Genomic DNA, 72,089 nt, shown 5'->3' with positions numbered 1-72,089 from the left:
CCCTTGATGTCACTTGTAATCCATGGCTTATTGTTAGCCTAGCAGCATACAGTTCTTACTGGAACTGCAATGTCCATACAGAAGTTGATGTAGTCAGTAGTGCAGTCAACAGCTTCCTCAATGTTCTCACTATGTGATCCCTGAAGGATATCCCAGTCTGTAGTTCCAAAACATTCTCTCAGAGCATTCTCAGCCTCCGGGGTCCATTTCCTGAATGATCGTGTGGTTGCAGGTAGGACCCTCACTTTTGGTTTGTAGTGAGGCTGAAGCAGAACCAAGTTATGATCTGCTTTCCCAAGCGCAGGAAGCGGGGTGGCGCTGTATGTGTCTTTAACGTTTGCATACAGTAAACCAATAGTCTTATTTCCCCGGGTGTTACAGTCCACATACTGGGAGAAGGCAGGTAATGTTTTGTCCAGCGTCACATGGTTAAAGTCTCCAGCGATTAGCACAAGCGCCTCAGGGTGCTGCGTTTGTAACTTAGCAAAAGCAGAATGGATGATGTCACTCGCTGTCTCCACGTCCACGAGGAGGGATGTACACGATGACAACAATGACATGTCCAAACTCCCTGGGCAAGTAATAGGGATGCAAACGTACGGCCAACAGTTTGATGTCCCTTCAGCAAGTGGAGATTTTGACGTTAACATGTCCAGAGTTACACCACCGTGTATTAACATAGAGAACGAGTCCTCCTCCTTTGTGCTTACCACAGGTACTTGCATCTCTGTCCGCTCTAACTGTGCTAAACCCTGGTAGCTCCACGTTAGCATCTGGGATGGTGTTAGTTGTCAACGTTTCGCAAAAACAAGACAATACTCCTGACCTTGGCAACTTGTTGCTCATAAATATGACACCTACGTACACCATGATCTATATGTGTGACCTGCAAATAGCCATGAACAGCTGATTTAGGAGTTTTATATCTCTTTTGTTTAGATGGCAGTTACCATGGCAGCCTAGTAATAATTCAACCCCAGAGTTGGAGTGGGCTGGTCTGCATCATGTCACTCCAGAGCTGAAAGATAGTCCCAGTCCACCTCTGGTACTATATCAGTCACAAAACAGATAATTAGCTGCTGTCTTCACAGGATTATAAATAGACTTATCTGAAGGTAACCCATGGGTTTTTAATATGTGAAAAGCTACTGGGACTGTCCACCCAGTCTATTGTGACCAGTGTAGTGTTTTACACTGTGCTCTGCTGAGGAGAGTGACACCAGCTCTGGAGATGTCTGACTAAGGCAGTTTAGAGCTACAGGAAAACAAAGAAGTAGTTGCTTTCATGGTTAGTAGTTCACATTTTTGCTCTGAATTTAATGTTCTTTCATGGTTTCTCTAACAGATTGATACACTAGGCCCATGCCTTTTGTGATATCTTTTAAAATATAAATATCAGCATTGTACTGTACCTCCATCAAAATCTCATTGCCTCGATTTTTTTTGGATAAGGAGATATCTAAATTCTTATGTCTGCTGTAATGAGTCCTGGCCATTCATTTTCTGTGCAATTATATTAATTTCAGCAGGATGATGGAAAAGAAATGTAAGGCTATTGTGGAACCAACTTCATTGAAGGCAGGGTAACAGTGGAATCAAGGCCTATCCAGGCAGGACTGAGCATAAGGCAGGAAAGAGCATTGGACATTGTGCCCTATGATCCCATATCCCACTTGTGCATCCACCCAAATTCAGACCAGCTTGGAATTGCAAATTAAACTAATCTGAACAACAGTGGAGATGTGGGAGGAAAACCCACACAGAAATGAGGGGAACATGTAAACTCTCGCCAGAAAACAACCGATGTGCTGAAAACATGAGGCAGCAGCATATGCCATCAAGTTACTCTAAAATTAAGATACATTAGTTTAGATATAATAGAAAATTACTAGGCTCTAGAGCACAGATGATATATTTGCTGTGGTATAAAAAAGTTCATTTTGTAATATGTAATTTTGTAAAGAAAACTACAAATATATATGTATGTTTTTATTTTCAGGCAGGTGAGACACATCACATTTAATTTTGGTTTTCCATTGACAGATGATGAGCATGTCTCTAATGCAGTTTTACTGAAGGGGGAAGGACAAACTCCATGCCATTAATCTTCAGAGTATAATTTTTAACAAATCTATGTTTAAAAATATTTTTTGCATTTTTATATCTGATTTGCCAAGCATCAGAAAAACAGTTAGCTGTAAAAGCATGAAGCTTGGCAGGAGCTCCGTGCATAATTATTGCTGACATCCATATGTTGAGTGCAGCTTCTCAGAACAATAGTAGTGCTAACATAGTATGACAGGGGAATAATTAAAAAAATAACAATTATACAGTAGCTACCAAAAACTCAACAGCTCAACTGTCCCCCACCAACAAAGGGTGTTAGTGCTGCTACTGAGCATTAATAAAACAATATTTGCCATCATCCATCATGTCCTATGCAAAATTTAATTAAAATTCAACAGTACCTTCACTTTTTCATATTTTAAAGTGAGAATTTCTACCTATGTTATGCTTCTATACTTAAATGTGACAAGTGTCACCTAGAGCTCTGTATGATGCCAATTTCTGCACCACCATCCTATTAAGAGCATGGCCACACCCGAAAAGAGGCCAGAGTTTGAGCTAAGGGTGAAAACTGGCTACTTTAGCCAACTTTTTAAATTATAATTATAGAGAAATGCTGGATATAAAAAATAACTTCAGAGTTTAAAAATATTCTTATTATGCCAATGATACCTTTTCTCATTTGAAAGTGGGAAAAAGTGGAAAAGGCTCCTGAAAGATTAAAATTCAGATACTGACTTCCTGTTCAGTATGAATGAAATTGTTGAGAATTCCAGCCAATATAACAGAAGAAATGCAAGGCACAAAAAACCCATATAAAAGTATACTGTTAACATCACTGTTTAATATGAAAATTAATTGATCAAAGATAGTAGGTTTTGTAGAAAAGAAACAAAAATAAATTATATATTTTTTTAGTCGTCCTCCTGATCATCTTGCTCCCTATCTTTTAATCACAGAGCAAGTATCCCACTGGCACCACCAAAATTAGGTCAAAGAGAATTTAGTCAAGTACTGCATAAATTCATTAAAGCTTTTCCAACAATTATGGTATATCTAAATAATAAGGTACTTTTGGATAATGTAGAGAACGAGCGAACGCTGGAGCTACTGGCTGTCGCTGCTCTGTTGTACCTGGTTGCTGGCGATCTGCTTTCTCTGGCTGGAATCCATGGTATGGATTGATGAGCTGCTTCTTGGAAGTGTGTTTGCCTGGATTGTCCTGTTTTTAATACTTTATCCAGTGACATTGATTTACAAGACCCTTCATAATCTGGCACCTCCTTATCTTTCTGATCTTCTTCACATCTCCATTCTTTGTCTTTGGTGTCACTGATCTGAACCACCTTTGGCGTTGTGCCATCACCGGGATATTCTCCGTCTTTCCCGTCGGAAAAACATATTCTCCACAGTTCTCGAAGGAACTTCAACTATTATGATCACACGCCAATATAGTCTTTTTGCTTTGTTTTTCCTTGAACTTCACGGTGATCTAGATGGACTGTTGACTTTAGTGTGCTAGCTAACTTAACGAGGTTGGCCATAGCAACACATGGGAAAAACAAACTTGTCATTGGGCTATTCAATGTCTTTTCACTCACCGGTAAGGGGCCTATACTCTACGATCTGTTAACGGACCGTAAGTTTGATTTTTTTTGCTTAACTGAGACCTGGCAGCAACCCAGTGATTTTTCGCAGCTTAATCAAGCTGTTCCCCTTGGGTTTGTTTACATTTGCCAAACCCGTGCCTCTGGTCGTGGTGGAGGTCTCGCGATAGTCTACAGCATGGAGTTGAAAGTATGCTCTAAAACCGTGCCTCGGTATGCCTTGTTTGAATCCATTGTCTTGCAAATCAATGGACCAACTCCCACTATAAATGGTACTATTTATCGACCACCCAAGCTAAATAAGGGCTTTTTAAATGAACTGTATGAGTTTGTAAATTCTCTTTGTTCTATGTCATCTTAAATATTTTGTTGGGTGATTTTAATACACTGTTGCTGATAATCTTATGAGGGATTTAATATCGTGCCTCAATAGTATTGGTCTGCAGCAATTTATTGACTATCCTATTCACTGTAAAGGCCATATTCTTGATCATATTTGTTGCTCTGGTCTTACTCCTTATAATTGTACAGCAATTGCTGACCTGTCGATATTTGATCAAAAAATTGGTGTCTTTTAATGTCGATTTAATATTATCTAAATCAGATCTTTTCCGTTCTATCTTATTTTGCAGTATTAAGAATATTGATTTAATTGCCTTCTCCAATGGAGTAGACAGTCTTCCCAGTAGTGACAATTTATTTACCACAGATGAACTGGTTTCCCATCATAATAATGGACTAGGCAGCCTTTTAGACAATCTTGTTCCTATGAAAACCCGGACTGTCTCTTTCTTCCACTCTGCTCCCTGGTTCACCATAGAATTTCTCCAACTTAAAGCTAAGGGCTGACGTTTGGAATGCCTTTATAAAAAGACGGGCTTTGATATCCTTAAGAATATGTATGATGAACACATGCACATCTATAAGGATGCTCTGTCTTCAGCAAAAACTACATATTATGCAACACTTATGGGTCAGCTGAAGGGAATACTAGGGCTTTATTCTCAACTGTAAACAAAATCCTCCAGCCACCTGACAGTCTTCCATCTCAGTTTTACTGTACTAACCAATGTAACTCTTTTATGACCTTTTTTAATATAAAAATTGGAAATATCCACCAGCAGTTGACTAGTTTTAGAAATTCCGTACATGGAGTATTTTATGATCCCCCTTGTTGTTTCTTACCAGTTTTAAACTCCCAACTGTGGAACAAATATTTTGTATTATTATAAAATCCAAGCCCTTTACCGTCAGCTGGATCTGATTCCTTCTTATTTGGTTAAATTCTGTTTGTCTTCTCTTTCCTCTCTAATAACTAACATCATACATTCTTCCCTTATATCTGGACTTTTTCCTTTATATTTTAAAATGGCTATAAAATAACTCCAATTCTAAAGAAATCTGGTGCAGATCCCTACATCCAAAATAATTATCGTCCAATCTCAAGTTTACCTTTCCTTTCAAAAACACTTGACAAAACGGTTGCTGAGCAGGTTTCACTCTTACCTTACTGACAATCATTTTTTTGAATGATTTCAGTCTGGCTTTCGTCTATTTCATAGTACAGAGACGGCCCTGGTTAAAATCACCAATGACCTCCTGATGGCAGCTGACTCTGGGCTGTTAACCATACTTGTGCTCCTTGATCTGAGCTCTGCCTTCGATACAATCTCTTATGATATTCTTCTTGAGAGATTAAAATCAACTGGTATTATTGGCACTCCACATGCCTGGTTTAAATAATATCTCTCTGATCATACACAGATTGTATAATTAAAAATTTCAGATCACAAGTTTGCCCAGTTGTTAGTGGTGTTCCCCAGGGCTCTGTCTTGGGTCCCCTTTTATTTATTATTTATCTTCTGCTTCTTGGTCATATCTTTAGGAAATTTAATATTCATTTTCACTGTTATGCTGATGATACCCAGCTCTATCTGTCTACTAACCTGATTCCAGTCTTCCACCTTCTTCCCTCTCTGACTATCTGCAGGAAGTTAAATCATGGCTGTCTGCTAATTTTCTTAAATTAAATAGTGATAAAACAGAGGTTTTTCTGGTAGGAACTAAATCTGTTTTGCATAAATGTGACAATATTTCTTTGACTATTGATCTAATCTCCTCTTCTTCCCAGGTTAAGAGCTTAGGTGTTATTCTCGATAGTACCTTAAAATTTGAGGCACATATTAATAATGTTACTCGATCTACATATCTCCATCTATGTAATATCAGCCATTTATGTCCATCTCTTTCAGCTACCAGCAGTGCTATTCTTGTTCATGCTCTAAGATTCTAAGATTCTGCTTATTACTTAGACGACCCTTCATAATCTGGCACCTCCTTATCTTTCTGATCTTCTTCACATCTCCATTCCTTCTCATATCTTTAAATCTTCTTCCTCTATCAATCTTATTATACCTCCTGCTCGCTCGACTACCATGGGGGTTTAGAGCTTTCAGTTGAGCGGCCCCTCACCTCTGGAACTCTCTCCCAGAAGACATTTATAATATCGACTCTCTTCCTACCTTTAAATCTCATCTTAATACACATCTTTTTAAGATGGCTTATTCTGTCTGATAATTTTAGCTGATAAATTTAAATTACATTTTATTATTGTATTTATTCTGTTTTTTTTTGTACTATAATATTTTATTAATTTTATGTTGTGACTGTTGCTATTAATATGCTCTGTAAGGTGTCCTTGTATGCCTTGAAAGGCGACCAATAAATAAAATAAATTATTATTATTTATTATTATATGACTGGATAACCTGATGCATCCAGCAGGGGACATGCATTCCCTGGGAATATGTTTGTTAGAAATTGTGGCTTTTACTAAAGCAAAGGTCTATATATTATATTACCTGTCCCCCGCTGCTTTGCCCACATAGTAGTGAAGCAGAACAAACTTAAAAAATCATTTAAAAAATGTAATTCTGGCCAAGCAGAAGGTAGGTACACACCAAAGTCAAACGTTGGCACTGTATCTGATTGTGTTCAACTCTGATGGGAGAGTGTCTCCCGTGTAAGGAGAAAAGCACAGGGCTGTGATATCTCTGGCAATCAGCAGCTACCCTCTGAAACACACGTAGCTCTGATCTCTCTCTCAAAAATGTCAAATGTTATTCCTTAACAATCTATAGATGATAAAATCTGTTGAACAAACAGGTATTACTAGCTAAGTGGAGGCAAGGTATGCTCCAACACGTGGCAAGAGGTACACTGACTCGAACGGAGGCTGGTGCGTGAGTGAGGAGGGCCTAGTCACCCTCACCTCAGCCTCTTTCTCGGATTAGCTCAGATAAATCGGTACCGCAAGTGAACTATGATACTTAGCGTGATGAGAGAAGTCGCAAACTAACAAAACAGAAAAAAAAACATTTAAATCTGTTATGTAGTTCTGTTGTAAAAAGCAGACAGACATACAGACAGACAGAGACATTGGCATTTTATATGTATATTGTGGGGAACAGCCCAGACACCGACAAGCAGACATTGTTTGATTCACCACACACGTTTATTTACAACTATTATTTACAATTGACACAGCACACCCCAGTGCCTCAGCACCAAACACCCTCAGTTCAGGCCTCTCTCAATGCCTTTCTCTCTCTACCTGACCGCCTCCACTCCTCTCCTCCAAGCTCCATCCTCTTCCACCCGACTCCAGCCATTGAATGGAGGGAGGCGGCCCCTCTCATTCCCACCCAGATGTGTGGCGGAAGTGCTGGCTGCGCACCCGGAAGCATATATATATATATATATATATATATATATATATATATATATATAAAAATATATATATTGCGGCAGATGACCAGAAATCTTGCCCCACCAGGAAGTCTGGAAGAAGGATGGACCGGGAGAGAGGCACTATCTTTCCCTAGGCACAAGAGAGCAGCCCCCCTGGGTGGTATCAGGGTCACAATCGTGGAACACTGAAGCTCATGCCTTTTAGGCTCCATGGCCAATGCTAGGGGGAGTGGAACGACTTAACGAGCCCATTTGGGCTGTGATGCTGCCACACCCAGAAGTGCAGCCTAATTAGGCTAATTACCACCTGAAGCACTTCCGGGTGGGCTATAAGAGGAGCCTGCAGCCACCACTCATGGGGCCGAAGTCGGGTGGAAGAGGACGGAGCTTGTGAGGGAGGAGTTGGAGGCGGCAGAAGAGAGAGCGAGAAGGACCTTTATTATTGTGGTATTTATGTGTACTGTGGTGGGGGTTGTAAATAAACGTGTGTTTTGGGACATTCTGTGTCTGCCTGTTTGTGTCCAGGTATGAAAAGAAAAATAACACTAAAATAAGGATACACTTTGCTCCTGTTAATCTTGGCTGGACACTCACAATAATGCAATTTCGAAGGAAAGCTCCTGGCAGAACATGCACCTATGGAGTTCCAGCAGTCGGCTCAGGCCACTTCAAGAGAGTGTGGGAGGCATTTTTCCTAGGTACGTGCAAAAGTGATGTCTTCTATCCATCTTTAGGTGAGCTCTAATGGTCAGTGCAGTTGCCAGAGCGGTATACTTTTCTCACGCCCTTTGGTTTCAAAACAAGAACATGCACTTGCCAAACATGGTCTACAGTCTTTTGCTGGCATAAGTTAAATGGAAATAGAACATAGTATGATCAGACCCGGGGATACATCTACTCTCTTTTAACAGAGTGCCTAACTTGTCTCCACTCATTCCTTCCCATCTCCCTGTCTGGTTGTTTACATGTCAGTAATGTTTTTTACCCCTGTCATTTGGCCACAGTTGTGTTTATTCATTGCCTCAGACACCCACTTTATCCAATGTAAAGTGAAATAAAACTCACAGTTCACAGTGGCACACTTTAAACCTTTAGCTACACCTGACCAGATTATTTTTATAATCTTGTTTTTTAATTGTGCCCCTTTGTTTCTAGTGTGAATGTCAGTTTAGTTCTTTCTTCAACAACAGTGCAACTCACACATGAGAGTACTGACATTCCTACACTAAAACTTGTGAACTCCATTGCATCAAACAAATAACAGCTGGTTTCCTTTCTTCTTAACATCAATGGAAATAACTACCATCAGTCTGGTGTTCCTTTTGTTATTTCAATGGATTTAAAATGTTATTGTTCTAGTAGACATCCTCTGCCTAGCACATTTTCACACTAGTCTAGGTATAGCTTCCCAAATTATAGGAGTGTGGCCTGCTATTTGTGCCCCAACTGGCTGTTGCTGCGTTGGCCTACACTGCTAAAACAGCTCAGATACAATCTTTAAGATGTATTCATCTACTATTGATCATTCAGAGTTGATGTTCTGGTCTAAGGAGGTAGGAGGTAATACTTAGTGCAGCAAGTTATTAAAAAAGCAAGTTATCTACAGTATTCTACTATTCATGTCAATACTTTTAGTGGTATAAATATTTTACATTGTTTCATTGAATTGTTGTATTTATAGAGTGACCCATTACAGGATCTCCTAATCAAATTATAGGGAAGAAATTAAACAATAGAATTATTATGGAGCAACTGCCTATCCCAACTGAGATACCTGGTACTTGAGAATTTTTTGTTTTACTTATGAATGAATATAGATGTTTAAAGAAGCACCTTGAGAAACATTTCTAGAGTCTTTCTATGTTATTAAGATTTTTTCTGAATCTGATTTCTGCAGGATCACAGGGAGCTGGCACCTATCCTTTATAGTGACACCCTTTAAATGCTCTTATTTCTGGTCTGGGCCCACTGGATTTGGCCTATCCACAGGAAGTCTAACCCCAACTCAAAAGGCAAGCATTAGGCCCACACAAAAAAAAAAGGGAGCTAAGGCTTTTAAAGCTCAAAAAACAAAAGGTACCCTTAAGAGAAGAAGATGACTGTCTGGTCCGAGGTCATTGCACAACAGAGTATCTTTAATTTTCATGGTGTTTTGTCTTGGTAGAGTAATATATATTGCTCTACTTTCCCCTATTGTATTATTGATATGTAGCCTTAGAATGCCTAATCTCACAGACTTACCACTGTTTATAAGGTATTATTGTATATAACTTTTCCCCACCTTCCCTTCTATATCTATAACCTTAGGCAATTAGATGTAGTAAAAGACAAGCAGAAGTTAAGTTACAGTTTAAACAATGTATTAGTATTATTGATAATATTCATAAATAATAACAAAATGCAAAGTACATTTGAATATTGGCAACCAAACAACCTGATTAAATGATGATATGTAGTTCAGGTGGCACACAGTCTTCTGGTTACTTAAATGTCTCTAGTTAAGGCATCATTGATGCTCAGCTTTCAGCCACATGTCTGTTCAAAATGGCTGCTGAGCTGTGCTGTTCATTGTGTTCTCTTCATCATCACAGGTTAGCAAGAGAGATGCTTCTTCATCATATGTTGGTTGGTAAGAGAGAGAGTGTGAGGTTAAACACATACATTTATAGATGTTCTGTCCAACCCCTCGAGCCAATAGGACATCATGGTACTTAATGGCCTCTGAGACAAGCCAATTCCAAACAGCCATACTTCAGACCAATGGGGAAAATAGAACATCTTAACATCTGCCCCCAAACCATATGTTAAAGTACACCTTAGCCCATTTGCGGGGGTAGAAATGACTTTAGCAAAGAAACACTTGCCAAACTGGTTTAAAACACACATCCCCCAAATCCTGTCGTAAAATTCAAGGAGGCTCAGCCGTAAAAGGGGGGCAAACACGAATGCCTCTCACCAAAGTAACACTAAATTACATTGCTTTGCCTAAAAATCAAATAAAGACATACAAAAATATTCATCAAATAAAATGTAAAATCTCACATCACAACACATGGAAATTGAAATAATACATTGAAAAAGGAAAAGCACAAACCATGAAGGGTAAGAAAAAATTACTCAAAAATGTTTTGCCAAAAATAGGCAACCTGAAGCAACCAATGCCAGCCCAAAGTCAAAATACAAACCCATGAATGAGAACAAAAAACAGAAAAAACAGACAAAATCCTAATAATTTTCACAAAAAGTGTGTGAACGCCACAAATCTCAAGCAGTATCACTCTGAAGGACCTTGACAGCCAGAATATATAGGCAGAGGGCAGTCTTTCAGGACTGACATCACGGATTATCTCTTAAGGCTCCACCCACAGAACACTGGACAAAGAGCAAAAGGTATTTACATTATACAGTATATTAACCCTGAATATTTATAAAACAATTCAATCATGAAATGGAATACATTTAAAAAGATCCTATAAACCCAAAAACAGAATTAACACCAAAAAATGAAAAATATGTAAAAAATAACAAAAGAAAGCAAAATAAATAAAAAATAAATAAATGTGAGCCACCATGGCAGCAATACAGGAATAAACAATTTTGATGGAAACTTCTTTATATGTGGGTTACAAAGGATAGCAGTGCTCAAAAGTTGTGAATTCAGATCTCAGACAGGATTTTGTATGGATTTATTTATTTATCTATGGATTTTTCTTTGTGTGTTTGTTCAGTAATCAAGCAAAAATTTTCCTGAAAGTTTGAATGTGTCTTGCTGTTGGTCCAACTTAAAATATAGACTATATGTTGTACCGGAGGGAAGAGCTATAATAGGAGGGAAGCTTCTTAAAAACCAGTGCCAACGTGGGGACTACAGTTCCCATCAGGCAGCAGGAGTGGGCTAAGGCTAAGGTGTGGGTATGGTCATCAGCACACACAAGTTTCGCACTAGCCCAGCGTTTCTCAAGCTTTAAGTATTTGCGAGTTTCCATGACACTTTTAATCATGCCCCCTAACGTTTTTTGAAAGGAGCCCACTAATACCAATTTGTTCTTTTTTAATTAATGATATATCATTGATGCATATCTTATTATACCTACTTAACTTTTATCGACATTTATCTAACTCTATATTTATTTTTCTAGTATCAGTATGTAGTTTTAGTTAATTTGTTTTGGTTTCAATAGATGTATTTTTCATATTTTCGATACTTGTTTTCTTTTTTTCACATCTTCGCGCCCCCCTTTTTGTTACTTCGTGCCCCCCCTAGGTGGCCCGCTCCACAGATTGAGAATCACTGCACTAGCCAAAGCGGAATCTTATTTGAAACCACAGGTACATACAGCATTTTCTTCTGAATTGATTTGGATAACAATTTTATTGTCTCCCAAAATTACAGTTTTGTCCAGTAGTACAATTTTTGGTCTCATCATGGGTTGGGTTTTGCAATATTGACTTTCCAAAAAACAGTTCTTCCCCCTGCTTACTTATACCTAAACATCATTTAGTATTTTGGCTAGTAATAAGAATAAATATAAATGCATCTTTAGGTATCCATAACCAGAAAAATACTTGCCAAACATACAAAGTTTATCTTGTAATTGAACATTTAAACATTGCAAATAAGTAAAAAATGAGATGTGTCTGAAAGGCGTTGTTTATAAAAAACAAAATGCAAAGGAATCCTATTTTTAAACCATTAGGTATCACTATTATTATGGTGGACAAGATAGCAGTTTAAACTGTAGAAGAAATATACAGTACATATATGTAGGTATATCATTCCTTCAGTTATGTACTACACTTTATAATTACAGGCCTCTGAATTTTCAAATGTAATCGATGCCCAGTCAGGAGCAGCATTTAAAGTGACGCTAAAGAGCAATTATTATAGCCCCCTCTGACTGAAGTTTTGACAGCACACAATGCATTGTTGTTTTCTTGATTGTGATATATATACTTTATCATCATTGTGAAACCCTGTATTGTATTGAGTTGAGAAGATGTATGGATGGATGAACAGTTTATCACTAATGTTCGAGCTATCAAGAATGCTTTCTTTCATTGTGTTTTCCTTCTTTTCTTGGTCTCCTGGGCACCATTTCAGCCACTGGCCAAGAATGCTTGCCTTGCTATGGGACAAGAGTCATCATTATATCAATATTAAATCTATCCTTTACCTCTTACACTGCCAGTTGGATATCTAATATCTGTTTTCTGTAGTTTAGAAGTATAACAGTATTGATTGTTTCCGTGCAAAGCATGGAGTAGCTATGGTAGTTTATTTGTTGATATCAAGGTAAACAGACAACAATAAGGCAGTTTAATTCATTGCATTTCTACTATCTGTGCTGATAGAAACCAATTGAGGTGCCATTGGCATCTGTTGAGGCTATCCATCAAGTGCCTCCCACAGGAAGTGATAAATCAATTAACAAAGTCAGTTTAAAGAAAAGGGGTCAGGCCTTCTGAGTAGCCCTGGAAAAGTCATAAGGTACAGTCCCACTTTACTTGTTTCAAGTTGTAAAAGGTTTGAGGGTTTGTTCTTGCCTAGTGACCAATGCTAGTTGGGACCAACCCATAACCCTGGTCTGGATTAACTGGGTTAGACAATGGTAGGACATGCTGTTGTGAGACCCAGGTCTATACTGGGCAGCCAATGCATCACTAACAAGAGTCAAAAAGATTTTCCATTAAAATGACCGTGTTATGGTACAGCCCTGACTCAAGCTTAATGTTTATTTAGTCATTTTAGTGTTATTTAAATATCATTTTTAATGGCATATTATTCATTCTTTTTTATTTTTGTTTTGTCTTTGTGTTTTTGTAGCTTTATAATTTTATGCAGCTGCAGTTCTAGTACCGTAACAGTACTTAAGCCATAGCTGAGTAGTATTAGAAATCTTTGGCTTAACAGTGCTTGTGATTTGTTTTTGATTCCATTTTTTGTTCTTGTATTGGTTATCTTGGCTTTTGAACCTTTCATTTACTTTAAGGTGCAGTTTTTGGATATTGTATTGGATTACTGTATTAGGTTTTATTTTTTAATCAGAATTTAATTTCTGCTTCTTTTTTGTGGTAACTTCTGTTTTAGTGAATCTCCTTAATAAATCTTTACAAGTTTCACAGTTGTACTCTTCTCCGTTTTTCCATCCATCCATTATCCACCCCACTATATCCTAACTACAGGGTCACGGGGATCTGCTGGAGCCAATCCCAGCCAACACAGGGCGCAAGGCAGGAAACAAACCCCGGGCAGAGTGCCAGCCCACCGCAGGGCCTTCTCCGTTTTTGTGGACTTTTATTATTTTAGAGACTTAGCCCAATTTTGGGCCTGTGAAGGTCTGAAGCCTGCCTAGTAGGTGAAGACCTTAACTTATGGCTGATCTGGCTTTCTGTGTAAGTATTTGGAGGCTTGCTTCCCTTTTTTTGGTTCAAAGTGAAAGGATTTTACAACAGACTGATGTGAGTATTGAATGATGGACAGTCCAGAGTTGGCTCCTATTTTGAACCTATGCATCAGGGATAGGCTTCAGCTCCCTGACACCATCTGACGTAGAAATCAGCTTCACAAAAATCCCAATAATACAGAAAGAATCTACCAAAGTGCATTATTAACATCCATTATTATCCATCCAAGTTCTCCCAGTATTCAGATTTGGAATTATACTTTGGGCTGGCTTTGGTTGTTTCAGGTTGCCTTTTTAGGCAAACCCTCTTTACTTATTTTTCTTGCCCTTCGTGTTTTGTGTTTCCCCTTTTTTATGGTATTATTTATTAATATTAATATTGCAGATGCTTTGGTGTGTGGTGTCCTTGGACCAGTTGGTCATCTTCTCCTTTTAAAAGCACATTTGTGATTTTTGAGCTTTAAAAGTCTTAGCCCTATTTTCAGATGCCTGCCTTTTCAGTTGGAGATTAGCTGCTTGGGGTGAGGCCAAATCCAGTGCGCCCAGGTCTGAAATAAACATGTGTGATTCTGTAATACAAAAGGCAGGTTCTGGAAATGTTCTTAATGACATATAAAAAATTGGAAATATTTCCCAAGGTGTGTGATTAAAATCTATACATATACTTGGATATAATTTAAAAATAAATAAAAAATGGGGTGTTCGTCACACTATATCTGATTTTTAAAATTTCTTCTATTTAATTTGATCAGGGAGTCCTGTAAAGGATCTCTCTATTCTAGAAAGGAAACAAATACCATTGTGTCAGTGACTTAATGTAACTAGTGTGCTGTGAAGAAACATTTAAATATGTTTAAAAGCTACTCATGTTTTTATCTTTTCTCACCATGATTACTGCAACTCATTGTATTCTGGGATTAGCAAATCCCTGATACGCAGGTTGCAGTTGGTTCAGAATGCTGCCACTCGCTTTCTGGTTGGGGCAAGAAAGTCTGATTCTGTTTCTCCAATATTAGCTTCTTTACACTGGCTGCCTGTCAGTTTGCGAATTGATTTTAAAATATTGTTGCTAGTTTTTAAATCTTTACATGGGCTTGCTCCTGCCTGTTTATCTGAATTGTGTGCTTTACACCAGCCATCTAGAGTGCTTAGATCTTCTGGTCAGCTGTCTCTTGTTGTCCCTCGTACCAAGTGTAAAACTAAGGGGGACAGGGCTTTTGCAGCTGCTGCTCCTCGCCTGTGGAACTCTTTACCTCATTACATAAAGGAGTCGTCTACAACTGAACTGTTCAAAACAAGACTAAAGACTCATTTCTATTCACTTGCCTTCTGTGACCTTCAGTAATACTGATAGATTATGTAATCTTACTATTTATTATTTATTTTATTTATGTTCATTTATTTTTTTTCTATTTATGTTATTTATAAGAAATTAGTTAAAAACAAGTAAGTAGAAAAATATGCGTTGAATCTTTAAGAGTTTGGTTTTAGTATTTTGCTACAGTAAACATTGCCTCCTAATGTCTTAGATCATAGCATCATTTCTGAATGACCAACAGTGGATACATAAATTTTAATCCTGCTGTTTTTAGCAGGGTGTGTTAACACTGCAACAACCCATGAGAGCTCAGAAAGCAGGACATGCTTCTGTTGTGTTCAAGCAAAAACGTGGAGAACCTTTAAGAAGAATCTGGATGAGATATTGGGACAGCTTAACTATTGGCTAAACAAATACACTTAATGAACTGAATGGTCTCCTTTCATTTGTTAAATTTCTCATGTTTCTGTTGTGTGGGAAGTGTGACTTGTGTGTGATTGGGAGGCAACGGCTCTAATGATGTTAATTAGCAGTTGAATCAGGGGTTGGCATGTGTTCTAATGCCTTCTCTCTTCCTCCCTCTGCAGAACAGAAAATTGACGACTCTACAACCGCTGACACCACTTCCGTTATCTTCCCTCCTGGACCTGCCCCGTCCTGCCTGGAATCTATATGACTGGAATTTCAGCCATTTTAAATCAGTTCTGTATTGGGCTCCTATCTGAAAAGACATAATTTTCACTTTTGTGAAAAGGATAATTTTGCTTTCATTTATTTCCATTATACAGGATCACAGACGTACCCCAAACCTTCTCTTGTGTTTGCTTCTTTTCTTACAAAAGCTATAAACCTAGAACAGTGTGAAAATGTTCAAGGCGGAACAAGCTAACAAGAACAAATTTAATTTTCAATCAATTAAGCGAACAAAGGGAAAACCAGACCCTTTAAATTTATTTTCTGTTGTTGTTGAGAAGAAAGGAAACCAGCTGTTGTTTATTTGCTGCAATGGTGTTAAAAAGTTTTACAGTAGTTAGTGCATGAAAGTCAGCACTCCCATTTGTGAGCTGCCACTCATTGTTCACTGTTGTTGAAAGAAGAACTAAACTGACATTCATGATAGAAACAAAAGGAGACAGCTGAGATACAAAACAAGATTATAAAAATCGGTGGATTTTATTGGTCAGGTTATCCAGCCATGTGACATAATCTTAGGAAATGCTGTATTGAAACTTCTCTTTGACTTGATTTTAGTGGTGCCATTGGGACCAGCAGGAATTAAACTGATTTGTGTTTTTAAAACCCCTTCTTGGATCGAGGCCTTGTCCTGGCAGAAGGGCTTGCACGGTCTAGTGATCCTCGGAGCTATGTTGTCGGGAGCTATATGCTCCTGGTAGGGCTTCCCAAGGCAAACAGGTCTGAGGTGAAGATCCAGACTAACTCGACTCTGAGACCCCATATGGACTTAAAACAAGGATCGGTGTTTCCCTTGCCCGGGAAAGGGTACCCGGGGCCCCACCCTGGAGCCAGGCCCGGGGGAGGGGCTCACTGGCGAGTGCCTGGTGGCTGGACCTTCGACCACGGGGCCCAGCCGGGCTCAGCCCGAAGGAGCAATGTGGTTCCGCTCTCTTGTGGGCCCACCACCTGCAAGAGAGGCCATAGGGGTTGGGTGCAATGTGATATGGGTGGTAGCCGAAGGCGGGAACTCTGGCGTTCCGACCCTCGGTTGCCGAAACTGGCTTTTGGGACATGGAATGTTACCTCTCTGGCGGGGAAGGAGCCTGAACTGGTGCAAGAGGTTGAGAGGTACCGGCTAGATATAATCGGGCTCACCTCTACGCATGGTCTGGGCTCTGGAACCATTCCTCTTGAGAGAGGCTGGACTTTGTTCCATGAGAGGGTTGTTTGCCTACATCTTCGAGTTGGGGAACGACTCTGACTGTTGTTTGTGCTTATGAGCCGAACAGCAGTTCAGAGTACCCAGCCTTCTTGGAGTCCCTGGAAGAGGCGCTGTGAGGTGCAGCTCCAGGGGACTCTATCGTCCTGCTGGGAGACTTAAATGCTCACGTCGGCAACGACAGTGAAACCTGGAGAGGCGTGATTGGGAGGAACGGCCTCCCTGATCTAAACTCGAGTGGTGTTCAGTTGTTGGACTTCTGTGCTGGTCATGGATTGTCCATAACGAACACCATGTTCGAGCATAAGGGTGTCCATAAGTGCACTTGGCGCCAGGATGCCCAAGGTCGCAGCTCGATGATCGACTTTGTAATCATGTCATCAGATCTGCTACCTTATGTCTTGGACACTCGGGTGAAGAGAGGGGCTGAGCTGTCAACTGATCACCACCTGGTGGCAAGTTGGATCAAATGGCAGGAGAGGCTGCCGGACAGACCAGGCAGACCCAAACGAATAATGAGGGTCTGCTGGGAACGTCTGGCGGAGGAACCGGTCAGAAAGATCTTTAACTGCCACCTCCGGCAGAACTTCAACCTCATTCCGAGGGAGGCGAAGGACATTGAGTCTGAATGGGCCATGTTCCGAGTCTCCACTGTCGAAGCAGCAGAACGGAGCTGTGGACGCAAGGTTGTCGGTGCCTCTCGTGGCGGCAATCCACAAACCCGGTGGTGGACACCTAAGGTTCGAGAGGCCGTCAAGCTGAAGAAAGAGTCCTGTCGGGTCTGGTTGACCAGTGGGACTCCAGAGGCAGCTGAGGGGTACCAGCGGGCCAAGCGTGTGGCGGCATCGGCTGTTGCAGAGGCAAAAACTCGGGCATGGGAGGAGTTTGGGGAAGCCATGGAAAATGACTTTTGGTCGGCACCGAGAAGGTTCTGGCAAACCGTCAGGTGCCTCAGGAGGGGAAAGTGGTGCTCCACCAACACTGTGTACAGTGGAGATGGAGCCCTGCTGACTTCAACTGTAGACGTTATTGACCGGTGGAAGGAAAACTTCGAGGATGTTCTCAATCCCACCAGCATGTCTTCCTTAGAGGAAGCAGAGCTGGAGGACTCTGGGGGGGGGGCCCGTCCATAACAGGGGCTGAGGTCGCCGAGGTAGTTAAAAAGCTCCGAGTTGGCAGGGCCCCTGGAGTTGATGAGGTTCACCCTGGGTTCCTCAAGGCTCTGGATGTTGTGGGGCTGTCCTGGTTGACACGTCTCTGCAACATCGCATGGACATCAGGGGCAGTGCCTCTGGATTGGCAAACTGGGGTGGTGGTTCCACTTTTTAAGAAGGATGACCGAAGGATGTGCTCCAACTATAGGGGGATCACACTCCTCAGCCTCCCTGGTAAGGTCTATTCAGGGGTGCTGGAGAAGAGAGTTTGGTCGATGGTCGAATCTCGGATTCAAGAGGAACAATGCGGATTCCGTCCCGGCGGTGGAACACTGGACCAGCTCTACACCCTGGCCAGGATCCTGGAGGGGGCATGGGAGTTTTCCCAACTAGTCCACATGTGTTTTGTGGATTTGGAGAAGGCATTCGACCGTGTCCCTTGAAGCATCCTGTGGGATGTGCTCCAAGAGTACGGGGTACAAGGCTCGTTGTTACGAGCCATCCAGTCCCTGTACAGGAGGAGCAGGAGCTTGGTCCGCATTGCCGGTAATAAGTCGGACTCATTTCCTGTTGAGGTTGGACTCCGCCAGGGCTGCCCTTTGTCACTGATTCTGTTCATAAGTTATATGGACAGAATTTCTAGGCGCAGTCAAGGAGGGGAGGGGGTCTTGTTCGGTGAACTCAGAATCTCATCTCTGCTATTTACGGATGACGTGGTTCTGTTGGCTTCATCGGACAGTGACCTCCAGCTCTCACTGGAGCGGTTCGCAGCCGAGTGCGAAGCAGCGGGGATGAGAGTCAGCACCTCTAAATCCGAGGCCATGGTTCTCAGCCGGAAAAGGGTGGAATGCTCTCTCTGGGTTGGGAGCAAAGTACTTTCTCAAATGGAGGAGTTCAAGTATCTTGGGGTCTTGTTCATGAGTGAGGGAAGAATGGAGCGGGAGGTTGACAGACGGATCGATTCTGCATCTGCAGTAATGCGGGCTCTGCAACGGTCCGACGTGGTGAAGAGAGAGCTGAGCCAAAAGGCGAGGCTGTCGATTTACCAGTCGATCTACGTTCCTACCCTCACCTATTACCACAAACTTTGGGTAGTGACCTAAAGAGCAAGATCGCGGATACAAGCGGCCGAAATGAGTTTTCTCCGCAGGGTGGCTGGACTTTCCCTTAGAGATAGGGTGAGGAGTTCAGTTATCCGGGAGAGACCCGGAGTAGAGTCGCTGCTCCTCTGCATTGAGAGGAGTCAGTTGAGGTGGTTTGAGCATCTGGTTAGGATGCCCCCTGGACGCCTCCCTGGGGGGATGTTCCGGGCATGCCCCACTGGGAGAAGGCCACAGGGCAGACCCAGGACACGCTGGAGGGATTATATCTCCCGGCTGGCCCTGGAACGCCTCAGGGTCTTCCCAGAGGAGCATGAGGAGGTGGCCAGGGAGAGGGAGGTCTGGGCTTCCCTGCTTAGGCTGCTGCCCCCGCGACCTGACCTCGGATAAGCGGTGGATAATGGATGGATGGATGGATGTTTTTAAAACAGGGTGCAGGATCAAAGCTTAAAGATAAATAATCAGTCCTTTTTAATTATTGTTGTTTCTTTTCCACAAAACCTACTATGTTTAATCAATCAATTTTTATTTTATATAGCAACATTAACAGAATACAAGATGCTCTAAAGAGGCTGTATACAAGTGCAAGAACATTTATATGAATGAAATATAAACTAGTACATCATGACATCATACTTGTTTGGCGGATTGGACTGACTACTGGGTACTCTACAGGACCAAAGAGGCTCCCTCCAGAGGCACCCAAGGACCCCACCTGAGCTGCCTGTTGAGACTACAACTTCCATGCCAAAACAGGAGCTAAATAAGAGAGATGCTACCACACTGCATGTGTATTGATGAAACATATGGTCCGTGAAGGCACTCTTATATTATCCATCCATTTTAATTCCTGCCAGTTCTGCCCTGGAGGCCATTATATACCATAGAAACCCTACCTTCTCCGACATGACTAAGGCTAGTTTTAGAGACAGAGAGTATCATACAGTGTATTACCATCATATTGCCTTCCTTGGAAGGGTGAATAGGCCCCTGTTGCTACTGTTCATGAACAAATGACATACTGTATGTAAAGGTAGGCTGTCAGTTCTTGTGACACCCCGTGTAGAGGAAATTTGGGGTCACCAGCCTACACTCTAGGTGTCTACTGTGCGGGACCGTGCGTGACCAGGATGATGGTGTAAGACAGGGAGACACGGGCACAAAAGGGTTGGGTTTTTGCAAAAATAAAGTGAAATTTTATTTACAGGTGCACATAAAGAAAAACAAAAATAATGTCCTGTGGAAAATATATATACCCAGTCCAATACTGCAAAGAACACACAAAAACAGTAATTAAATGGAGCCCAAAAATGATGACCATATACAGTATTTACAGTGCTGACTGAAAGTCCCAAATGAAAAAGAAAAATGCCCACAAATTAATGAAAACCCATATATACACAAAAATCAAAAGTAAAGCTACCTTCCTCTGCAGTAATCCAAGTCAGGAAGCGGCTCCTCTAAACAGTGTATAATTCAGGGTTTACCAAAAACAAGAATATTCAAAATACAGAAAAAGAGAAAAAGTGTATACTGTATACAAAAATAAACAATGCGCCATTAACCACAACCCAATAAATACCTCCACCAAAGCTAATCCAGAGATATTTATATAAGAAGGAAAAATATTTACAAAAATCAATGCACAAGCAGTAATGCTTGGTAAACTCAAGACGATGTTCTACCAAGTACCTCTCTCTCAGCAAGAGCTAGCCAGAAGACCCCCTCTAAAGGCCGGAAATTCCCTTTTGTATTTGGCACTGACAAATTAACCTGCTAAACATCATCCCTTCACGGGCATGCGATGACATGAACACATCTACAAAGAGTGGCGTTGCCTGCCCCGCAAAATTCTTATAAAAATGCGAGCAGCCAGCACGCGTGCGCATAACTGTGCTGGCCTTTGAGATGCGAACTGTGCTTCTCTCATAAAACTGAAAGTAAGCCATTTTTTTATTCCCTTCCCCAAGCTACTGCCCAGACAATTGCCAATATGGGATCCATTTTATAAGCCGTGGAAAGCTGATACGAAGGCACTTCACACTTTCTCTTATTCCTCTAGTGCTACGAGGTCGCAGGAGGCACGCGCACGTGTGGAAGGCAGACAACGCCTTCCCGGCCAGTCAATGGCGGAGCAGTCCCTCCACTTCTACATGAGCCCTGCCGCAAAACTTCCCAGATAGCACTCATATAGTCTGCGAAGACATCCCTCTGCACTTTGTAAATGGAAAAAAGGCAAGCTTTTATTCTTTATACTTTTTTTACTTTTTTTCCCCAAACAAATGCCTGTCTCATAACCCTGCAGAGGACATAAAAAAAAATTATTTTTTTGCTGGTGATGCCATTGAGGCACATTACCACAGTTCTGCAGTCTAAATTTGAAGAATTAGGTGCTGAGGAGAAGAACTGACAAAGTTTTCGTCTTAGAAGTTTCACCTGTGGTACACCCCAGTCTGGTAAGAACGAAGATTTTGACTTCTCAAACCTTGGCGTAGATTAGAGGGGTATAAATTTATAGGGCATTAGGTATCATTCTGAAAAAGTGGGGATGTGTACTAGAATAACAGGTTATATTTGAACAGGATGAATTCCAGTGTATTGAGGAGGTGTATGAGCAGGTTATTCGAGGAATGTTTAAACTAGGGAATGGAGGGCAGGGAGTTTAGGACAGGCTGGGTTAAAAAATTCACATAAACAGGCAAATAGTACTATTAATACAAATATTTAAGGTAATTTTGAAATTACTAAACTACTTTTAATATGCTGACATAAAATGAGTAGTACAATACATTACATAGTTCTTGCCAAAATGCTAAAAGGTATCAAGAATAAAAAAAGAGTTGAATTTATATGTAGCCACACATGATTAGGATATTATACTAATAACAGAAACCTGGCTATATCTGAGAGATGGGGGTGACTATAACCAGTAGGCGAAATGCCCCATGGTAATCAATGAGACCCATTATTGCTGCAATGTTGTATGAAACTTTCCTCTTCTAACTTGGAATATCTATAAATTAGCTGCGGAGAATCCTGTAACTTAGAATATGCCTATCTTTAGTAGACAACTCACATCATACACAGATATGCACTGTGCAAGCACAAGTCATTTCACCCTGTACCTCTGAGAACCAGCACAGAGAATAGTCATTTTTTATGGCACAGTATATAGCATACATACTTACAGTATATGGTATAGGTGACAGATGGTAGTAATCCTCTCTGATCTCTTCTCTCTGAACACTAACTCCCATCAAAGTGTGTGCCAGTCTCTTTGGCCCCTGACCGCTCCTGCTGACTTTTGGTAATTTGAAATCCTCTTGGTAGCACTGTCACAGGATCATTCTAAAACTGAGTTTGTTTATTGAACAACAATAAATAGCCATACCATACCCTATGAACCTAACGAGAATGAAGACTTCACTTATTTTTATGGGCCAAGGGAAACACCAATATCTATAAGATCTATAAAACACTTCAAATATCAGACCTCAGCCTGTGGTGCTTTCTAGTTGAATCCAAACTTCCTCACTAATACGTGGTTAATCATCTAATTGAAGAAGTATCTCTTTCATTGTAAGGAATTAAATATGAAAAATAAAAATGTTAGATTTTAATATGTAATGGGATATTTGAAACTTGAAACTGCACTTTATGAGAAGGCCCTAGGAATCATAGTGAACTCTTAACTATCCACATTCAGTGTGCTGATGTGATTAAGAATGTTAATTGAATAATAGGTTGTACTGCGCAACCTGTGGAGTACAAGTTAAGGAAAGTAGTACTGAAACAATATAAATCACTAGTCAGGCCTTATATGGAGTACTGTGTACAGTTTTGGTCTCCATTTTATAAAAAGATACAGTGCTATAAAATGTCCACAGATTAATTTCACTGATTCGGGACTGTGAGGATCTGTGTGAAAATATTGTAGAGTTTAAAAGGAGATTAAGTGGTGATTTAAGTTCCCAATAAAAGAAGACTTATTATGTCCAAATCTTATTGATGAATTTCATCCCGAAGGGTTATCAACAGAAGAAATGAGTAAATGGGCAATGCTGGCACCGAGAAACGATGAAGTCAAACGAATTAACATGAAAATTGTCGATCGGTTACACGGCAATGACGTGTAAAATTTTAACAGGTGACAAGAAAGGTAATGTAGTACATCTTCCGCGGATAACATTAGACACCAAAGGAGATCTTGATATACCATTCATAATAAAACGTTTACAGTTTCCCGTTACAATAGCTTTTGGTATGACAATTAAAAAATTACAGGCACAAATATTCAAAAAAGTCGGTTTATTTATTAGAGAGAAAGAAACGATATTCACTCATGGGCAGTTACACATTGTGTTGTCACGATGTAAATCCAAACACGAAATCAAACTTCAATGCGATATTGATGAATAATTAATTCAAAAATTGTTTTTACTGAAGTTTTAAAGTAAAAGTGTAAGTTTAAAAAGTATTTGTATGTTCATTTCAAAGCCAAAAAGAACAAAAACGTTTAACGCAACGAATACCTGTAACGCAACATGAAACATAATTTTCTGACAATTTATTACGTTTTACTATTTTTTACTATGGTTAATTACTCACTGTAATATAAAATAGTTAGTTATATTATGCATGTGTAACAATTCTCATGAAAATAACAATGTTTAAATTGTACATCCGCATCCACATACGCGAGCGGCATATCCACGAAGCGGCTTGCACATAGCGCCCGTCTGGGGGTTGGTGAGCGAAGCGAGCAAGGGGCAGAGCCCCCTAGTTGTTTAAAATGTAAATAACTATCTACTCATTCATTTTCTTTATCTTCTTAATTCCATTGTAAGGTTATGAGTGGCTAAAGTCTATCCCTGCAAAATCGAGTGAAAGGCAGGAATTTTCCCCAGATGACATACTAATGCATTGCAGGGTACACTCATGGAATAACTATATTACCAAATAAACTTAGAGACTTTGGAGATGTGTAGAAAAAAATATTTAACACTTTTATATTAACAATTAAGATGACAGATAATAATCACAAGCCAAATTTGTCTCGCAGTTAGGGGGAGTTGGGTTCAGATTTTAGACTGAGCAGTGTCTGTGTGGAGTGTGTCCATTTCTCTGAATCCTTTGATTTGCGACCGCTTGCCAAAGATGTGTATGTTAGATTAATGGGAAGCTCTAAATTAGCCCAAAATGAGTGAAGGGATCCCTTGTTGCTTAACCTAATCTTGTTAAGATAGATTTCTTCTTTAGGGTCCATTAAAATTGGATTATACATGCCCAGGAAAATTGATAGTTATAATAAAAATGAAAACATATTTTTAATAACAAAAGAATGTATTTTAGTTGAATTTCATAAAAACTGATTTTTAGGAGTTCTCAAAGGCTAGTATACTTTATTCAAACAGATTTCTGGTTTAAAAATAAAAACAATTCTAATTTAAAACCTCACAATAAATCTTTATGATTTATATTTAATGAAATTGTTTTTATTTGTGTGAATTATTAATGAAAGAGATGGAATGTAGGTGTAGAAGAGAGAATTTCTCTACCGCTTCAGTCTTATTAAAAATATCCAGGTGGGATTTGACTTGTTTTATAGTTTCATTAAGAAGCTTTCTCCAAACATACACCTACTGTGTGGTGGAATATTAAAGAGCTATAATCTGAAAAATTAACATGCATGTGTAACTGTTTTAATTTGGGAGTTGCTCAGTGACAGCTGTTGCTGTAATGAAAAGACTGACATGAATCAAAGCTGTAATTGGCTATGTTAAAATGAATGGATGCTCTCGTGTGGCATTCAGGAGCCATGTTATGGTGAGTAAATTGAGAGAAAATGAAAAATTTAGTGGATTTCTACTGTCCGTCAATCAGTTTTTTTTTCTTTATACAGCATAGAACCTTTCATGGGGAGCATCACCACAAGGCACTTTACAAAGCACACAAGACTAAAGTTCAAAGCTACACAAGATAACAAAGTGCAATACAAGATAATTGAAATGCGTGATGGGTCACTGGGAAAAGGCTGCATACATCCTGATATCAAATCAAAATTTAATCTAAAAAAAACAAAAGTTTATTTCACTTTGAGTTGATTGACAGTTAAATTTGATAGACTGTAGAGCAATTCCTACAAGAAAGGAAAAAGGGAGATAAATGATATATGATATCAGAAAAAGTACAGAAATGGTTTCTTAAACATACAACTAATATTGTAATGAGGCTGAGTTGTTGCATCAGGCTAGGGATGAGACATCTCCAATATGAGCAGGCACTCAATCATTCAAATAATTAACTTCAGTGCCAGCTGCAGGAGAGTCTATAAAAATGGCAAACCTGCCAAAGTCACAAAAGAATTCCAAGAAGTGCAGCAACAGTGAGTAGTCCTTCTAAGGACCGTGAGCTAATAAATAATAATAATTCATTACATTTATATAGCGCTTTTCTCAGTACTCAAAGCGCTATCCACACAGGGAGGAACCGGGAAGCGAACCCACAATCTTCCACAGTCTCCTTACTGCAAAGCAGCAGCACTACCACTGCGCCACCTGTGAGGACACCCAAAAGAGCAACATAAAGAGCAGGAATCCATTGGGTTAGCACTGGTAAGCAACAGTGTGGTGCTTCATTGGTGTTAGAAGTGAGATAAATAGAAGACCTACAGTCCAAAATGTCAAGTGCTATGAAGGCCCAACATGGACTTGTTTGGCATACTTCTGTGGAGTTGCTGGAAGAGACTGTTACCTCTGCAGCTTTACTGCTACTCCTCCATATTTTGAGGTTCATTGGCCTGGTTGTGCAGTTGGTTGGCAGGGCTTTGGGCTTGTGCAACTGCGAAAAGTGTGGCAGATCGAGTTGCCACTGACCCCAAGTGAGTCATGTGTGGCAGAGCTGGCAATGAGACTGTGCAAGAACATGATTAAAGTTGCATTACAGAGCAGCCAAGGAAGATGAGTCTCAAAGTTGGGGTCCTGATCTGAAACACTGGTTGTAGCATCAGTCCGGAAAAGGAAGACAGTCCAGAGACTGGTACATCTGCAGCTTCACACAAGGAGGTTCACCTGCCCACATATAATGGCCATATCACTGCACAGACTTGAAGTGTTAAAAACCTCTGCTAAAATTCAAGACAGCACAACCCTCAATGTCCCTGCTGTGCCATCTGACAGCGCAGAACTCATTGCTGATTTGTCTTTGTCTCCAGACACACAACCACTGTGGAAACAAAGACCAACACGCCTTTACAAAGAGTTTATGCACCACTGAAAATGAACACTGGTGACAGAGACTTCGAATGGAGGGCTGTGTAATTGGTCTGGGGGATGATTCACCACTGCATGGAGTGGCTTCAGCTTCAGTGACAATTGCAGGGAAGCCTGGAAAAACAACAAGCCTGCCACTATTCCACATATTGTGAAAGAGAGCCATCCCTCTACGGACAGTGAGCTACTTAGAAGAACAATGTAAAGAAAGACCCCATTGGGTCACTACATAAGAAAGAAAGACACAGTGGTTAAATCTAGTGACTTACAACTCCGGAGATACAAACTCACTTTGCAGTATAGCCACTGTGACTGAGAGGCAGTGTACTGTATTTAGCATGGCTGCCTCACAACACCACAAGCCCATTTTTGCCATAATCACACTGTAAGTTTAAATTAAATGAAATCCAAATGTAACATTTTAGCATGAGGGCCACCTATAATGCATGTGTCAACAACTTACCGTTATATAACAAGACCTTGACAAACGGTTCTGGCGCACGCATGTTGTTGCCGCTCCTCCCTGTAAACAACACTTCCCAGTCCATCTTGGCAGTGATCTCATCAGACCTGCCTCTACTGTAAAAAATCTTGGTGTCATTTTTGATTCCTCCCTCACTTATTCCACCCACATAAATCACATTAAGAAACTTTCTTACTTTCACCTCCGTAACATATCCCGTGTTCGCTCCTTCCTCTCCTTTTCTAACGCTGAGAAACTTGTCCATGCTTTTATCACATCCCGCATCGATTATTGTAATTCCCTACTGGCAGGTGCCCCTTCTAATCTTATATCACAGCTCCAGCTTATTCAAAACTCAGCTGCAAGAGTCCTTACTCGAACCAGCAGCAGCGAGCACATCACACCCATCCTGCTCCGTCTTCACTGGCTCCCTGTGTCCTACAGAATCGAATATAAAATTCTACTAATAACCTACAAAGCTTTAAATAACCTCGCACCAAACTACATCAGTGACCTCCTCCATCACTATGTGCCTGCCCGCCCACTAAGGTCCTCTGATTCTGGTAATCTTGTTGTGCCCCTCACTAATCTACACTCCATGGGTGACAGGGCCTTCAGCTGTATAGCGCCCAGACTCTGGAATGACCTACCAAAATTAATCAGGTCAGCTGACTCCATGAATTCCTTTAAAAAACAACTCAAAACTCATCTGTTCAGGAAGGCTGTTAGCTCTACTTGACTTTATTACCTTTCTCTCAGTTTACATCTCTGTCAAGATGCCAGTGTAACCTGTATGTGTGTGCTAGACCATCAATTATGTTGTCTGTTTTTTTTTCAGAATTTACTGTCTTAATCTTCTTTATTTATTTATCTGGTTTGTACAATGCTATATACTGTATATTCTGCCGTTCTTTATTATATTCTGTAAGTGCCTTGAGCATGGGAAAGGCGCTATATAAATAAAATGTATTATTATTATTATTATTATTATTACTCAAAATAAAGCTGGGTTTATACTTCACGCAACATGACATGTACATCTGCAGACGCTGCTGCTATGCAAGCAGTTTACTGTTTATACCTGCACGTGTACTTTATGTAAATCTGGAGGATTTCACCAAGCGGCAATGTGAGAAATCATCACATCATGGTGAGAAAGCAACGTCCGGTTTGACCGTCTTGTGAGTTGAGGGTAAAAAAGATGTCAACAGTAAAACTTTTTTGGATTCTGATGCTGTTGTGAAGGTGCAAAAATAGATGGCAACAGAGACCCAGGAGATGGCATGTGAGACCTTTAAATGTATCTCGTCATTACAGTGGGGAATATGCAATGCTTGTATGGCCCATGCAAGAAATGGATGAAGAAAAATACCACGTATACTTTTGCATGTCAGCATTTAAGTTTGATGATTTCCTTCACTGCACCAAACCATTCATCAAACTTTGAAGCATGCACATTGATCCTGTTGGACCTGCAGTGCGACTTGCCGTCACGCAACGTCACCTTGCAACAGGCATCAGTCTCTGAGCATTAGTAGCCAGCTACAAGCTTGATCCAGCAGCAGTTTCCAACATCGTGGCAGAGGTCTGCCAAGCCAAATGGGCCTAAAGGAGAAGCTTGTGGCTTTCCATGATACCGAGCAGTGGGAGAACATAACACAGGATTTCTGGTATTTTTGGAACTACCCAAACTGCCTTGCCACAATAGACGGGAAACACGTGAGGGTACGTGCACCATGCAACACACGGAGTACATTTTTTAATTACAAAGGATACTTTAGCTTTATCCTAAAGGCTGTGTGCGATGCCAGATACAGATTCACTGTTGCAGATATAGGAGTGTATGACCGTGACAGTGACGTAGGAATATTTGTGAGATGCTAATTTGGATCACAACTTATTCAAGGGAACCTGTCCCTGTTGCCTCTGTCTACTCTGCCTGCATGCATTGCTCTACACAACTACCTCTGCACTGGTGACAGTATGGAGCCCGATAGGGCATGATATGCATCCAGAAACCTTGTGGAGATGACGGGGACATCACAGGAGAGTGGAGATGCATGGTTGAGGGAGACCATCCTAACAAATCCAGGATGCCTCACTGCCAGCCGGGTTACAAAGACTGGCACTCTTGTCCGTGACCATCTGAAGGAATATTTTCAGACTGCTGCAGGGAAAGTGTCCTTCCAGGATGCTGTGCTCCAGCGAGGCTCAATCAATTAAGACGGTGTTTGTGCTGTTTGTCATTATTGGTCTCTCTAAGGTTTAGAATGTAAATAGTTAACAAGATTTTGGGAGATTTTTTTTTTTTTTTTAAGATACTTACTTGACATTTTTTAAAAAATACTTTACTTTTGTTGCAGCAATGCAACATCTTTCACAGAATTGTTTTGTTATATGTGTAAAACATTAAAAAAACTTATTATTTTTAAGGGTGTGATTGACATGCAAAAAACATATGTAAACAGTCAGAACACTGCTTATTGTGTTTATTATTTAAACATAAACCTATAAAAGTAAAAGTCCAGTAAATAAATACAAATGTATATGCAGTTTCCACCTATAACAATGAAAACCGTTGTAAACATCAACATAGAAAACTCAATGTGCGGAAAATGTATATACAGTTTGCACCATTAAATTAAGGCTGTCAGTGCAAAACTTTATTGGTTTTGTAAAACTACTCATAGGAGAGCATGAGTTGCTTTATCTCTTTAACCAGTCTCTTGGTATCCGGTTCTGCAAGCTACAAAAGGAACTGTTCTATGTAATTACAAAATGCACTATACATGTTTTGGGATGGCTGACATTGATTTTGCAATTTGGATGAAGTCTGAAGAATAGCAGCATCTACAGGGTCAACTCTATTGTCTTGCTTTCTCTTCCTTGATGGACTCAGAAGGACCTGGTGAAGGGAGCTCAGTTGTCGGTGAAGTCACATTTGTTGTACTTGGTCCAGGAATTTCCTGGTTGCTTGTATGTAACCACAATGAAAAATGGAATTTATATCTGACAACGAAGTGTATTGACTGCAACATGTGAGCAAAAGAATGTTTGGAGACAATATACCTTTACATTTATTTATTTGTCTGACACCTTTATCCAAAGCGACTTCAAAATTTAAAATATAGTTTGTCACATTTCATTTGTTTTTCCAATTGGAGTACAGGCATGTGAAGTGATTTACTCTGGGTCACACTGAATCAGTTGTGGGATTTGAACCCACAACCTCGTGGTTTGAAGTTCAAAACCACTGTGCCACACTGCCTGTATACACAACTTATATGTGTAAATATTTCACAAATTGCTAAAATGTAAATTATTCAGATAATAATACATAAAGAGAGTGGAGTAAAAATGAATTACTCCGTGAGTACAGGTTGATGTGATATTAGCTAGGCCTCGCATTATCACACAGTATACCTCAAAGCATTCAGCCATGTTGATTGTGAATGAAGACTGTGATGTTACGTTCCACCTTGAACACACTGTGCCCTCTAAATTTTACTGCAAGTTACTCACGCAATGTGTTAATTTCTGAAGACGCGCTCACAAGATGCGTCAAATGAACGCTGGGAATGAATGGCAGCCATGATGCGTGTACATACCTGTTCTGAGCGTAAAGTATAAACTGGCCCTTAGACTTACAGTATAAGGCTACCAATGCTGCATCTATTAGTCACTCACTGCTACCCAATAAGATCTTAACAAGGGAATTTCTGGTTTATAGTGTATACTAGTAGATTTAACAAAGCCCCTAATGTTACTGAGTACAGTTATGCGGACACAGTAAAATGAGACTCTTATTTAGTATAGTTTTATAATGTTGAGCCTTGAACATTTAATTAAAATGATACAATAAGTATTGTGATGGAACCCAGGGGCATCAGGCAAACCCTAAACCCCTAAACACGAGCACACCAAGTCCCAGGTTCAAATAATGGAAAGTTTATTAAATTCACCTCCACAAAGTAACACAAGCACTTGATATACAGATTTTTCACTCTCCAAAGTACCGTTCTTCTTCTTACCACCACACTACCCTCCTCCAGTCGAGTGTTGCCCTATGTCCTCCCAGCTCTGACTCGCCTGGATAAGAGAGTGTGGTCCCTTTTATTATGGACCTGGAAGTACTTTTGGTGCCAGGGTGATTGCCCGATGGAAGTACCTTCGGGTCACAAGGAAGTCCCATAAATTGGGAAGTGCATCTCCCTACAGTGCCCCCTTACAGCACCCATGGTCCCCAGCAGGGTTGTACTGCTGGACTACATGTCCCAGCATTCCCTGCTGGTTCCTGAATGGGCGCCTTCATGGAGGGCTGCTGTCATCTCTCATTTGGGGGGAATAGAAAGTCTCCCGTAACCTCTTCTGCTTCCAGTGGGCTGTCCATCCATTTATTCTGCCATCTCTTCCAGGTCTGGTTCCTCTCTCTTCCCTGGCTGGGATGCCTTTCTGCTTTCGAGGAGCTCTCCCATCCAGGTAAGGAACCATCCCTTCTTCTGCCTGTAATGCCGGTCCAGTCCATGTGGCCTCTACTGTATTTACTTTGAACTTCTCCATCTATTCATCCACAAAACTTTTGCAGTGATATACGGCGGCAGTGCACATGGCTCATAAGGATTGAAGGTCTTTTCATTGTTTTCAAGGCTAACTATCCTGGCAAGGACTTGCTCACCCAGTACTAGACTAAAGACAAAATGGCTGTGCAAATGCTTCCATATACGTACATGGTGGCCCTGATGCCTCTTATGTTTGTGTAGTCAGTCACCCGATTACCGCTATGATATTTCTCATTCAGATGCGATGGCTTTTGTTCTTGCTGTTGCTACTGAAGTTGCCAGTGCTGCTGTTACACTATTAACTTTCAAATTCACCTATCCAGTTGAGGATCATGGTACTTAGATTAAAGGCACTGGGTAAAGGTGGGGACCAACTTTGGCAAGGGTGCTAGGTCATCACTGTGTACACTTACACACTTATTTTGTCCCATACAATTTAACGTCTGCAGCTATCAATGTGTGAAACAGGGAAGTTTTGATTTGCGTATAGTTTCAAGAAATTGACATCCAAATTCGTTTTGCATGAAATTCTGCAGTTGAGAAACATAAAATTCAACTAACAGTTTTTTTAATAATAATAATAATAGTTCTTTTCGTTTATACATTATACTTTACATAGTAGGGCAGCACGGTGGTGCAGTGGTAGCGCTGCTGCCTCGCAGTAAGGAGACCTGGGTTCACTTCCCGGGTCCTCCCTGTGTGGAGTTTGCATGTTCTCCCCGTGTCTGCGTGGGTTTCCTCCAGGTACTCCAGTTTCCTCCCACAGTCCAAAGACATGCAGGTTAGGTGCATTGGTGATTCAAAATTGTCCCTAGTGTGTGCTTGGTGTGTGTGTGCGCGTGCGCCCTGTGGTGGGCTGGCACCCTGCCCAGGGTTTGTTTCCTGCCTTACGCCACTTCAACCACCAGTAATGTGCAGCATCCACCTGATCCACCATCTGTTTTATTGACATTGAATGCATCTTCGGCACCCTGCTCATTGTACTGAGTGTTTTGTATTTTTGTATACAGTGATATATGCAATAAACAACTGTGTCAATAAAATGTAAATAACCAAGGGAGAAAAGTACAATCAGTTTCAACCATCATGCCATGCTCAAATGAGAATTGCATCTATGTGATGACAGTTGCACTTAGTGATATGTAAAATGTGCTTTAGCATTTGTGTTTTGTATAAATACAATGGACACTGAAATAGTGCTGTGGCTTACTGCATTAATGCTGTTAAGTTCTGAGGCACTGTTTGGAGAATGGTGTTAGTGTTTTAAGAAATGCCTCTAACTCATTGATAAAAGCTATAATGTATTGTAAAGCAAATACAAATGTCTCAAATAAACTACATATGCCTTTATCAATTTTCTAAAAACAAATGTATATTTATATATTTAATCTAAAATGAATAAGGCTGTGATGGAGTGATTTTCCAGTTGTCAACAGTCCTTGCCTTGCACCTGAGGTTTATGGGATGAGCCTCATCTGTACAAACCTGTTTTTGAATAAGTAGATTCAGAAAATAAATGAATGGGCACATGTTTTATTGCAATTTAAAACAACTGCTTGTGTGGTAATATAGTGCCCTCTAGTGGGCTTGCTAAGCTAGTATACATTTCTTGCAATATTTGAGAGACACTAAAAAACAAAAGAAAAAAACAGGTTCAGAACGTGATGGAAGCAGGGTCGAAACATTTCCATTAAACTCAAAATCCTGATACCATTATCATCGTAATTCGCTGTTGCCTGTCTCTGTTTTGTATGACCAGTCTTCCTACACCATCCTTTCTACTGTACATTAACAACTCCTACCACATCAACTGGAATGGCCAGGGACAAGTTCACCTCTGACCACCAGTATGGACTGTCCATAACTGACAACTGAGGAAGTTACACAGATGAAAAGCTGTGGGACCATATGTAGTCAGTCCTCGATTTCTTAAGGCCTGTGCTGACCAACTTCATTCAATCTGTCCCTAAGCCTTCAGAAAGTACCACTGCTGCAGGAAACATCCTGATTCATTTCTGTTTCAAAGAAGGCAGGTGCCTTTTAACTTAATGACTACAGACCAGTGGCACTTATGTCTCACATCATGAAGACCTTTGAGAGGCTGGTCCTAGTCTATATGAGACTTCTTATGGTAGACTACCTGGACCCACTGCAGTTCGCTAATCGGACAAAGATGTCAGTGGAGGATGCAAATATCCATTTGCTCCACAAGGCTTATTTTCACCAGGACAAAGCTGGCAGAACTGTGAGGATATTTTGATTTCTCCAACCATCCAACAATCCCTGTTAAAGTGTAAGCTCAGATATATGAAGGTGGATGATCTTATGGTGAACTGGATAATGGACTATCTGTTGGGCAGATTGCAGTTTGTGAGACTCAAGGACTATGTTTCTGATATGGATGTGAGCAACACTGGAGCACCACAAGGAAAAGTCCTGTCTCCTTTTCTCTTCACTCTGTGCACCTCACACTACAAATATAACACCAGGTCATGCCACTTGCAGAAATTCTCAGATGATTCTGCACTTGTGGGGTGTAATGATAAGGGGGATTAGACAGAGTATAGGAGTCTGGTGGAGAAATTTTCTTCTTGTTGCATCTGAACATCAACAAAACCAAGGAACTGGTAATTGATGTTCTCCACACCCAGGAGACTCTATGTCTGATCACTATTCAAGGAGTGGATATAGAGGTGGTCCACTCCTACAAGTACTTGAATATCCACATCAATGACAGGTTGGACTGGTCTTGGGACACAGAAGAACTATATAAGAAAGGGCAGAGCAGGCTCTTTTTTCTTAGGAGACTGTGTTCCATTAACGAGGGAAGTGACATCATTCACATCTTCTACAACTCTGTAATGGCCAGAGTGCCATTATGAATAATGCTGAAGATCCTCTCTCTGACACAGTAATGCCGAGAACTCTCAGCCAATGAATTATTCAGCAGAAGTGTGTCAAGAAATGCTACTGGGGCTCCTTTATACCAAAAGCAGTATGTCTGCATAAAGCCTCACTGGGACTAGGACTGTAAAGTCAGTTTTCTTTCTTTTTAGTTTTTTAGTCATTCTGGAGTATATTTGAGCTTGTTGCTTGTTATAATAATAATATGAATTATTTAGGTTTTATTGAGATTCTGTAAAAAGCAAAATTTTTCTCAGGGACAAATAAAGTTCCTTTTCTATCTATCTATCTATCTATCTATCTATCTATCTATCTATCTATCTATCTATCTATCTATCTATCTATCTATCTATCTATCTATCTATCTATCTATCTTGCTTTGACCCTTTTGCTATGGCCATGACTTTGGGTAACGTTTATAGATTTAGCAGACATTTATTGTCACTTGTTCAGAGTACAGTGACTGATTCTTATTTGCATGTGCCACTCAACATGCAACATGTCTCTTTGCAGCATCATGAATAGTTAATATTACTACTATATTTTGAAACTTCTGCCTTCCTTATCTATGAGGTGCTTTTAAGGGTGCTATACAAGGTACTCTTGAACACTGCAAAACAATCATTATTCTTCATCCCAGAAGCTTTAGTAGTTTTTTAAAGAGTCATCTGTTATATAAAGTAAAACAGATTTTATTATTATTTTGCAATTAAAAAATCCTTTAATAATTCAGACTCTGAGCACTTCTTTCTGTACATTTAAAAGAAATACCCAGATACTGAGACAGTTTATAAGATGGATGTGAAAAGTGTCAGATTAATTAGCGCAGTGGTTTTCAATTTCAGTCCTGTGGACTCCCATGGCTGCAGGTTTTTATTCCAACATATTTTACAATCAGTATGTTGTCCCATCATTTAGTTATCTGGGCTATAAACATTTCTAAGAAAGACATAAATATTTATAGGTTTGCCATTTTCTTTAGCTATTTTCTTTTTTTAATGTACCCTTTCCTACAGCATTTGCTCTCTTAATACTGACTAAGCAGCCCCAATCTGAAATGCCTGAGGCCAGAAATATTTCAGATTTTAGAATATTTGCATATACATAATGAGATCAGTTAGGGATAGGACCTAAGTGTAAACACAAAATTTATTTATGCTTCACATACACTTCATACACATAGCCTGAAGGTAGTTTTATACAATAGTTTTAAACATTTGTGGATAAAACAGTTTGTTCAAAGTAGCATCAGCATCAGTATCAGTTGTTAAACAATGGCAGGCCTTCAGTCTCCACCTATGGTGCTGTGTTATAATAATAATAATAATTCATTACATTTATATAGCGCTTTTCTCAGTACTCAAAGCGCTATCCACACAGGGAGGAACCGGGAAGCGAACCCACAATCTTCCACAGTCTCCTTACTGCAAAGCAGCAGCACTACCATTGCCTAAAGGTTATTGTACACAGAGAATAAGCAAAAACGCAGTGAGTATTGCACATCGATCTGGCTGTGATAATGCATAATAACGCATAAAGTAGTTCTTCTTGTACATGCACAAACTAAAATCCTGGAAAATGCCTACTTTCCACTTACAAGAAACCTTTGCTTGCCAACCAATGACATTGCATTAACATTGTCAAAACAGCTTATTTGTCATGCCTTCAAAGGCACTGCTGTTTCTTCTTGTTTTCATTCTTTGTATGCATTCTACTTTAAATGAGTACAGAGATGAAAACTTGCAATATGAAAAAATGAGAAAAAAATTGGTGTGTTAACTGAAGCAATGAATAAAACAGACAATTTAGACTAAGCTTGTAACAATTTATATATTTTTAAAATATTCATTTATTGTAGTAGTTGTACATTGCTTTTTTGTATTTTTCCATCTCTTACAATATCTAAGATACATAATGAAATTTTTGTCAACTACTAAATTGCTGTTCTGTTCTCTGTATGTATTTCAGGGACTCACCTCACAAAGAAAGTTCTTCTTCCCCATCTACTGGCAGAAGAATATAATGTTTTTATGAAAGACACAGAATCTGACTTGTGCTGTTTCCATGCCATTCACCCACAAACTGTAAATAAAGTGTACTTTTATTTAAGAAGTGATGTTGCAATAACAGAATAAAGGTGATACAATTTTTGAAGATCCAACAAATGATGTAAATGCACACATTTACTTTCAAATACCTAAGCTTTTATTTTGAAACACTGAATGGCATTTAGAACCAGAAGCTGTCACACATTAATCACACCCTACAGTCACTTCTCCGTCAGATTGTGTCTCTCTCTCTGACACACAATGGCTGGAGTAAATATTTCTCTTTCTCAGGATCAGTTCATCTGCTCTCTTTGTCTGGAGATCCTGAAGGCACCAGTGACTATCCCATGTGGTCACAATTACTGCATGAGCTGCATTGAAGTCAAATGGGATCAGAGTGAAGTGTATAGCTGTCCCCAGTGTGCAGAACACTTTGATTTAAAGCCTGTGCTTCACCAAAATGCCATATTGGTTGATATTGTTGAGGCACTGAAGGCAGTAAGACTCATTTCTACTTCACTGGAAAACTTTGCAGGACCAGAGGAAATACCTTGTGATGTATGTCCTACAAAAAAACAGAAAGCCATCCTTACCTGCCTGACCTGCCTGGCTTCCTTCTGTGAGATGCACTTCCAGCCTCATAGGAAATCTGAGGCGCTGAAGAAACATAAAGTGGAGAAGCCGACTAGAAACCTGGAGCATAAAATGTGCTCAAAGCATGAGAAGTTCTTGGAAGTTTTCTGTAGGACTGATCAGAGTGGCATCTGCCATTCATGTGTAATGACTGAACACAGGGATCATGATGTGGTAATATCTGATGCACAGAGAGCAGAGAACCAGGTAATGGGGGTTAAGGTTCAAGTGCTAGTTAAACAAGTGCTTGGTCACTTTCACTGTAAACCTTTTTGGCATTTTGAGATACAATGTGACCCATAGATAATAATTACGTATAAGAATTATTATTTTTTAATTACCTGGAATGACATGGTTAGACATCAACAATACACATTAGGTTTACTGTGGCTTAGGTTTCATCTGAGATAGTCATTTCTTATTAAACAGTTGCATTCCCACTTGCAGAGCCAGCTAGAGGCAACGCTAAAAGAAATTAAGAAGAAACTCCAGCTGCGACTGAGGAAAGTAGAGGAGATCAGAGATGCTATAGACATCATTAAGGTAAATGCTGAAGGTGGATGACACAATGAGGGCATTTAAAATGAATGAAGGGTTCGTGGTGGGTCACTTGGCTAGCTAAACTGACTGTATAGTCTATAAGATTTGAAAAATGCAAGATCATATTTCATTATTAACCCTGGAATTCACTATACAGGGGATCTGTAAGCTTTTAACCTACACCTGCCAGATTCAGCACCATGTCACTTCCTACAGTAGAGTAGTGCAACAGCGTTCACTTCAGTGAGCAAGTTATTGTGCAGAATTGCCGCTACAGATGAAGGTATAATGCTACTTTGAGTCAGACAGTATGTCATCCTTAACAACTGCAGTTTTTGGATGTTGTTGCCTTGACGATGTCAGATTACATGACATGGCCTCCAACTGGGTTTTAACCACATCTTGACCAAGAAACCCTTTGAGCTTAATCAGGAGGAGGTTGAACAAGCACTTCATTTGGTGGTGGCTACAGAATAAGTGAATTTGAAAATGAGCATGAAAGAAACTTGCGTGTGTGCTTGTACGATCGATTTTGGACTGTGGGTTCATGAGCAAGCCATCCCACTTATTAGGCTTGATTCAGACGCCATATCCCATGCTCCTGTCTAACAGCCATAGTCTGATTTTAGTGTATTCTTGTGTGTATGTGTTTTCACACTTTTTATCTCTCCAATGGGTTTTTTTGTTGTTCTTGATAAAGTCTTAGATTTTGGAATTTTGTTCCTAGGAGGAATGCCACACAAGGACGACCCACATACCAATAAGCTAATTTAAACAACTGAAACAACATACCATTTGTAATCAGCTTGTAGACTCAGCGGGCCTCTGTTGAAATGATGTTAACAGGCCAGCACACCAGATCACAGAAAATCACACTAGAGATTATGGAGTAAAAGAACACATAAAGGGTTTCACCATGGCTTGATTAATTAACTAACTTGGGAGCCTCTCAGCTGGGGCTACCTTTAGACCTTCTATGACTTTCCCTTTACTACAAATGCCCTACCTCTCTGTACTTTATCTTCAGTTAGTGACCCACAAGCATGAAAAGCAGATCACACATTTCTTGACACACACATTTCTTTTAACTTACATTACCAATGTATCAATATATTATGGGCCATGGACATATGCCCAGTGAAACAACAATCTGGCTTTTAAATCAATGGTATGATATCAAGAACAGTGACTGAAAGAATAACCTGTGGCAATCCTTTGCAAACAGCAAAAAATATGAGGAACAAGGTCACTTCCTTAAGTGTATATAGCTGGCTACTGCTATCTGGCCAGTCAACCCACAACATCCACAAACCCTCAGGTGAATGAACAACACAAAATAGTGCAATACCAAAATAAATATCCTTACCTTCATAGGTTTTTTTATTCTAGTGTTCTTAGTAGCCAACTCCGTTATGATTCCTGTGAAATCCAGTTGTTGAAGAGTCTCACTTTCAAGAGGCATTAGTGTAAGACTGTTGAGTCTTTCCTTTGGCACTACAGACCTCTGTCTATTACTTGCCATAGCCCACTTTGATAGAGTGCTCCTCATTGGCATTGGGGATGGACTGGCACCAGAAATTGGAACTGGACTTTTGTCCACACTGGCACATCACAATTGGCCAGACACCAACTATTTGTGCTCCCTTCAACGCATACGCACATACAGCATTATTACCCTATGATTTATAAGTAGAGTAGTGTAATGTTCTCAGGTTAAGTCCTGTACATCCAAGCTGCAGGTTTTTGTTTCATACAGTTTCACACTCCAGAACATTCCTTTATTCATTCTTTTGTTTTGCATTGATAATAATGCATTAATGTCATAGTTACATGTATGAGCAATTACAAAACAGGTTTATTTTTGCTGTATCTGTAAGTGTTTCTGTTTGTTTTGTCTTTTTTTTTATTAAACTCTGTGGGTTTGCTGTCTTAATTGTATCCAAATACTGAGAATTAATGATGTGCAAGTAGACCCCTGTGCCAACAACAATGAAGGCAAGAGGTCAGCTATTTCAGTGGCCTTATTAGTAAATACTGGCTTAAATAACCAGAATATTATAAAGAATGTTATAAAATATGCATCTAAGACACAAATCCATGCTTCATTCAGTAAAAAAAATTACATAACCAGCCTCTAATTTTTGGATTGACACCAAAAAACTTGGGTGGAAGAAACTTGGAAATACCAGCTTACTTGGGAGTATGAGTACAATTAAAAGAAGATGGTATGAAGGAAATCGTGCACAACAGGGAGCCGCCCAAGGGTCACTAACTTGGGAACCCCTGCTATAATGGTATAGGTTGTGTTTCCCTGCCTCTCTGATATTCACTTGCAGCTGCTTTATCCTACTTAAAAAGTGTGCCTATGAATTCAAGACTTACCTGAGGATGCCTCACTTGAATATGCCTTGTCTTCCAATCCAATCAAGGCACAGTCGGTTCCACAAACACCAAATGTTTCTCGTTAACTCAAGGTAGGGCTTCGGCAATCCACGAGTATGTGCGCACTCATGAGATTTGAGCAGCCCTGAGAAATGATTGTCAATCTACCAGATTTAAGGTTTAAGGTTTCTTTATTTAGTCATGTTTACACAAGAAAACATGAAATTTGCCTTATCAGTTGCATCTAATAACAGACAGAATGAAATAAAACAGACAAATAGAAACGAGAAAGGTTAAGGTAAGGCAGTTAGATAATACATATTTACACCAAAAAAAAAAGGTTACAGGATATATATATCAACAACCTTAATCATTATCTTTGATATTTCTTATTGAAAAGTCGTATGGCACTAGGAAGAAAGGAGTTTCTGGAGCGATTTGTGTGTGTTTTCAAAGCAATTATCCATCCTGATTTACTGAACTTTAGTTCTACATGTAAAGGATGTCTGTCATCAATTGAGATGATTTCCAATTTCTTTAACATTGCCCTCTGACACACACTAGTCATATCATCTACTGTACATCAGCCCCAATAACTTTAGCTGCATACTTTGTAATCTGCTGGAGCTTTTTTGAGTTTTGGTTTGTCAGACTATTAAACCAGGCAATGAAACTGAAAGTGATCACAGACTGGATCATACTACGATAGAAGGACAACGTGAATCTTTGTCTACTTTAAATAGTTTGAGGTTATGGAGGAGAAATAAGCGCTGGTTGCATTTAGAAAATAATTTTTTTGTATTTGTATTCCAGTTAAGATTGTTATCTAGATAAGTTCCTAAGTATTTATATTCAGTCACTATTTCTACCTCCTCTCCCAGAACTACAATAGGTGAACATACAGATTTCTGTCTCTTAAAATCAAATATAATTTCTTTGGTCTTTTTTACATTCAGAGTGAGAGAGTTTTTATTGCACCAATTTATCATACAGTCCACTTGATTTAGATAGTGACTTTCATCCTCCCCAGAAATGCATCCTATGATCATGGTGTCATCCGCATACTTGATAATGGAGCAGTAGTCATTGTTCTGTCTCAGGTCACTTGTGTACAGAGTAAACAGTAATGGTGATAAGACACACCCCTGTGGACTTCCTGTGTTTGAATGAAGAGCTTTTGAAAAAGTGTCCTGAACTTTAACTGTCTGTGAACGGTTTAAAAGAAAGTTCTGAATCCATAGTGTAATAAATGGGTTTACATTCATACTGTTCAATTTCCCAATCAGTATATGAGGCTGTATAGTATTGAACGCTGAAAAAAAATCCAAAAATAGTGCTCTGACATATGAACCAGGCTGATCAAGAAAGGTGTAGATTTGATGTAAGATAACAAGCAGAGCATCTTCCACACTTCTGTTTGCACAATAAGAAAATTGATTGTTGTCTTGAAAAGACTTTGTCTCTTTCATTAAAATGTTTTTCACCAAATGTTCAAAGCATTTCATTGGAATAGATGTAGTGCCACTGGTCTGTAGTCATTTAAACAGCTTGGCCTAGAAATCTTAGATACAGGGATAATGATTGATTGTTTCCACAGATTAGGTACAATACCACAGGTCAGAGACCAGTTAAAAAGCAAATGAAAAACTGGAGAGAGCTGCTTAGAGCAAGACTTTAAGAGCCAGAGCTCAAAAAGCACTGAAGAGAATGTAATATTGACAGATTGAGTACTGTATCTTTAAGCATAAAATCGGGTGATGTATTGTGTATCATTGGACGACTTTGAAAAGTTAAAGTTAAAGAGTTCTATTTAATTGTCATAATCCAGAAGAATAGGTAACTGAGGCAGTGGCGGTCTTTTCTGCAGTTTATACATGAAATAATAGTTGATCTATAATTATACAAGAAGAAAATGTGAAACTTTAGCAGACCAACACCAAGCACATCGCATATTTAAATCTTGTACATTGCATATTTAAATGTTAATAGCATTATTCACTTTAAAAATGTGAATGTATTATTTTGTGAATGTCTTATTTGAAACACTTAAAACAAGTAAGTATTCCGCAGCAACATAAAGCGCATTTGGCAACAATTGAAAATTATATAGAACATATTTGCGAATTGTCAGAATCTTTTATACAGTATATTGATACGCAAATGTATATTGCATATTTAGCAACCAAAAGGAACGCTGCAGCTTCTGTGGGATTCTCCAGTGCCACTCCTGCAGATTAGTTATCCCTCATCAGAATGTTAGACTGGTCATACTCGTCGTTGTCGTTTAAAAGGACTGACGTGTTTGATGATTTGTATTTTACATATTCAGTCTCTAATTAGCTTGGCGGTGCTGTTAGTCACACAAGATTGCAGTCAATATTGAGCTAATGAGGTTTGGGAGGATTAAATAACTCCAAGCGTCACTGATACAGCTTTGGATAAATGCAATTCACCGACAGACAATCTGAGTTTCTCATTCATTGGATTTTCAAGAAACAGACACACAATGGATGATCGCACAGTGTTTGTGAAGGCAAACTGACTTTTTATGGATTGAATATATTCACAAACATTTGTGTGAAAATCATCATCACGAGTATCAGACTAGACTTGGCAACTTTACAATGAGTGTTTTTTTCTCAATTCTCAATTACAATAACTTTTGGATTTTTAATACTTTACAAATGGCAAATAAAATACAGTATGGGCAATTATAAAATAATAAAGAGGTCTATTGTATACAATTATTGAGGAATGCAATTAAATCCATTAATATATGTTATTCTTTACTGTTTTACACTGTGCGTACAAATTCTATCATGACAAAAATGACAGTGGGCCTTCTTTCTAATTCTTATTTGTGCTTGTGGTTTAAAAACTCTTCATAGTATGTGATGACAGGAGCACACCAGGTTGATCTTAGAAAGTCTTTACTTTACTGTGAGAGGTTTACTGACTTAGAAGAATTGGTACTTTTTTATAACTAATATTTTTAAAAAATATGTTACTGTATATTTTCCTTTGATCTCTTCATGAAAATGTGGCAAAAGGGAAGAACTGTGTAATAATTGTGATATATTATTGATTCTGATTATTTTTTAATGAACAGTGTGACTTTTGACTTTTTACCACTTTGTAACAAATGTAAAATTAATTTGAGCAATTGTGTAACTAAGAATGCAGCAGCGTTAGATATGCTAAAAATTCTTTCACTTGCAAAAAGGTGGTAAAGAACGACATAAATTAATGTTGTTATTTTCCAATTGATCATTTAGGCTACAATGCTTTACCATTTTGTAACAAACATGTGGGATTAATTTAAGCAAGAATTTTGCAACTGTATGCTACAAAATTTCCGGAACGCTTAAGGGTGAATCACATACTCAAGGACATCAGTGGAAATTTAACGGGAAGTGTATATAAGACTGATGCCAGGAAGCACTTCTTCATGCAAAGAGTTATAGGAAAAACTACCGAGGCATGTAGCTGAAACAGAAATCTTGATAACCTTAATGAAGAATCTTGATCAGATATTGGAACAGCTTAGCTGTTAGCTAAATAGGATTTAAGGACTGAATGGTCTCCTCTCATTTGTGAAGTTTCTTATGTTGTTTTTGAAGGCTTAATTATGTCAACACAGAAGTTAATATAGGCTGTGATGCAATGACTGACTCCCTCAACATTGCCCCCATATGACTCACACATCATTTCCCACTCTGTCCCTGGAAATCAGTAATTCAAAGCCATTTAAGCTTCCACGCTCCATTTCCTCATTCCCGGTTTCCATCAGGTTTCCATCTAATTACAGGTTTGTAGATGGGATTAAGATATATCAGATTGTTGTCAGATTTTCTCATGGTGCCACAGGTTTTAGCTGAAAGAAATCTTTAACATTTCAATAAAGCAGGTCCAGCTTGTTGTGTCCATGAGTAGAACATAACACATAATGATGAAAGTTTTTCATTATTCATTCCAAAGGCACATAATTGAAGTCAACCCATATTATAACTTCAAGGTCAGAATAAGTCATCATTAGAGTGCTGAATCATTTCTGTTGCCAAATCTCCATTTGCAGAAGCAGTAATACATACATTAATATGAATAATGTAACCTCTTCAATTTGTGAGTTCCAAAACGGAACAGTCAAAAACACAAATTAGAAATAAAAAATGATAAATTCTTCAGCACTTCTGTTTGAAACAGCAAACAATTTTTTTTTTCAAATTTGCAATAGTGAAATTATATGTGAAATAAACCTTGTCTGTTTTTCCCATCCTGCAAGCCAAAGTGATTGTACCCTTAAACAGATGCTTTGCATTTATATATTTAAATAACATTGATAAAAATGGGATTTTTATTTTACGAATATACTTACCACTTAGCTACTTAAAACACCTGATAACCACACCATATTTCGATATGAGCGCCCAGCATTAAGAATCATTCTAACCTTAGATGTCCAACCAGAAGGCCATTCTTTTAGGCAGATCAGAAATGCAGCAAATCTAAGGGTTTAAAATTTTTTTCAAAGTTCATTTTGAAGAAAATTATAGTCATGTATGTGCTCAATTGAGATTGTTTTGGTTTTTATATTGTTATTTGGTTGAACAATATCTTAAAAATTAGCTAAAAATGAGAGAAGTGAAAACTCTTTCTCTTCAAATCTTTAAAAGGCTCCTTGGGATTAATAAAGTATCTAGCATTCCACTGGTTGACATGGAGGATTACAGACATCATTTTCTATTATAAAAAAAGTTAAAAATGCAGATACATAGGTCTGCATCACAAAGAAAGCTGGCACTACATTTATCAATAATTCCTAATCCATAACCTTAAAAACATTTTGCAAATGATTTACATACAAATATGTTCTACCATTACATGCCACATTTATAAGTTTGTTTATGCCTTAGTTGATTTCTTTGTATTCATATTTTATAGTGTAACAGTCACTTTTTCTGTCTTTTATTAACAAAGAAACATGCTTTCGTGTGAGTGCCTTTCATTGTATTGAACTGGTGGAAGAATTGAAAATGTTGGCAGCATGGATGGCTCCTAATTGTCGTGTTGATTCTTGAGATCTGAGCTCTTCCACCAGCTCAATATTATCAGTGATATCACTGATTCACTGTTTTTTGTCAATTGTTTACACTGAAATTTTATCAAGGTTCTCATACTGTATGAAAGTGTACCTTTTGCTGTTAAATGGTAGAAAATCATGACTGCTCCCCTTTAATCAAGCTGGATCTGTGATGAGAATCCATATTAGTGCATCAGTGAAGAACTCCAAGTCTCCATGGTCAATGAGATGTGGGTGGGAACCTAAATTCAAAGATAAAACGAATGCAAAAATGGGCAGAACATCCAAGCTCCATTAAGACTCTGATGCTGTGATTCATCAGCATTAATCACAGTATCACTCATAAAATAAGCTGGAAATAATAAGTTCCATCCATCCATCCATTTTCCAACCCGCTGAATCCGAACACAGGGTCACGGGGTTCTGCTGGAGCCAATCCCAGCCAACACAGGGCACAAGGCAGGAACCAATCCCGGGAAGGGTGCCAACCCATTGCAGGAAATAATAAGTTAATACACAAATAATAAACATAAGAATTAAAATCATGCTGTTCATCTTATTAGGTGACTCAATAAAATGATTTCATTCATCCAATCAGATCTCTGCAGACAAAGAGGTGTGGGAAAGTAACAAGAGCTTTGCTGATCTTATAAACTGCATTGAGGAGACCTGCAAGAAAGTGACAGAGTGGATTACAGAGCAAGACAACAGAGAAATGGGGAATGCTGAAGTAGCAATTGAGCAACTGGTAAAAGAGATCGAGGACCTGAAGGCAAAAGATGCTCAGCTGACTGAGCTTTTAGAGATAGACGACAACAACCACTTTCTCCAGGTGAGGCTAACATGTATGTGGGAATCTAAACATATTAATCTTTGCTGAAATACATAACCAGTGGAGCAAAGTGTAGGATGTCTCATCAGCCTGAGGCAGATGTTTCTAGAAATAAAATCCACTTATTTCATCCTCAATTGTTGAACCACATCATTTTATATCCTCTCTGTGAAGATTATCTGTCCTTCTCTGTTCATACAGAATTTATCATCTATCTGTGTCCCTCCTGAAGATAAAGATTCACTTTGTTTTACTATCTCTTCAAACTTCTCTACTGAGAATGTGAGTAAGGAGCTGTCCCAGCTTAAAAAATGCCTGGACAAAATCTGGCAGTGGAAAATAGAGAAATTCACACCAGCAGGTACAGTAACTTTAGTATCCTCCTTTTCCCATATTTTACACAATGTGTGGCCACAGGATTTTAGACAAAATGCAAAATTAGAGAAAGGAAACCTAAGTGAAGAAACAACTACAGTTTTTAAATCATTACTTTCTTTATTCCAGGAAGAAAGTTAGTTTTAATACTTGGTTGTAGAACCTTTAGACAGCAATAATCACAATTAAATGCCTCCTAATTTGATATTAGTTTTTCACATCACTGTTGAGGAATTTTAAGCCCACTCTTCCTTGCAGAACCACTTTAGTCAGACATGTTAGTAAGTTTGTGAGCATGAACTTCTTGCTTCAGGTTCTGCAAAAGCACCTCTATTGAGTTCAAAACTAGGTCACTATTCTTGACCTAGAATAGAATAACTAGGTTATTATTCTTGTTTCTTCAGACTTGTTTTTGTAGTTTGTGTTATTGTACTGCTGCATAATTCAATTATGTTTCAGCTTCAGGTCATAGACAGATGACCAGCCATTCTCCTTTAGAGTGCAGAATTAATGGGTCCTTAAATAATAGGAAGTCTTGCACATTCTGTGGCAGCAAAACACCATCACAGTACCATGCCCATGTATTTTAGTAGGTATGATGCTTTTACTATCAAACTCTATACTGGCTTTATGCCAGAAATAATATATATATTTCCAAAGAGTTTTATTTTTGACTCATTGTACATGAACATTATTCCAAAAGACTTAGGGATCATACAGGTGTTTCATGGCAAATGCAAGATAATATTACTCTTGGGGTTACTCTGCTGAATCTAATTTTAACCTCTTCTTATCATGGAGTCATGAACACCACATTTACCTGAGGCTAGACTGGCCTGCGGTTCTTTGGATGGTGTTCGAAGATACTCTGGAATTTGCTGAAAGAACCATCGCTGTGTCCTGGAGGTAATTTAATTAGGGTCACTTATCCTGTGAAGACGCACTGCTCTTCCAAATGTTCTCCATTTAAAGATAATGGCATTTACTGTAGGGCAGTGTAGTTTAAGAGGCTTAGAAATGACATTAAAACATTCCTCTGACTGGAAAGTTTCATTAACTTTTTTCCTAAATAATAATAATAATAGTTATAATAATAAATTGCATTTATATAGTACTTTTCTCAGTTTGTGAGTAACCAAGGGGGCAATTATGTTTTCACACAGGCAATTCAGATAAGTTGGGTAACTTTTAATTCTTAAATATATTAAATAGCAATTTAGAAAAACGGTATTATAAGTTTAATATGGCTCCCTTTATCTTATATTTTGTCTAAAGATTTGTGGAAAACATACAGAAATAGATATTAGAGATAGAGCAAAACTTTTCACTGTAATTAAAACAAAAAGAATTTTCACAAGCAAAGTGATCTGTATATGCCACAAAGGAATGCATTGAGATCATGAAATGTGATCAGGACATTATAGAGTGTGATTAAATTAGATTAAAATGGCTAACACAACTAAGAACAGAGAACATTATTTCCTGAATATGTAATGAGGAAAATCTTTATTATATAAACACTTAGTAAAAGTGCTTTTATCTAGAATTTGAGAGCCCAGTATGGTTTCCAGTTTTTATTGGGCTGGTGTCCTATTTGGGAGGCAGATTAATGCTTTAAACTAATTTTTATTGCATAGTTTGTACCATCTTTACCAGTAGCATAGTTAAAAACTTAAGAGTTAACAAAGTTAACTGTAGTTGACCAAATTACTGAATGCACAAATTATCTAATGGCCTGCTGGAAAATTCTCACAATTGCGGCAACTGTAGAACATGGCAGATTTTGCTGCACTCTGAACCCAGCCTTTCTCTTTGACAGCCCATCATTTATGACATGATTGATGACAAGATCGATGTTTATCATCCTCTCTGTACTCTTACACCATGCATATGCATTCCTCTTCCTCTTCAGCCCACTCTTACTCCTCTCCCAACCACTTTTCTTTGTCCGGGTGAGTCCATATTGTTCCTACAAATCATGCCAAAGGCACCACCTTTTCTAGAGATCCTAGCAACACTGGATAAAAATACATGGATACATCTTCATCTAAATTGGTAATCAGTTGTGAAATGGACATTTGTTAGTACACAAAATTTAGACTTAACTGTGTAAATGAAGAAAACCCTGTCTCAATCAATTTTGTCTTTTGTTTGCTTTTGAGCTTAAGTTTAACAGTTTTGAAAGGAATATTTAAGTATGTACAGAATGGGGCTGTAAATATACAAAGTTCTTTTGGTCTTTGAGTTTGAGTGAGAAAAGCGTTCCATGAATTTTGGAGACATGTAGTCCCTGAATGCATTTTGTGTAGAAAGAATGTAAAATTAAATGAGAAAAAAAGAATGTAAAATGTATTAATGAGTTTTGGAAAAGTGAGCTTGGAATTGAGAAGTGCATTTAACCAACTGTAAAAACTGTAAATGCTATTAGGAAGGTAGCTGTCAATAAAGTATCTAAACTGGTGCAGTTTGTGCCTGTGTGCATGATAAAGTTAGCTGTTTGATTCAAATATTCAGATAGAGATAAAAGGAAAAAGTGAGGACCATGTGGTTACTAAATGCACAATGGTCAACACAACAATTTAAACAGTAAAACAAAATCCACCCTGATGGAGAGGAGCACAGCAAAATGAGAATAACAAAAAGTCACCTAACTAAATGCGACATTTTTTAAAACCAAGAATTACCTTCTAATTAAAATGTAAATTAACAACCATAGTTGAGTGGGTCCCCTAAATCAGACTTAAGAAACTCTATTTTTGGAGATCTATTATTCCTAAAAACCAGAAGCCAGCAAATGTTCGACCTTTATAATTGTGAGACAGTCAACATAACCTGTATTAAAGCTAAATTAGTAAAAGCTTTTCTAAGGGACAAGATGGAAAAATCATCCAACCCGTATCAACATGTTAACATGTGGGGGGCACAGGTTTAAACAGTCGAGTTACTGTGTCATTAGTCAATTTAATTTTTATGACAGAAAGGCACAGTTTTTGGAGTCAGTAAAGCTGCCAAATTTTACTAAATCTTTAGTTAAGTTACCATTCAGCTATTAATCAGGGTACATTGTGTAGGTGGATGCAGAATTGACCAAAATAAACTTTATCGCCATAAGAACATTAGGTTCATTAGATTTGATGTGATATTTAGCATGTCTAAACACAACCCATAATGAGATAAAACAATATTATACAAAAATGTATACCTGCATTGTTATCACTCTTTAATGTAATATTTTCTTTATCAGTATGCTGCTGCTGGAGTATGTGAATTTCCCCTTGGGATTAATAAAGTATCTATCTATCTATCTATCTATCTATCTATCTATCTATCTATCTATCTATCTATCTATCTATCTATCTATCTATCTATCTATCTATCTATCTATGTACTCTTAGACAAAAGCTGTGGTCTTTGATCAGATTGTGCTTCAGCTGCTACAAAACTTTATGCATGCTGAAGGCAATCTTCCATCAGCAAACAGAGCACTCCTACTGCCTGATGGGAACTGTAGTCCCCATGTCAGCACTGGGTTTTGGGTTACCCACTCCCAATATAACCACTCTCCTTGACACAACATATAGCCTATGTTTTAAGCTGTTCTAATCGTAAAACACTTGCAAAGTTTTGTGAAAACTATTTTAGCTGTTTTTGCATGACAACTAAACAGACCTCCAAACAGTTTATGATAACCTTTAAGTTCAAGGTGTCATGTTTTCACATCTCACACATGGGGTGTTGCATAGTATGGAAGTACTTTCTATAAGAATTATTATTATTTTTTTAATTTTTTTTTTTATTCAGGGGCAGAAACATCTCTTTACATCTTGCAATCTCCGCCACCTCAAAGCCGAGAGGAATTTTTACAATGTAAGTTAATGACTAGTTCAATTGAGAAACTGAATGAAAGTCCTTTCTCAAACTTTGTGTGAAGAGTGGTGTGTTATACATTTTTGCTATATAAAGTCTAGATGTGCTGAATGTGGTATGGATTCTGTATCAGTTGCATCCTGGGCCAGACAAGTTCAGATCAGAGGCGCCCTACATAGGAATCTGGGATCTACATCTCCTACAAATGTAAAAGTAAGACAAAAATAAGTATGAGAGTATCTGACTCAGCTGGGTTCATCTGTCACACACATACTGGAGCCCCGATCGCAATATTTTTTTATTCCGCAAAGGACAGAATATAGGAAAGCTGCACACATTTTTAAATATAGTTACTTTGTATTGCTGGAAAACTGTGTAAGAACATCCTACTGAAAAATCAGAGGTTCAAGACATTTAATGATTACAAAAAACAAGACGTATGAATCTTGTAAATTACTTGTATCAATAAACCAGACCAAGACATGGCATTTGAAAACATGATGGGAGGTGTAGATCCAGTTTGACTATTTCTGTCCTCTTTGCTTACCGCTTACCATAGTGTCTTGAGTCTCTTCTTGTGAAACCTATTGTCTTAGTGTCTCTTCTTAGGAGTGTTTTTACCTTTTTGATTTTCTTTTTCTCATTCAGATGCCTGTGACCTCACCCTTGACCCCAACACAGCAAACATATTCCTCACTCTTTCTGAAGGGAATAGGAAGGTCACATATGATGGAGCAGAGAGCCAGTATCCTGATCATCCTAACAGATTTGACTACTGGGAGCAGGTTCTGTGTGCACAGGCTTTGACTGGGACCCGCAGTTATTGGGAGGTGGAATGGAATGGAAGGGAGGTTGAGATTGGAGTAACATACAAAGGGATTTGCAGGAAAGGAGAAGATGATGAGTGTCGAATTGGAGATAATGACATGTCATGGTGTTTGTGGTGCTCTGACTATGGTTATTCTGTGTGTCACAACTACACAGCAACTGTAATCTCTGAATCTTACAGCCCCAGAATAGGAGTGTATTTAGACATTCCTTCTGGTTTATTGTCATTTTATAGCATCTCAGACACCATGACTCTTCTGTACACATTCAAAGCCTCATTCACTGAGCCCCTTTATCCTGGGTTTTGGGTTGAATTTGAATCCAGTGTAACAATTTGCCAGTTAAAGACGTCTAGCCAATGACAGGTATTCCATACTAGTCACTCTGGCTGTTTGTGTACTATAACATTATTGTCCTCATGCGATGACAAAGATGATAACAAGAAGTAGTAGGAACAATGGGATGAAACACAAGTGAATTAGGCAAAATTCAGTGTGTGTTTGGGGTTTTCATCTTGTTCCTCAATAAATTGTTTTATGAGGTACAGCATGATGATCCAGTCAGTTGAAGATTTCCAATGTTCTGTATTAATCTTTTTTGATCTCCACAGTGCACCCAATAAACACAAATCAAAACCTGTTTTGCATGTTTTTTGACATATCCACTTGGCATGGTGTAACGAGTTCCTCTTGTTTACATCCCTCCTCGTGCAGACGTGGAGATAGCAGGTGACATCATCTACTCAGCTGTTGCTAAACTATAAACACAGCACCCCGAGGCGCTTGTGCTAATCTCTGGAGATTTTAACCATGTGACACTGGACAAAACATTACCTGCCTTCTCCCAGTATGTGGATTGTAACACCCGGGGAAATAGGATTATTGACCTACTGTATGCAAACATTAAGGACGCAAACAGTGCCACCCTGCTGCCTGACCTTTGGAAAGCTGATCATAACCTGGTTCTGCTTCAGCCTCACTACAAACCAAGAGTGAGGGAGCTATCTACAACCACACGCTCATTCAGGAAGTGGTCCCCTGAGGCAGAGCAGGCTCTGAGAGACTGCTTTGTAACTACGGACTGAGATATCCTGCAGGGATCATATAGTGAGAACATTTAGGAGGTTGTTGACTGAACATTGAGGAGGTTGTTGACTGCACTACTGACTACATCAACTTCTGTATGGACATTGTAGTTCCAGTAAGATCAGTACGCTGCTATGCTTGGATTACAAGTGACATCAAGGGCCTTTCGAACCAGAAGAAAAGGGCTTTTAAAGGAGGTGATCAGCATGAGCTCAAGCACGTGCAGAAGGAACTCTGAGCCCAGCTCCAGGCGGCAAAGAAGCAGTACAGGATAAAACTGGAGCAAAGGTTGCAGAATAACAACATGAAGGAAGTGTGGGATGGGATGAAGATCATCACTGGCTGCAGCTCGAAGCGGGGTGCCTCCATCGAGAGAGACAGGGAGAAAGCAAATCTGATGAACAACTTTTTTAGCAGGTTTGACCACCCTAACCCACTCTCACTCTCACCTCAGAGTACTGCATCCTCCGCCCATCCTTCTGCTGATACCAGCATAGGAGAGAGTTTCCTCTCACCCACAATTACAGCAGCCCAGGTAAGCGGAGAGCTGTGGAGACTTCGAGCCAGCAAAGCAGTGGGTCCAGATGGAGTATCGCCGTGACTGCTGAAGGCCTGTGCGTTGGAGCTGGGGAGTCCTCTGCAGCGCATCTTCAACCTGAGCCTGGAACAGGGGAGAGTCCCGAGGCTTTGGAAAACATCTTGCATCATCCCAGTCCCAAAGGTATCACGTCCTGGTGAGCTGAATGACTTCAGGCCTGTCGCCCTGACGTCACATGTGATGAAGACCATGGAGCGGCTGTGGCTTCACCACCTGAGGCCACAGGTCCGCCACGCCCTCGGTAACATTATACAGTGTTATTGACTGTTATATCTGCCTCAGACTCTCCACCTTGCACTTTTTAACTTACACTGTTTTTATTACTCTTATTTATATTGGTTTTATCAGTATGCTGCTGCTGGAGTATATGAATTTCACCATGGGGATTAATAAAGTATCTATCTATCTATCTATCTATCTATCTATCTATCTATCTATCTATCTATCTATCTATCTATCTATCTATCTATCTATCTATCTATCTATCTATCTATCTATCTATCTATCTAAAGTAAGATGAGGAGCCACATGTGAATCTCCTACTCTTAGGAAAAACTAATTCTATTGGGAACAGAACCAGACAGAACTTTAGCCCCAATTTGATCCCCTTAGACCAAACAAAACTATAAACAACCTTTAACCAATCCTACCCAAATCCTGAACAAATAAACAGATACTAATTAATATGGCCATCCCCTTGAACCCCTCTATAATTAATTCCCCAGAAAACAGTGAAACAGAAAAGAAAGAAAAAAAAAGAAATATGACCATTTACAGGCAGCTCTAAAATATTCACAACACATACATACATATATATACAAATATAAATTAGACATACACACTCCCCACGCGTTCCCCAGTCCCTTTTATATAGACTTTGTCTTAGCTTTGAATCCAACCGGCCTGAGAAGTCCGCCGATAAATCCAGCCTGCTAGCCAAAGTATCCTACTGACTTGTTAGATATAAAAGAAGCGATCTCACCGGGTTGGCGACGGTACTTTTATTGAATGCTGAAGTCCGCCTCACCTGAGTATATTGGTGTTAACGTACCTCCATGGAAGATAGAAGCCTCATAAATACAAGGTAAAGCCGTGCACTTCGATGACCTTTCCTGGTTAGCCAGCACCCTCTTTTTTTCTGTGCGCCCGAACTGTTCTAGTTACGAAGTGTTATTTGCTTTACAGATCTCTTCCTTGCTAATCCACTTTCCCAGCTCCTTTCTCAAGCAATCCTTCTCTTAAAATGTGCGCCTTCTTCCCTTTTTAATTCGGTTCTCCTTCTTACGATATACACCAGCGCGTTTTGGAAAGGACCCACAGGCATGGTTTGGCCCCCTGCTCCCCTTAAAGAGATATCCTCCAAGACACTCATTCCCACTCATTCAAAAATGTAGCAACATAGCGACCATTCAGTTGTGCAGTATGCTATGTTCCTTATTGGAAATGTGAAAGAAACAAAAAAAAACTACTTGCAAGATATGAAGGGTTAAAAGCTGAACAAAGCTGTTTTGCTATAGTAAAAGGTTATTTATACGGGCGCCTGTCATAAGACAGGGTGAAGTAAGTTGACCTAGGGTAATTTCCCGTTGATTTACTGCAAGATAAGATGAAACGCTTAAATAAACAATATTATGCTGTTTAATAAGTAAGGGGAAGGAGAAGGGAGGAAGGTAAGAAAATATAAAAATAAGCTGACTGAAAAGTAAGATGCTCTTCTGCCTTGCAACGCAGAATCCATGTACTTATCTGTGACTGAATAAAAATCTAATTGATTGAACTATTCCTGTCTTCCTCGGGGGGTTTCTTCCACAGAATATAGGCTTTTAGTCGTGTGATTTTAATAAACTTGCCTAATCGTATATCCACAAAAGTGTAGTTGATACTGTGTTAGTAAGTTTTCATGTTGGATGGATGTGTTTGTTGTCAGAAATCAGCTGTAACAGTTTACCAGGGTGTAGGAGTGAGGAGCTTGGAAGGGTGCCCAGCCTTGCATCACTGCATGCTGTTTGCACTCATAAAGCTGTTTTATCAGATAAGTAGTAAGATCTTCACTCTCACTTAACTTTATGAGTTAGCTATATGTGTGTTTCTCTGTAATCTGAAGATTGCTGCTTCATAACCCAGGGATAACAATAACAGTGACATCCACAAACAGACAGAGTGCAGTCATAGGAATCACTGTTTGGGGGAGTGGAATGTAAATGTCAGACACAGGACTTGCTGAGCCTGTAAACTATGACCTTGCTTGGGTTCTCAATTCGCCGTACCTCACATGACAGATTACTAGTACAGTTTGCATCTTTGGTTAAAAAATGCTCACTGAGATTAGGCTCCTGATGCAAAACTTGCCTCTCAAGGAGACAGAGGAAAGAGTAGCATATGGGTTGCCCCTGACCCTGGATGAGCAGAGTGAGGCGGGAGCGCGTGTCATCAGGTGGTGGAAGCAATTACTGAGACAGCACAGTAAGCTTCTGCAGAGTGAGATATCATAAGCTATCTGAAGCTTGACTTTTTCAGTTTTTATTTTCTCATTGTCTACAGAGCAGAGTGCACAAATATTATCTGGGCATCAGCATTCAGCAATGTCAATAACAACACTTGGTTATGGCTTTTTGTGCTGAATTCACGCACCTGGCCATGAAGTATACTGTGGAAGAAGACAAGTGACAAAGTAAAGTGCATGATCTCCTATTAAAATCACTGAATGTTTCAAAAATATTTTGCTTTGTGTTTTTTTCCTTCTTAATACAACATACAATACAATACAATACAATACAGTTTATTTTTGTATAGCCCAAAATTACACTGGAAGTGCCGCAATTGGCTTTAACAAGCCCTGCTTCTTGACAGCCCCCCAGCCTTGACTCTCTAAGAAGACAAGGAAAAACTCCCAAAAAAACCTAGTAGGGAAAAATGGAAGAAACCTTGGGAAAGGCAGTTCAAAAAGAGACCCCTTTCCAGGTAGGTTGGACGTGCAGTGGGTGTCAAAAGAAGGGGGTCAATACAATACAATACACAGAACAGAACAAATCCTCAATAAAAAATAAAAAATAAAAAATTTTTAGAAGTACGGAGCAGAATTTAACAGTGGATGATATCACATAATAAGATTTGGATAATTTTAGACTCCTGGAGACCTCGTCCATCAAGCTGCCTCCCCCATTTGGCCATTCCATGGCTGAAACAGTGTTGGGCCAGCCAATCCGATGAAAGGACCCCTCTTTCTCACAATTCCTGCGATCCTCCATCAGGGATGACTTTACCTTAGGCAGGCAAAACAACTTGGCAGGTGGGCCGTGGCACCAAGTGCCACATTTGAGTACAGAGAAGAAAAACAGAATAGGGGAGGGTTAGTATCCAATTCTAACTATCATGTTACTTATGTTTTAGTGCTAATGACTAACAACAGAGATGCAGTCTGTACAGTTAATCAGCAGCTCTAGTCAGGATATGCTAAACTGAAGTAGTGAGTCTTCAGCCGGGATTTAAAAGCTGAAACCGAAGGGGCATCTCTTATAGCAGCAGGCAGACCATTCCACAATTTAGGGGCCCTGTAACTAAAAGCTCGACCTCCATTGTTATTTTATTAATCCTTGGAACCATAAGCAGACCAGCATCTTGAGATCTTAATGTGCGCTCTGGTTTGTAAGTCATGATAAGTTCAGACAAGTAAGCCGGACCTTGGCCATTTAATGCTTTATATGTTAAATGAAGGATTTTGAAATCTACCCTAAACTTAACCGGGAGCCAGTGTAAGGATTTAAGAACTGGAGTTATGTGTTCGTATTTTCTTGTTCTTGTAATAATTCTTGCAGCCGCATTTTGTATTAACTGGAGGCTGTATAAAGAACAGTTTGAACATCCAGTGAACACCGCATTGCAGTAGTCAATCCTACTAGAGATAAATGCATAAATTATTTTCTCAGAATCCTGTTTATTTAGAAAGCGCCTTAATTTCCTAACATTTTTAAGATGGAAGAAGCATGTTTTGGACAACTTTGTAATATGCGCTTTAAATGACATGCTAGAGTCAAAGATAACTCCTAGATTGCGGGCTGATTCAGTAAAATTAATTGGGATTCCAACTGTGTTAAATGATCACAAAATATTGTTATGATAAGCGTCATTCCCTCCAACAATTAACATCTCTGTTTTATCTGTATTTAAAGACAAGTAGTTCTCATTCATCCACTCCTTTAATTCGCTAACACAACTAATTAAAGACAACATTGGAGAAACTTCATCTGATTTAAATAAAAGGTATAACTGGGTGTCTTCTGCATATGAGTGAAAATTAACATTATGTTTCCTAATGATAGATCCCAGTGGAAGCATGTAAAGTGAAAACAGTAAAGGTCCCAGTACTGAGCCCTGCGGGACACCATATTGAACTTCTGTGTATAATGATGGAGTACTGTCAGCACATTTCTGTATATATTGGAATCGATTTGATACATAAGAACTAAACCAAGCGAGCACGGTGCCTGTAAGCCCAACATCATTTTCTAGCCTGTGTAGTAAAATAGAATGGACATGGATACGCTGTTTTACAATATGTATGTAATCTTGAGACTAGGATCAATACTCAATAAAATTTATGGCTTGAAATGTATTCAGTAAGTTTTAAGGCTTTTTCATTCCCCTATGAACCCGTGTATCTATTAACCCCACTGTAAGGCGCAAGGACAGAAAAAGGAATCTTTAACATCAATATGCGGACAACAATACAAATTTCCATACCGGAATCAGTCGAGCCCCGGATAACAATGACCGCCACCACTACTGTTAGCCAACAGGGTGCTGGTGGAAATTGGGCTACTGTTGGCCGAAGGAGAAGAAGGGGGGGGGAGACGTGTCCGGAGGCAGGAGGAGAGGAGGAAAGTAAAGAGAGTGGAACTGAGGATAGGAACTTTGAATGTTGGCAGTATGACTGGTAAGGGGAGAGAGTTAGAAGATATGATAGAGAAAATGAAGGTTGATATATTGTGCATGCAAGAGACTAAATGGAAGGGGAGTAAGGCCAGGTGAATTGGAGGTGGAATCAAATTGCTATATCATGGTGTGGATGGGAGAAGAAATGGGGTAGGAGTTATTCTGAAGGAACAGTATGTCAAGATTGTTTTGGAGGTGAAAAGAGTGTCAGGCAGAGTAATGATTATGAAGCTGGAAATTGGAGGTGTGATGATGAATGTTGTTAGTGCATATGCACCGCAAGTTGATTGTGCAATGGGTGAGAAAGAAGATTTTTGGAGTGAGTTGGATGAAGTGATGAACAGTGTACCCAAGGGACTGAAAGTGGTGATCCTATGCAGACGTGTCAATCTGAAGGAGAATGAACACTGCAAAGTAGTGGCACGGGAAAGTGTAGTTAAGCAGCATAGGATGGTGGTCTGTAGGATGATGTTGGAGATCAAGAAGATGAAGAGAGTGAGGGCAAAGCCAAGGATCAAATGGTGGAAGTTGAAAAAGGAAGACTGCAAGGTTGAGTTTAGGGAGAAGGTGAGACAGGCACTGGGTGGCAGTGAAGAGTTACCAGACAGCTGGGAAAGTACAGCAGATGTAGTAAGGGTGACAGCAAGAAGGGTGCTTGGCGTAACATCTGGACAGAGGAAGGAGGAAAAGGAACCCAGTGGTGGAATGGGGAAGTACAGGAGAGTATACAGAGGAAGAGGATGGCAAAGAAGAAGTGGGATAGTCAGAGACATGCAGAAAGTAGACAAGAGTACAAAGAGATAAGGCGCAAGGTGAAGAGAGAGGTGGCGAAGGCTAAAGAAAAAGCATATGATGAGTTGTATGAGAGATTGGACACTAAAGAGGGAGAAAAGGACGTGTACCAATTGGCTAGACAGAGGGACCGAGCTGGGAAAGATGTGCAGCAGGTTAGGGTAATAAAGGATAAAGATGGAAACGTACTCACAAGCGAAGAGAGTGTGTTGAGCAGATGTAAAGAGTAATTTTAGAGGCTAATGAATGAAGAGAATGAGAGAGAGAAGAGGTTGGATGATGTGGAGATAGTGAATCAGGAAGTAGCAAGGAGGAAGTAAGGACAGCTATGAAGAGGATGAAGAATGGAAAAGCCGTTGGTCTAGATGACATACCTGTGGAAGCATGGAAGTGTTTAGAAGAGATGGCAGTGGAGTTTTTAACCAGATTGTTTAATGGAATCTTGGAAAGTGAGAGGATGCCTGAGGAGTGGAGAAGAAGTGTACTGGTACCGATATTTAAGAATAAGGAGGATGTGCAGGATTGCAGTAACTACAGGGGAATAAAATGGATGAGCCATAGCATGAAGTTATGGCAAAGAGTAGTGGAAGCTAGGTTAAGAAGGGAGGTGATGATTAGTGAGCAGCAGTATGGTTTAAGGCAAGAAAGAGCACCACAGTTGCAATGTTTGCTCTGAGGATGTTGATGGAGAAGTTTAGAGAAGGCCAGAAGGAGTTGCATTGCGTCTTTGTGGACCTGGAGAAAGCATATGACAGGGTGCCTCGAGAGGAGTTGTGGTATTGTATGAGGATGTTGGGAGTGGCAGAGAAGTACGTAAGAGTTGTACAGGATATGTACGAGGGAAGTGTGACAGCAGTGAGGTCTGCGGTAGGAGTGATGGATGCATTCAAGTTGGAGGTGGAATTACATCAGGGATCGGCTCTGAGCCCTTTCTTATTTGCAATGGTGATGGACAGGTTGACAGACGAGATTAGACAGGAGTCCCCGTGGACTATAATGTATGCTGATGACATTGTGATAGTAATGATAGTAGGGGGCAGGTTGAGACCCTGGAGAGGTGGAGATATGCTCTAGAGAGGAGAGGAATGAAGGTCAGTAGGAACAAGACAGAATACATGTGTGTAAATAAGAAGGTCAGTGGAATGGTGAGGATGCAGGGAGTAGAGTTGGCGAAGGTGGATGAGTTTAAATACTTGGGATCAACAGTACAGAGTAATGGGGATTGTGGAAGAGAGGTGAAAAAGAGAGTGCAGGCAGGGTGGAATGGTGGAGAAGAGTGTCAAGAGTAATTAGTGACAGACGAGTAACAGCAAGAGTGAAAGGAAAGGTCTACAGGACTACAGTGAGACCAGCTATGTTATATGGGTTGGAGATGGTGGTACTGACCAGAAAGCAGGAGACTGAGCTGGAGGTAGCAGAGTTAAAGATACTAAGATTTGCACTGGGTGTGACGAGGATGGATAGGATTAGAAATGAGTACATTAGAGGGTCAGCTCAAGTTGGACAGTTGGGAGACAAAGTCAGCGAGGCAAGATTGCGTTGGTTTGGACATGTGCAGAGGAGAGATGCTGGGTATATTGGGAGAAGGATGCTAAGGATGGAGCATCCAGGGAAGAGGAAAAGAGGAAGGCCTAAGAGAAGGTTTATGGATGTGGTGAGATAGGACATGCAGGTGATGGCTGTAACCGAACAAGATGCAGAGGACAGAAAGATATGCAAGAAAATGATCTGCTGTTGGCAACCCCTAACAGGAGCAGCCGAAAGAAGAAGAAGAAGATATATATAAAAAAAGCTTCACTTTAGAAAACAATTTTATGTGGCCAATAATTATATGCCATGATAACCAACTTGAAAAAGACAGAACTTATCCTTTAAACAAGAAAATGCAATAAGGCAACAAAAAATGAAAGAAAATCTTAAAAATGACAAAAAGGCACTAAATTAATCAATTGATCAAAACTAAATACAAATAAATGCAAAAGAAAACCAAAATTCAAAAGTCCAAATTTGCAAATCTAAAAATTAAAAGCAGAACACAAATACCTAAAGGTTATCTAAAAGCAGAAGGTCCAAGTTTAAAATGTCTAACAAATAACAAACCTACAGAGAAAATAGGGGAAGCACAAAAATGGGCCCAAACAACAAGAGCAAGGAAATGTTAATGATTCAGACATGAATCATGGGACAAAATTAAAAATACATAAAACACTTGAGCAGAAAATGGTATGTATAAAAATTGATACATCTACAAAAAATGAAACCTTTATAAAATAAAGATACTAAAAACATTCCTCCATGAAGGACCTATGATTAGTTAGTAGGTAAAATGACACAATATCATCTCTTTTTTAAAACAAAAAAAAACCAACTTTGTTATACATGATATATTTGTTCATTCTATTGCTTTGCTAACCCTGTGGCTTAAGACATAGGTTCTGGTTTCTGTCATAAGTCCATGTTTCTTTAACTTCTATCATTATCCTTAAATAAATGAATTCTTATTTAAAAGAATGATCCTGGATCAATGAATGACTGCATTATATTTTACTTTATTAATCTTTAGTCTCTAAGACTAAAGAGATCCAATAATGCTTGTTTTATGTCAAATTATGCAAAAACCTTGTATATACTGCAAATGAATTATAACAACACATGCATATGCAAAAAACAGATAAAAAAAAACTTTAACTGGGAGTTGTTTTGCTTGTATTTAGCAGATAATGTGCCAAAGGGGTAAGCAAAATTTATTTGGTAAGATTTCTTAAAGTAAACTAAATAATCATAAATACAAATTTTTGGCTAAGTCAATAACTCTTGCAATAAGGAAAACTAAACATTATGTCATGATTTAAATACTTTTCACTTGGCTTAGATTTCATTTTTTGCAATGAACAGAGGAGCCTCATGGGCTACAAGTGTGTTCAACAGGGAATGTCAGGATCCTAAATGAGTAAATATGAGGAAAGGTGCTTGTATTTGTGAAAGTACAACTTGTATGTGAGAAATTGCAAACCACACAAACAACAGGGGACAAACAAGGGGACAGGGTATATAAAAACAAAACAAAAAAAATACTACAAAATCCTAACAGAAAAAAAAGAAGTAAATCAACCAACACTAATGACGTTTCCTCCATTTATACACACATTAGCTTAAGTGGCATCTGTAAATACATGTTTGTCTGGTGTGACAGGTTGTATGAATGTTCCCTATAATCGACTGGCAAGAGGCAACCTAAGTTTAATGGACCCCTCTCTGGTAACAGTGGATGGATATTACAAATTATATATCTAACTAGTCATTCAGTCAAGAAATACAGTGCCTGCAGAAAGTATTCAGCACCCTTCACTTTTTTCACATGTTGTTATTTTGCCTCCTTATACTAAAATCATGTTAAAATCATTTTTTCTCACATCAAACAACACTCAATACCTCAAAATGACAAAGCAAAAACGATTTAAGAACTTTTTGCACATCCATCCATCCATCCATTGTCTCCCGCTTATCCGAGGTCGGGTCGCGGGGGCAGCAGCTTGAGCAGAGATGCCCAGACTTCCCTCTCCCCGGCCACTTCTTCTAGCTCTTCCAGGAGAATCCCAAGGTGTTCCCAGGCCAGTTGAGAGACATAGTCCCTCCAGCATGTCCTGGGTCTTCCCCGGGGCCTCCTCCCGGTTAGACGTGCCCGGAACACCTCACCAGGGAGGCGTCCAGGAGGCATCCTGATCAGATGCCTGAGCCACCTCATCTGACTCCTCTCGATGCGGAGGAGCAGTGGCTCTACTCTGAGCCCCTCCCGGATGACTGAGCTTCTCACCCTATCTTTAAGGGAAAGCCCAGACACCCTGCGGAGGAAACTCATTTCAGCCGCTTGTATTCGGTCACTACCCATAGCTCATGACCATAAGTGAGGGTAGGAACATAGATCGACTGGTAAATTGAGAGCTTCGCCTTGCGGCTCAGCTCCTTTTTCACCACGACAGACCGATGCAGCGCCTGCATTACTGCGGATGCCGCACCGATCCGCCTGTCGATCTCATGCTCCATTCTTCCCTCACTCGTGAACAAGACCCCGAGATACTTGAACTTCTCCACTTGGGGCAGGATCTCGCTACCAACCCTGAGAGGGCACTCCACCCTTTTCCGGCTGAGGACCATGGTCTCCGGCTGCGAACCGATCCAGAGAGAGCTGAAGATCACGGCCTGATGAAGCAAACAGGACAACATCATCTGCAAAAAGCAGTGACCCAATCCTGAGCCCACCAAACCGGACCCCCTCAACGCCCTGGCTGCGCCTAGAAATTCTGTCCATAAAAGTTATGAACAGAATCGGTGACAAAGGGCAGCCCTGGCAGAGTCCAACTCTCACTGGAAACGGGTTCGACTTACTGCCGGCAATGCGGACCAAGCTCTGGCACCGATCGTACAGAGACCGAACAGCCCTTATTAGGGGGGCCGGTACCCCATACTCTCGGAGTACCCCCCACAGGATTCCCCGAGGGACACGGTCGAATGCCTTTTCCAAGTCCACAAAACACATGTAGACTGGTTGGGCAAACTCCCATGCACCCTCCAGGACCCTGCTAAGGGTATAAAGCTGGTCCACTGTTCCACGACCAGGACGAAAACCACACTGTTCCTCCTGAATCCGAGGCTCGACTATCCGACGGACCCTCCTCTCCAGGACCCCTGAATAGACTTTTCCAGGGAGGCTGAGGAGTGTGATCCCTCTGAAGTTGGAACACACCCTCCGATCCCCCTTCTTAAAGAGGGGGACCACCACCCCGGTCTGCCAATCCAGAGGCACTGTCCCTGATGTCCATGCGATGTTGCAGAGGCGTGTCAACCAAGACAGTCCTACAACATCCAGAGCCTTGAGGAACTCCGGGCGTATCTCATCCACCCCCGGGGGCCCTGCCACCAAGGAGTTTTTTGACCACCTCGGTGACCTCAGTCCCAGAGATGGGGGAGCCCACCTCTGAGTCCCCAGGCTCTGCTTCCTCATTGGAAGGCATGTTAATGGGATTTAGGAGGTCTTCGAAGTACTCCCCCCACCGACCCACAACGTCCCGAGTCGAGGTCAGCAGCGCACCATCCCCACCATATACAGTGTTGACACTGCACTGCTTCCCCTTCCTGAGACGCCGGATGGTGGACCAGAATCTCCTCGAAGCCATCCGGAAGTCGTTCTCCATGGCCTCCCCAAACTCCTCCCACGCCCGAGTTTTTGCCTCAGCAACCACCAAAGCCGCATTCCGCTTGGCCTGCCGGTACCTATCAGCTGCCTCCAGGGTCCCACAGGACAAAAGGGTCCTGTAGGACTCCTTCTTCAGCTTGACGGCATCCTTCACCACCGGTGTCCACCAACGGGTTCGGGGATTACCGCCACGACAGGCACCGACCACCTTACGGCCACAGCTCCGGTCAGCTGCCTCAACAATAGAGGCACGGAACATGGCCCATTCGGACTCAATGTCCCCCCACCTCCCTCGGGATGTGGTCGAAGTTCTGCCGGAGGTGGGAGTTGAAGCTACTTCTGACAGGGGGCTCTGCCAGACATTCCCAGCAGACCCTCACAACACGTTTGGGCCTACCACGCCTGACCGGCATCCTCCCCCACCATCGAAGCCAACTCACCACCAGGTGGTGATCAGTTGACAGCTCCGCCCCTCTCTTCACCCGAGTGTCCAAGACATATGGCCGCAAGTCCGACAACACAACCACAAAGTCGATCATCGAACTGAGGCCTAAGGTGTCCTGGTGCCAAGTGCACATATGAACACCCCTATGCTTGAACATGGTGTTCGTTATGGAAAATCCGTGACGAGCACAGAAGTCCAATAACAAAACACCGCTCAGGTTCAGATCGGGGGGGCCATTCCTCCCAATCACGCCCTTCCAGGTCTCACTGTCATTGCCCATGTGAGCATTGAAGTCTCCCAGCAGAACGAGGGAGTCCCCAGATGGTATGCCCTCTAGCACCCCCTCCAGGGACTCCAAAAAGGGTGGGTACTCTAAACTGTTGTTCGGTGCATATGCACAAACAACAGTTAGGACCCGTCCCCCCACCCGATGGCGAAGGGAGGCTACCCTCTCGTCCACCGGGGTAAACCCCAATGTACCCCACACCCGCTCGGCGCCTCTCACCGGGGGCAACTCCAGAGTGGTACAGAGTCCAGCCCCTCTCAAGGAGATTGGTTCCAGAGTCCAAGCTGTGCGTCGAGGTGAGTCCGACTATATCTAGCCGGAACCTCTCAACTTCGCGCACTAGCTCAGGCTCCTTCCCCTTCAGAGAGGTGACATTCCACGTCCCAAGAGCCAGCTTCTGTAGCCGAGGATCGGACCTCCAAGGTCCCCGCCTTCGGCCACCACCCAACTCACACTGCACCTGACCTCCTTGGCCCCTCCCATAGGTGGTGAGCCCATGGGAAGGGGGACCCACGTTGCCTCTTCGGGCTGTGCCCGGCCGAGCCCCATGGGTGCAGGCCCGGCCACCAGGTGCTCGCCATCGAGCCCCACCTCCAGGCCTGGCTCCAGAGTGGGGCCCCGGTGACCCGCTTCCGGGCAAGGGAAAACGCCGTCCAAAATTGTTTTTCATCATAGGAGGTTTGTTTAACCGCTCTTTGTCTCATCCCTCACCTAGGACCAGTTTGCCTTGGGTGGCCCTACCAGGGGCATAAAGCCCCGGACAACAGAGCTCCTAGGATCATTGGGACACGTAAACCCCTCCACCACGATAAGGTGGCGGTTAAAGGAGGGGTACATTTTTGCACATTTATTAAAAATAAAAACCTTAAATATCACATTGTTACAAGTGTTGGATCCCATTCTACTGATCATCACTGGGGTGTTTATACATCTTGTTTGGAATCCACCTGTGGTTAATTCATTTGATTCCTCATGAATATTAAATGCACACACCTGTCTATCGAAGGTCCCACAGCTGACAATGTGTATCAGGGCATAAAACAAGGCATAATTGAAAAATTTGGAACAACCACAACTCTTCCATGAGCTGCCCAAACGGCCAAACTGAGCAACCATCGGAGATGGGTCTTGGTTAGAGAAGTGACCAAGAACCTACAATTCACTCTCGCTGGACATCAGAGAACCTGTGTGGAGATGGGGGAAACTTCCAGAAAGACAACTATTACTGCAGCACTCCACTGATCTGGACTTTATAACACTGGCAAAACAGTAGCTTCTCTTCAGTAAAAGAAGCACGGAACCGTCCTTGGAGTTTGCAAAAATGTACCTAAGGGATTTTGAAACTGTGAAATTTCTAAAATTCTGTTTTCACTTTGTCATTCTGAGGTATTCAGTATTGCTTGATGTGGGGAAAAATGAATTTAAATGATTTTAGCACACGGCTGCAATATAGCAATATATATATGGGAGGGCTGTTCAGAAAAAAACGATTGGTTCCTAAATATATAAATTGATTCAGATATCTCGGTTCAGATACATTGGTTTATATACTGTATATATATACAGTGGAACCTCGGTTCACGAACATCTCGGTACACGTACAGCTCGGTTTGTGACCAAAAAGTTCACCAAACTTTTGCCTCGGTTCACGACCACACACTCGGTATACGAACAAGCCAGGTTCCCTTTCGGTTTGTTCATGTTCAGTCTATCCCTGTGCATTTCCTGTGAGCAAGAGAGAGAGCGAGAGAGCGTGACACACACACACATGCGCACGCACACACACGCACACACACACACAGAGGCAGCGCGAGGGACAGAGGCACACACACAGGCAGCGTGAGGCAGAGAGCCGCTCACACACACAGGACCGCTCTAGAGAGACACACTGTGAGCTGCGAAGCTGATCGCACCCCCAGAGAATACAGAGGCCCCTGGGAAAACCCCTAAGAAACATGGACAGACTACCTTCACATTCCTCCTTTCCCTTCTGGCCGGCTCTGTCGCGTAATATGCCTCTCGTGCGGTGCTCCGCCTTCTTAAAAAGCCTGCACGGGCTTCTTTCAGTTTGTTAAATTGGTTGCTTGCTACTCCTTCTTTCTCTCTCAGACAAACTCTGCTCCTGGCGGAGCTGTCATCTCTGACTTGTCATGGAGCACGTTTAAACTGTTGAAAAGAGACAAATGTTTGTTTGCAGTGCATTGAATAAAGTTCCTTTTTTTCTACAACCTCCTGCGTCTCTGTGCAAATCTGTGACCCAAGCGTGACAACACACACAGGCGCTCCAGGCTCGCAAAAGAGAGACGCACGCACACACACACACAGGCGGGGGAGAGAGAGGCGTGCGCACACACACGAGCTTGCTAGAGAGACACACATAGGCGCTCCAGGCTCGCAAAAGAGAGACGCACGCACACACACACACAGGCGGGGGAGAGAGAGGCTTGCGCACACACACAAGCTTGCTTGAGAGACACACACAGGCGCTCCAGGCTCGCAAAAGAGAGACACGCACACACACACACAGGCGGGGGAGAGAGCGAGCAAGGGACGCATAAGGTAGAGAAGGCTTGTTTTTGTTTTCAGTTCAATCTACAGTGATCGGTTCGTAGCCTGCATTGTTGCAATGTTACTTTTCTTGGTGGTTTATTAAATTACAGATTTTTCAAATGTTCATTTTTTCCCTGTGCTTAAAACTCATTAAAAAAAGTGTTTTTTTAGGAGCGGTTCCTAGCACTATAGCGCGAACTATTGCAGTGTTAGTTTTCTCTGTTGTTCAAGGTTTTCTCTGTTTTTCAATGTTTTTACATTTAGTTTACCATTACACTGTGCATTCTATGGTATAATTAACTAAAGTTGTGCTTAAAAACTAAAAAATATATATATTTACATACAGTTCATATGGTCTGGAACGGATTAATTGTATTTACATACAATCCTATGGGAGAAATTGCTTCGGTTCATGACCAACTCGGTTTACGACCAGAGTTTTGGAACTAATTATGGTCGTGAACCGAGGTTCCACTGTATATTGATTTAAATAGATCAGTTTAGATATACTGTATACATCAGTTCAGATACAACCGTTCAGATACATGTATTGGTTGAGATATATCCGTTTGGATATATAGGTCGGTTCAGATATATGCATCAGTTTGAATAGAATGGTTGGGATTGAAGGGCAGGCACAGCATAACCACCTAAGTTTAGCATCACCATTTCGCTTCATTATTGCTTCAACATCATTATTGTACATATTTTACACAAGTAGCATATGCCTGTCAGTCATGTTTTATTTTGTAAGCTGTCTTGGTTGGGGGTGCTCGATTTTTTCTTTTATTGTTTAAAACACACGCACAGATACCAGCCTCCTGGCCTCGTTGTGCGTACCTCTCTCGCTCCCTCTTGTCATCTCCTATGACAGATTCTTCTCAAAAGCTGAGTTATCAAAAAGCATTTATTGGAGCTGCAGTACGTCCCATTGTTTCACCTCATGAAATGTTTGTCATTGACTGGCAGCTGCACTGTCATTTCTGGTATTCATTATTGGCAGCGTTTCATTAAAGGGTGATCTACATCACAAAGTACAATAGTCCAGTTTGCTAAAAGGAAGATCCTCTTTATTGAGGAAAACACCAGAGTTCCGCTGTTTCTTCTGAATGTTGATCAGGGATCAGAATGATCAGAATATTCCTACTTCACAAATAGCTGATATTTAACTCTTTTATAGTAAAACTGACAAAACCACTCACTTCAAACTCACACATCGTCAGTGGCACACACTGCTCATTAAGTGTATCTGTCAGGGGCGATCATTTTTTCACCCCTTTAAACGTTAGCTCATCATTGCCAGAAAGCAGCATTGTGATTTCTGTTATTTCTTATTGGTAGCATTTCATTTAAAGGTGATTTACGTCAGGAAGAAGTAAGAGTCTCATAATCTGAAAGGACAATCTTCTTTTTAGGAGTAAGCACTTACATATGCATGTGCTAACATATCAGTTCAGAATATCTACACTGGAGTATCTGAACTGATTAATATATCACCAGTGTATACATATCTAAACCAGTCTATCTGAATGGATTTATATATATCCAAACCAATGTATATATATATAAACCAATGTATTGTGATAAGAATGAGTCCCAGGCATTATAAGGTTTGGGGCAGCCACCCATATAATATGCCCTGGCTGCAAAAGGCTGAGATTTAGAACAGAGTTGTTCACAAGACTGAATCCAAATCAGAACTGATTAACTTGAAACAAGATGGCGGCGTTAAAGGAGAAGAAGTGACGTCATCGTAGAAGAAGTGACGTCATCAAGGGGACCGGAAGTGGAAGTAACATTATGCCAGGAAATGGGAACCCGAAGTGATGTTGCTGGGACCGGAAGTTACATTATCGGGACCGGAGTGACATCATTGAAGATGCCGGAACCCATTTCCCGGGAATGGTCTGCAAGGTACTGAGAAAGACAGTCAGCACACCTCACCACCCCGTGGTCTGTTGTGATATTACCATTACTCAGGCCCTTTAGCTGCCTCCTACTCGCACGTGTGTGACAGTATATATATCTAAACTAGTCTATCAGAATGGATTTATATATATATATATATATATATATATATATATATATATATATATGAACCAGTGCATGTATATATATATATATATATATATATATATACTGTATATATGAACCAGTATATATATATATATATATATATATATATATATATTGTGGAGGTTGGCCTGGACACAGACAGGCAGACACGTTCATGTCACCCAACACACGTTTATTTTCCATTTTTACAGTGCTCACAAACCCCACAGTCCCCAAAGTCCTGGCCACCCAACACAATGCCTTTCTCTTCAGGCCGCGTCCTTGTCCTCCTCCGACGTCGTCCTACTTCCACCCGACTCTTGTCTCCGTTTGAAGGGAGGCGGCCCCTTTTATACGCACCCGGATGTGCTCCAGGTGCTCCCTGGCAATCTTCCACCGGCATTCCCCAGTGTGGCGGAAGTGCCTGCTGCGCACCCCGAAAGCACTCCGGGTGTCCCCCTCTTTTCTTCCCCCCAGCACTTCCGGGTGTGGCGGAAGCGTTGGGGTCCAGGGTCCCCAAGGCATTGGGGTGCCCCCTGGCGGTGACCACGGGTCCCCAACATAAACAGTGCGTCTCGCGGGGACCATAAACATGAGACATTGTGCCAAGAGATTGACCCAGGACCGTCTCGCGATGACGTAGAACATGAGACTCTTGCAAGACTCGCCCTACTTACAATCTATCAAATAAGATAACGGTGCAGCAAAACATTCAGTCGTGTGAAGGATTTGAGCACATACAGATCCGTGGTCTCAGCGCATATAAAGCGTATAAGGACAATCGGCTTATATTCGAGTCAGGTCCTGCTGCCCCCTGGTATACGAAGAAGCCAGTTTCCCTTTTGGTTTGTGCGCGCTGATGATTTCCGCACGTGTTCAGTCACTCCCTGTGCAGCGAGCGAGAGAGAGAGAGCGCGAGAGAGACACACACACACGCACGAGAGAGAGAGAGACACACACGCGAGCGAGAGAGATACCATATTGTTTTTGTTGACCTTCTTCTCCTCTTACAGAGCTAGTTTACTGTTTTTCTTTGAAATAAATACTCAAAAACATTTAACCTACTGATGCCTCAATTAATGTACGGCAATTTTATTGGTATTTATTTTGATTATTGAAACTTACCAGTAGCTGCTGCATTTCCCACCCTAGGCTTATACTCGAGTCAATAAGTTTTTCCAGTTTTTGTAGGTAAAATTAGGTACCTCGGCTTATATTCGGGTTGGCTTATACTCGAGTATATACGGTACTTTAAAATTTCTAGTGTTTGACCTATATTAAAAAAAAATTAAGATTTATTTTTAAATAATGTTTTAGAGAAATTTTTAATTTCCAAACTCAAACTTTTCTTACGAACATGGCTTTTATAATCACATTCTGTTTGACTTGTGCGTTGATCCCACACATCAAAACAGCCTTAAAATACTTCAAGAATTTTATACTAATTTCCTCTAATTCAGAAATGATATAAGGAGACCAAGGTTTGTGTCCTGGGTCCTACCTGTGTGTAGTTTGCACATTCTTCCCATGTCTTTGCTGGTTTCCTCCCACTCTCCAAAGAAATGTAGGTTATTTGGATATACTATATTATATGAATCTTTTCGCATGACCTTTTGGGGCCAGAGTGCAGGGTCAGCCATTGTACAGTGCCCTGGATATTAGGAGAATTGGTGACACCAAATTCACCTTAGTGTGGGTTTGGTGTAAAAGTGTGTGTGTGGTCACCTTGCAATGGGCTGGCGCCGTGTCTGGGGTTTCTTCCTGTCTTGTGCCCTCTGCCAGCTGAGATAGGCTCCAGTACCCCCACGGCCCTGGTCTGGATTATGCAGGTTAGAGAATGGCATGACGTACATTTATATTTTTAGCTTTAAATGTACTGTATATTTTGATGCTCTTGACCATGGCATTCTATTAAAAAAGAAACCTGAGTATTTAGTTAGACTGTCATGATTTAATTCATATTTATCAAATAGTTTTCAGTACATGCAGAAATCTGCAGTTGTACTTCCCAACTTGTGTCTGCAGTTTCTTAGTTATGGCAACCATCAGTGCTTAATTCGAATTTTTTATTCTCTTTATATTTTATTTTTAGCGATGTAATTTTACATTACTTTTACATTACTTCCATTTGCATGCTGTTGATACTCAACTTAGTTAAATCAAACTATGGTATACTGTTGATTAAATATGTCTCTAGCATTTGACAAGTCAAAACATTGTTTTATATTCTGAAAAACTGAGACTTTAGTGATAATTAAACATATAGTAATAATGATCACTATTAAATTCAAGGGCTTGAATTATGTTTTGGCTGAATCACCAAAAAGTTTAGAAGTAATGTTTGACACAAATTTAATCTGCAGTTGTCACATATTTACAAGTTATAAAGCATTTCATTTTCATCATAGAAATAATGCAGAATTAGCGTAAGATGGTTTCTTCATTTTCAATAACATGGCAGGAAGGATCACTATGATATATGTTGTGAGGAGGTTTTTTTGCAGTAATGTATAGTTTCTATGGGCATTTAGTATGAGAGGAGACCAAAAATCCAAAAAATATTATTGTATTAATTAATTTCCATCAAAAATACAATACTTTCTCAAGGTATGTGTGTCTAAATATTCCAGAATTAACTGAAAGAAACAACAACCATAATAATTAGCTAAACAGAACTTCTTGCCTCCCAGTTTCCCAAGATCTTTTTCTCAAGGACTGGATTTCTGAACCATCCAAGGATACAGGCATAACTTTGACAGGTGTCATTCTTATTTATCATTGCCTATTAATACAAGAACAGATCTTTAAAAAATACAGGAAAATCTTAATTTCTTATAGTAAGGAGTAAACTAACCGCAGTAACATTAAATATCCACTAGATGGTGTTTCATGATCACTATATACAATTGCTAATACAGAATGAAATGCCAATGCAAACACTTTGCCTGGTTCTCCTGGGGCCTCATGTATAACGCCGTGCGTAGAACTCACACTATAACATGGCGTAAGCACAAAAGCGGGATTGTGCGTACGCACAGAAAAATCCAGATGCAGGAATCTGTGCGCACGCATACTT

General features: G+C 40.3%; 1 protein-coding gene across 1 annotated transcript; it reads left to right on the top strand.

The window, feature by feature from the left end:
- Positions 1-36,796: 36,796 nt before the first annotated feature.
- Positions 36,797-51,748, top strand: LOC114662953 (tripartite motif-containing protein 16-like). Its single transcript, XM_028816739.2, has 6 exons — positions 36,797-37,379; positions 37,620-37,715; positions 45,773-46,006; positions 46,208-46,367; positions 50,183-50,248; positions 50,897-51,748. The coding sequence occupies exons 1-6, from the start codon at positions 36,801-36,803 to the stop codon at positions 51,436-51,438; spliced, it is 1,677 nt and encodes a 558-aa protein (XP_028672572.1). The 5' UTR covers positions 36,797-36,800; the 3' UTR covers positions 51,439-51,748.
- Positions 51,749-72,089: the final 20,341 nt, after the last annotated feature.

Source organism: Erpetoichthys calabaricus, chromosome 1 (genome assembly GCF_900747795.2).
Source record: "Erpetoichthys calabaricus chromosome 1, fErpCal1.3, whole genome shotgun sequence".
Taxonomy (NCBI): Eukaryota; Metazoa; Chordata; class Cladistia; order Polypteriformes; family Polypteridae; genus Erpetoichthys; species Erpetoichthys calabaricus.
The sequence above is the reverse complement of the archived record's forward strand: the minus strand, read 5'-3'. Positions and strand labels throughout refer to the sequence as shown.

What these genes read in the sequence shown, in the direction of transcription:
- LOC114662953 (XM_028816739.2), top strand. Translation starts at nt 36,801, where the DNA reads ATGGCTGGAGTAAATATTTCTCTTTCTCAGGATCAGTTCATCTGCTCT. An exon ending in ATGCTATAGACATCATTAAG is followed by an intron (nt 37,716 to 45,772) that starts GTAAATGCTGAA and finishes TCATCCAATCAG; the next exon opens with ATCTCTGCAGACAAAGAGGT. An exon ending in CCGAGAGGAATTTTTACAAT is followed by an intron (nt 50,249 to 50,896) that starts GTAAGTTAATGA and finishes TTTCTCATTCAG; the next exon opens with ATGCCTGTGACCTCACCCTT.